A 72,089-nucleotide genomic window follows, 5' to 3' on the forward strand; every position below is an offset into this window, starting at 1 on the left:
CATCAAAACACGACTATGGACCCTTTTGGAGACTTAAAACAATCATAAACGAAGCATAACGGGGCTCACGAACCTTGCATTGTGAGATTATACACTAATAATGGCAAAAATTAAATCTCTCCCAAATCTCTACCAAATCTCTCTCAAAATCTCTCTCAACTTCTTATAGTCATCTGGGTTATCCCGACCCTTAACTTGGTGAAAAACCGCTTGAATCGGGGAGTTATATTGAAAAACAGCTAAATAGGGCTAAAACCCCTAGGAACCGAACCCTTAGGGACCGAACCCTTGGGAACCGAACTCACCTCTTTTAGGACCGAAGCTACCTTTGAGAACCGAACTTAGCGTTCAGGACCAAAGTCACCAATCTCGGACCGAACCTCAAGAACACACGAAATGAACCGAGCCCTCGGTCCATTTCGCTTCCCTATCACCTTCGGACACGAGACCCATTTCGCTTCTGGCACCTTCGGGGCCGACCCTTCCCTTCGGTCCCTTCTCCCCACTTTTGGTCCTCATCTCCAAAGAACCGAACCCCTCCCAGGTTCGCTCCTTATGTCCTGTTTTTGACTACTTTCGCCTGTTAAGCCCGTTTTTGACGGGGATTTTTCACCAAATTCATATTTTACCATTGTAAACTCTCAAAACTCATATTTTATTCATTTCTCAAGGATTTATTAATTATAAATCATTATTTTACAATAAAGAAAGTAGCTTAGAATACAAAGTGGGTCAAGTGTGCCCACTTGCCTTCTATGTGTCACATCCTCATTAGCCCAATCTTATCCACATCACACAAACCAAGTCAAACATCCTATAAATCTTGCAAATTGCTCCAGCAACCTCCTATATAAAGAAATCCCTAGAGGATTTCTTTGTTTTCCTTGATCATTTCCTTCACCATCAAATACTTACGCTTCTCTTACCCCTCAAGAAAGCCTCTTTTTCTCTCTACTTCCAGCCACTTTGTGGAGGTGTTCTTGAGCTACTACTTCACTTTTTGGTAAGTATTTTATCTAAACTCAAGTGTTATTCCATATTTTCATAACACTCTTGGATCATCTATACACATTTTAACACCAAAAATCGTTCTTAGGATCATCCAAGCTTTCACGTGTTCATCAAATGTTCTTGACTTGATACTCCTCGTATTCGACCTTCCACTCTTCAAGAAATCACTTAATTTGAGTTCATACCCCTACATTTTCCAATTTTCTTTTGCTTTTAGTGGGGGAATACAAGTTAAAACACCAAAATATATTTAAAACTTAACTTGACAGCTTACAACAGAAAAGTTGTGACCTGTTCACGAACTACTTTACCCAACTTAACCTTAATATTTTTCAAAACTGTTTAATATGCAAATAGCTCAGGTTTATACCTTTCTAAGGACTACTCGCACGTGTTTATATGATTTTGCTACAATTTATGGTGATTTTTACAAAACTGCCTATCACCACAGAAACAAAATCGGACCAGGCTGTGAAGATGAACGTTTTTAAACTGGTTTGAGACCTCCAAAAATTATAAGAAAATTAACGAATACAATAGACTCTTTTTCCAAACTCTTTGAGTTTACGGATTCAGTTTTTGACTTACTATGATTTTTCTATAAATATTATAAAACAGGGACAGTTAAGGGTAGAACTGTCAAAACATGTTTAAGAGTTATTCACACCTTGTAACATGCTGAGCAAGGTGTGTAAGATTTATACTTACTATTTTCAATTTCATTTTATTGAAATACAAAGTCATGTATAACAAGGTTTCATTAAAACATAAAACCCTCTTGATAAACTATAATAAGTATAATATGAACACCTCGTTTAATAAAGAAATAGTAATGCAATCGATTTATAAAACGGGTATTTCATTACAAACTACGTGAACTTGTTAACGAATAAATTTGTGAGACATTCACCTTCAGGGTACTCTTAAGTACAACAGAAAAGTCCTGTAGTTATAACCAGAATCTATTGTAGGGAGAGCGTGATAGTTGTGTATGGATCTATATTGGGTCTGACAAACCGGCACCTAAGCTGCTTGTAACAGCTAGACCGGTAGGTCTGGGGTGACAAAAGTCATATCATTCTGACGCCTGAAGCACGTCGGGTACGAGGTCTTCGACTTTTACCGTGGTTATAACAACTCACGTGGGGAATTAACAAAACACACAGTTCACGGGGATTTAAGAATTTCACAAAAAGGAGTTTTATTTAAATATAAAACCACACATAAGTATGACGCTTTACTTACATATACTAAGTCTTGGTCCAGTTAAGACTACAACAAACCTTTTAGAAAATATTGGATAAGGCAATACGCCGGGAACCTACCCAAGTGCAACAAGTGGTTATTGTGCACACTGCCACAACCATTGCCATCCCAACTCCGATAAGGCAATACGCTGGGAACCTACCCAAGTGCAACAAGGGCAACTCTCACTACAACGCTGCATGCCGTGAAATGCATTGCACCAACTGTAACAAAAAGGGGCACATCGCTCGATTTTGTAAAGCTCCAGTCCTATAAAACACACAAGTTGCCAACGCCGGAGCAAGTCGAACCTGCTATGGTTGTGGGGAAGCAGGACACTTCAAGCGGAACTGCCCGAAGGAAAGGAACCCCAACTCTGGTGAAGTGGGTAGAGTTCTGGCGATAGGTCATGAGGAAGCAGTTGCAGATCCAACTGTGGTCACCGGTACATTTCTCCTCAACAATACATACGCATGCATTCTTTTCGAAAATAGTTCAGGTTTATACCTTTCTAAGGACTACTCGCACGTGTTTATATGATTTTGCTACAATTTATGGTGATTTTTACAAAACTGTCTATCACCACAGAAACAAAATCGGACAAGGCTGTGAAGATGAACGTTTTTAAACTGGTTTGAGACCTCCAAAAATTATAAGAAAATTAACGAATACAATAGACTCTTTTTCCAAACTCTTTGAGTTTACGGATTCAGTTTTCGACTTACTATGATTTTTCTATAAATATTCTAAAACAGGGACAGTTAAGGGTAGAACTGTCAAAACATGTTTAAGAGTTATTTACACCTTGTAACATGCTGAGCAAGGTGTGTAAGATTTACACTTACTATTTTCAATTTCATTTTATTGAAATACAAAGTCATGTATAACAAGGTTTCATTAAAACATAAAACCCTCTTGATAAACTATAATAAGTATAATATGAACACCTCGTTTAATAAAGAAATAGTAATGCAATCGATTTATAAAACGGGTATTTCATTACAAACTACGTGATCTTGTTAACGAATAAATTTGTGAGACATTCACCTTCAGGGTACTCTTAAGTACAACAGAAAAGTCCTGTCGTTATAACCAGAATCTCTTGTAGGGAGAGCATGATAGTTGTGTATGGATCTATATTGGGTCTGACAAACCCGCACCTAAGCTGCTTGTAACAGCTAGACCGGTAGGTCTGGGGTGACAAAAGTCATAACATTCTGACGCCTGAAGAACGTCGGGTACGAGGTCTTCGACTTTTACCATGGTTATAACAACTCACGTGCGGAATTAACAAAACACACAGTTCACGGGGATTTAAGGATTTCACAAAAAGGAGTTTTATTTAAATATAAAACCACACATAAGTATGACGCTTTACTTACATATACTAAGTCTTGGTCCAGTTAAGACTACAACAAACCTTTTAGAAAATATTGGATAAGGCAACACGCCGGGAACCTACCCAAGTGCAACAAGTGGTTGTTGTGCACACTGCCACAACCATTGCCATCCCAACTCCGATAAGGCAATACGCCGGGAACCGACCCAAGTGCAACAAGTGCAACTCTCACTACAACGCTGCATGCCGTGAAATGCATTGCAGCAACTGTAACAAAAAGGGGCACATCGCTCGATTTTGTAAAGCTTCAGTCCTACAAAACACACAAGTTGCCAACGCCGAAGCAAGTCGAACCTGCTATGGTTGTGGGGAAGCAGGACACTTCAAGCGGAACTGCCCGAAGGAAAGGAAACCCAACTCTGGTGAAGTGGGCAGAGTTCTGGCGATAGGTCATGAGGAAGCAGTTGCAGATCCAACTGTGGTCACCAGTACATTTCTCCTCAACAATACATACGCATGCATTCTTTTCGATAGTGGCGCGGAGAAAAGCTTCGTGAGCCATCAATTTAAATGCTTGCTTAAACAAAAACCACAAAAACTAAAAGACAAATTCACCGTAGAAATGGCCAACGGAAAAACAGAGAACACTAACGATATTTACACCGAGTGTACACTCACCTTAAACAATCACTCTTTCCAAATCGACCTTATGCCGGTCACCATAAAGAATTTTGATGTCATCATTAGCATGGATTGGTGATGCCTTCACCATGATGAAATCCTACGTCACGAAAAGGCCGTTCTCCTTAAATGAGCCAAATGGCGAAACCCTCGTCATCTATAACGACAAACCTAGCTCAAACTTTCAGATCATCTCTTGTGTCAAGGCTCAAAAGTATCTCCGCAAGGAGTACCACGCCTTCCTAGCCCACGTCGTAGACAAGAAACAAGAAGCAATAAACATCAAAGACATTCTGGAGGTCTGTAACTTCCCCGACATATTCCCGGAAGACCTTCCAGGATTGCCCCATGCTCGACAAGTCCAATTCCGAATCGACCTAATTCCTGGAGCTACCCCTGTAGCAAAATCGCCATATCGTCTAGCCCCAGCCGAGATGTAGGAATTGTACAGTCAATTGAATGAACTGCTAAGCAAAGGTTTCATTAGGCCAAGCTTCTCACCTTGGGGAGCACCGGTCTTGTTCGTCAAGAAAAAGGATGTATCATTCCATATGTGCATCGACTACCGTGAATTAAACAAACTTACCATTAAAAACCGATACCATTTGCCTCGAATCGATGACCTCTTCGACCAGCTGCAAGGTGCAATTTTCTTCTCAAAGACTGACCTTAGATCAGGGTACCATCAACTACGAGTTCAAGAGGAGGATATTCCCAAGACAGCGTTCAGAATGCGCTATGGTCACTACGAGTTTGTAGTGATGCCCTTCGGCTTAAAAAATGCACCCGCGACATTTATGGACCTGATGAATCGGGTGTGTCGACCTTACTTAGACAAGTTCGTAATTGTTTTCATCGATGATATACTAGTCTACTCCCGAAGTAAGGAAGAACACAACCAACATTTACGTCAAGTCCTAGAGACACTGAGGGTGGAGAAATTGTACGCAAAATTCTCCAAGTGCGAGTTCTGGATTCGAGAAGTGAATTTCCTCGGACATGTAGTCAGTAAGGAAGGAATACATGTGGACCCTTCGAAGATCAAGGCAATCGAAAGTTGGGCAGCACCAATAACACCCACAGAAATCCGACAATTTTTAGGACTCGCCGGTTACTATTGAAGGTTCTTTCAAAACTTCTCCAAAATCGCGAAACAACTTACCACCTTGACTCAAAAAGGAGTGACTTTCGTCTGAGGGATAAGCAAGAGGCTGCGTTCCAAACATTGAAACGAACTCTGTGCAGTGCTCCGATCTTGTCCTTACCGGATGGATCAGAGGACTTTGTGGTTTATTGCGATGCATCAAGCCAAGGTCTAGGATGTGTGTTAATGCAACGAGGAAAAGTCATTGCCTACGCCTCAAGACAGCTGAAGACGCACGAGGTAAACTACACGACGCATGATCTCGAACTGGGAGCAGTAGTTTTCGCCCTAAAAATCTGCAGACATTACCTCTACGACACTAAGTGCACTATCTTCACCGATCACAAAAGCCTTCAGCATATCCTCAACCAAAAAGAACTCAACATGAGGCAAAGACGATGGGTGGAATTACATAATGATTACGAATGTGAGATTCGTTATCACCCAGGGAAAGCCTACGTGGTTGCAGACGCTTTGAGCAGAACGGAATACTCGGGCTGCCGAGTAAAGGCGTTCACCATGACCATCCATTCACACCTTTCCGCACAAATCAAAGAAGCACAGGAAGAAGCCTTAAAACTAGAGAACGTGGCAGGTGAAGCGTTGAGAGGAATGGACAAAAACCTTGAAGTCAGGGATGACGGGGTTCGTTGTCTCATGAACCGGATCTGGACGCCAAAATTTGGTGGATTCAGGGACGTTGTCATGAACGAAGCTCATAATACTCGTTAGTCTGTGCATCCTGGTTCAGATAAAATGTACGTACACCTCAAGAAGCTGTATTGGTGGCCGAACATGAAAGCCGAAATAGCTACCTTTGTGGGCAAGTGCCTGACTTGCGCCAAGGTTAAGGTGGAGTATGAGAAGACCTCGAGACTACTTCAACAACCAGAGATACCCGAGTAGAAGTGGTAGCGGATTACAATGGATTTCATTACCAAGTTACCCAAGACAACGGGTGGACTTGACACCATTTGGGTAATCGTCGACAGATTAACCAAAACCGCACACTTCCTACCAATAAAGGAAACATACAAAATATAGAAAATGACAAGGATCTACATTAAAGAAGTCTTGCGACTTCACGGAGTACCGATATCCATTATCTTCGATAGAGATAGTCGGTTCACGTCACGGTTCTGGCATTCACTACAGAAATCTATGGGAACTAGGCTGAACATGAGTATAGCCTACCACCCACAGACCGATGGGGCAGAGTGAAAGGACCATTCAAACGTTAGAAGACATGCTAAGAGCTTGTATGATAGATTTTGGTAAAGCGGGGGATGCTCATTTACCCCTTATCGAATTCTCATACAATAATAGTTATCACACTAGCATCAAAGTTGCTCCGTTCGAAGCCCTCTATGGTCGTAAGTGCAGATCACCCCTATGTTAGGCTGAGGTGAGCGATACACAACTAGCAAGAAGGCAAGTTCCTAACAGCGCACTCACTGGCTCGGAGATCATAAGGGAAACAACAGAAAAGATCGTCCAAATTCGAGAACAAATGAAGGCTTCGCAAGACCGACAAAAGAGCTACGCGGATAAGAGACGGAAGCCTTTGAAGTTCCTGTTCGATTAATGTCTAAGTCCATAACTATATTTGGTATGTATTTGACCCGACCCGGCATGGTCCATTTGGGTTGCACTTCACCGGAACAATTTATATGGATAGTCTTTTGAGAATAGTATATTTATGATTTATATTAATATATTATAAGTTCTAATATATTAATATGGAATCATATTATTTAATTAGTATTGATCAAGAATTAATTTAGAATTAATTAAGTGATCAAAAAGAACTAATTAAATATGGATTCTTATATATATGGAATGAGCCAAGTTCATTTAGGTTGGGCTAAGCTTTCATGGATGGTCCATGGAGCTTTTAACCCATGGATCCTATGTAAATGAAAGGTCATGGGTATTAGGGTTTACATGGATGTAACCCTAATCCTCCATAATATATAAAGGGGTCCTTGGCTCACAAAATTGGCACAAGTGTGTGAAAATAAGAGTGGGCCGATTTTAGTGTGCATACATATTCTCTCAAGTTCTTCCAAGGTGTTTTGGTGATTTATGATTCCATTTGAGGCTTCCACACTATTGGGGCAAGTGCCTGACTTGCGCCAAGGTTAAGGTGGAGTATCAGAAGACCTCGGGACTACTTCAACAGCCAGAGATACCCGAGTAGAAGTGGGAGCGGATTACAATGGATTTCATTTCCAAGTTACCCAAGACAACGGGTTGACTTGACACCATTTGGGTAATCGTCGACAGATTAACCAAAACCGCACACTTCCTACCAATAAAGGAAACATACAAAATAGAGAAAATGACAAGGATCTACATTGAAGAAGTCTTGCGACTTCACGGAGTACCGATATCCATTATCTTCGATAGAGAAAGTCGGTTCACATCACGGTTCTGGCAGTCACTATAGAAATCTATGGGAACTAGGCTGAACATGAGTACATCCTACCACCCACAGACCGACGGGGCAGAGTGAAAGGACCATTCAAACGTTAGAAGACATGCTAAGAGCTTGTATGATAGATTTTGGTAAAGCGTGGGATGCTCATTTACCCCTTATCGAATTCTCATACAATAATAGTTATCACACTAGCATCAAAGTTGCTCCGTTCGAAGCCCTCTATGGCCGTAAGTGCAGATCACCCCTGTGTTAGGCTGAGGTGGGCGATACACAACTAGCAAGAAGGCAAGTTCCTAACAACGCACTCACTGGCCCGGAGATCATATGGGAAACAACAGAAAAGATCGTCCAAATTCGAGAACAAATGAAGGCTTCGCAAGACCGACAAAAGAGCTACGCGGATAAGAGACGGAAGCCTTTGAAGTTCCTGTTGGATTAATGTCTAAGTCCATAACTATATTTGGTATGTACTTGACCCGACCCGGCATGGTCCATTTGGGTTGCACTTCACCGGCACAATTTATATGGATAGTCTTTTGAGAATAGTATATTTATGATTTATATAATATATTATAAGTTCTAATATATTAATATTGAATCATATTATTTAATTAGTATTGATCAAGAGTTAATTTAGAATTAATTAAGTGATAAAAAAGAACTAATTAAATATGGCCTCTTATATATATATGGAATGGGCCAAGTTCATTTAGGTTGGGATAAGCTTTCATGGATGGTCTATGGAGCTTTTAACCCATGGATCCTATGTAAATGAAAGGTCATGGGTATTAGGGTTTACATGGATGTAACCCTAATCCTCCATAATATATAAAGGGGTCCATCGCTCACAAAATTGGCACAAGTGTGTGAAAATAAGAGTGGGCCAATTTTAGTGTGCATACATATTCTCTCAAGTTCTTCCAAGGTGTTTTGGTGATTTGTGATTCCATTTGAGGCTTCCACACTATTGGGGATAAGCTCTTAAAGCTTGAAGACATCAAGCTACATCAAAAGGTATGTCATCTAACTAGAACTTTGTAGTATAGGTGCTTCATAATATGCTAGTTAGGATGAAACCTTGGAATAGTTAATATTTGCATGTATAAAACAGAAAACATAGATCCAAGGTTTATAGGGTTGCATGTACACCATAGGAGTGTTAGAATGCTCAAAACCCAACGGTGGTATCAGAGCCATGGGTTGTTTTCTGTTATATTGATGCAAATGTTTTATTTTCAAGTTGGAAAAAAAGGAAAAAAAAAACATGACGTTTGTCAAATTTTAAGATAATTACTTGTTTTTGTGAAAAACTAATTATTTGTAAAATTTGAATCATTTGCTATATAAGTTGAATTAGGTCAAATTTAGTAAAAGATAAAATGATATGATTATTTTATTAGTTTTAAAAGTTTGATCTAAAGAGTTTTTTGAAACCTCCATAAGTTATGGATATGAAAAGGTTTTTAAAAAAATTGATTCAAAGTTTTTTATGGAGTTACAAAACTTGGTCTTAATGTTTTAAAGAATTCAATAACTTGTTCTTAAGTTATGGAACATGAAAAGTTTCATCATAAAACAAGTATTTAACTCCATAAGTTATGGAATCCAAAAGTTTTCAAGAGTTACAAAACTTGCCCTCAAGTTTTGGAATTTGGAAAAAGTTTTTTATGATAAAAAAAAAGAATTGAATTCTAAAACTCTTGGGTTCATAACTTAAACAATTAATTAAATGGTTTTAATTTTGAATTTAATAATTGGAATTATGATGTTTTTATTGAATAATTCAATTAACTCTTATGGACTTTATTAATAGATAATTAAAGTGTTTAATTAAAAGAGAATTAATAATTCCATAATGACATGGTTTAAATTTAATTAAATTAAGAGTATAATATAATTAATAGATTAAACCATCAAGTATTTTAAATGTCTAAAATACATCCTTATACTATTATAATATTAAAAGTTTAATATATTATATGTATAAGAGCAAGTCGTCTTACCATTAGTAGACCTCATTCACGAAGCCGGTCTATAAGGGGGGTATAAGGTTACTGCCTATAAAATGGCATTTTAGTGAGTGTCCACTATTACCCACCGCTTCCTTGACTGGTGGAGGGTCGTTAGCCGAACAGGTAGGACAAGAACTATAATTCTCCCTTCATTATAAGTATAATGATAAATACTAAGTAACTAAACACTTATAAATTCCCAATCTTAGTTACTTAGGAAAATATGAATAAGGTGCTAATCCATGAAATTACACTTTGCACTTTGTTTAAGCTGTTAGTGGAGCGTGTGTGGTTAACCGGCACACTAACCTGGACTTAACAAGGTAGGCAAAGGGTAACTTAATGTTTATCATAGTATCGTTGGAGCGTGTGTGGTTAACCGTCACATCGATTGAGGGGTAAATATTAAGGGTACCAAGTATATTTGCATGGTTACTTCACACCTTGTTTTGTGATCCTCGGCATCACAGTCACAAAACCTGAAGGGCACACTTGAGATTGAAACATGCCATTGAAAAGTTCAATGAATCTCAAAAGAATCTAGGAGTTTCAAAACCAATTAAAACCTAATAATACATTTCGTTTATCTTGGTGGAAATTGGTGAATCGTCATTCACCTACCTTCAAATATTTTATAGCTTGGATTACGGCATCCCTCTTCCAAGTTATAAAATAGTTTGTTGGGTCCTAGCCTTAATATATCATATTGGGTGTTATATTAAGGACTTAAATCAACTTTACGTGAATTTCTCCCATTGTTGATGTCTGGTTTAGACAACAATGATCTTCCCAAACCAAGCTTTCCTAATGAATATGACTTCCCGAGTTTGGCTCATGGAAGTCATACTTCTCTTCCTCCACCTCCTCCAATTATTCTCCCTAACCCACAAGTTCAAGGTCACTCATGCCCTAATGGCAAGCAAGGTCTATGTGTGATCACATCTTAGAGATGAAGTGACATATTGACAAGCCGGGAGAGTTGGGTGTCAAAGTCTTGAGAAAGTTGGTTGTTCATTCACTTTCTAAGTCACATAGTGAGTTCCTTTGGGACTACTATGAAACAGACTATGACATGAACCTTAATGATCATATCTATTTGCTTGGTGCTGCTGAATCAGCAATGATTTGGAATGATAGTAAAGCAAATTTGATTAGAAGATCAACTTCCCAAAAACTTTATGGGCAGTGACAATGGTGACACTGGAAATCCAGAAAAAGCATTCTCTTCCCAATGGAAAGGGATTGGCCATAGTCAACTCGGTTGACCAAATGGTAAAGAGAAAGGCTAAGTTTGAGATAGTCCCATTACCAAAGGGTCCATATGTTTATTTTGCCAAAGGAAGGGGCGTTGATTGCAAAGCTGCCAAATTTACCTAAGGATGTTAAAGTCAATAAGTTTGACTCTACATCAGGTAGACCCATTATCTAACTCTGTTAAGTTATATTCTGAGATCCTCATTACATGATGTGACTGGGTCACATGTTGATGTTTTAAGAATCAAAGAATAGAGAGAAATATTAAAGGAAGTATATGCTGATTCTGATCGCGAAGGTGGATTTCGATCGCATCAGAATTTTGAGCAGTTGCTTAAGAAGTTATGATATATTGCTAAGGAATAGATAACAACAATTTTCCATGTGGATTGAAAGGATAAGTTTTTCCGCAAAGTTTTAAAATAAAAGAAAATTGTTTAATTTTATTTATTTGAAGTATCCTTACAATGGCATTTGTGGAAAATTGTTGCTTATATGATTCACTGACAGCAATATTGGAAAATGGATTTGATTCTTTCATTTGTGGTAGTGTCTAAATTTACCAAATCAGGAAAGTTCCTCATCACCCAAGTTTCAATTGGACCGAAACTTGGAATCATGCAAGTTGAATAGTATGATGAATGAGAACTTTCAAACATTGGAAAATCAAGACTAATTACTTGTTCACATTGATGTGTGAGTCAAGTGAAGGACTAAAGGGATCGAGTACACATTCTTGTGCACTGGTCATGTCCACCACAAACCTCGTTAAGACTATTTGATTTACTAAAGTTTAGTAAATATGGTTATACTTACAAGTTTAAGTATAATTCTGAAACATTGGAAAAGTCTCAATGTATGGCAGAACGAATGGGAAGAATCAAATTAGGCAGAAAGATAAAAGTTTCTCAAATCTGAAAAGATGGGAGAGTACTTTAGTATCATGTTTGCGATCATCTTAATGATTTAGAAATCATATCACAATTAGTCCTCTAAAGGTTGTCACACCCCGCTAAAGCGGAAATACGGGGCGTGGCAGTACAAAGGGTCTCATAGCAAAAGTTAAAAGACAACACCAACCATAGTATTAAAAATCATTACAAATTTACAATGAGTTTGAACAACTTTTTACAAGAGATTACAATGTATTTAAAAGTCAACAGATGCAAATGCTCCTATAAGTGTTGTGTCTCTACGTGCCTCTTACTAGATGATTCCTGAAAAAGCATGTAAAACGAGCGTCAACTACAAAAATAGTTGGTGAGTACTCACATATTTAAAAATAATATTGGTTTCATAAATCGAAATAAAAATTTTGATAAAAGTTTCCACGAATAAAAATATATTGCCAAAATAAGTAAATAAGTTTGCATAAACAAAGTTCGTTGTCATCATGAGAGATAAAGTAGGTTGCTCAAATGAGATGCCATGTTCATATTCTCATGGGAAATAAAGTTCGTTACTAAAACGAGTAAATAAGTTTCATTGCTAAAATAAGTATATAAGTTTCGTTGATAAAATGAGTATACAAGTTTCGTTACTAAAATACGATATAAGATTCGTATATGCATCAAGTTTCCATTCATGAGTTCACAACCCAAGCCTAATGACCGTTCCTGCCCCCATTCCATCATGTCCATGGTTCCCATGATGTCAGTTCATGGAAATATGCACTCGCGGTTCCGGGCGAGTGGGGGCTGTCGACCCCAAATAGCGCTATCCATAAGACCATCGGCTCGAATATGAGTTAATAGGTTGTATCGGTTCTCCGGGGACTTAATCGTACAAGTTCATAACACCAAATTCATAGTACAAGTTCATAATACATGGTTCATACAACAAAGTTCATATCATATAGTTCATAGCACAAGTTCATAAAATAATGTTCATAGAAATTGTAGCATGCTTTCCACCCCAAAACATTAAAAACGTAAAATATGGGCTATGAATACTCACAATATGCAAAATATAACAACTAAGTTTATATGAGTCAAATCAATACAATGAACATAGATAGTTTAAGACATGCTTTCCCATCCCCAAAACATTTAAAAGAAACCGAAAATAGGGGAGTCGTGAATACTCACAATACATTGAGAAGATGCAAATGTTGCCTTGATCTACGCTCCACTAGTACCACTATCGTTTTCCTACAACGATGTTACACACTAATGAGTCTCTAATTGAAATCTAATACTAGTATACTTATTACTACAATAGAATTATGCCAATAATGTGTCAAAATTTAATATTGATAAGTTACAAACATTTTTCTATGGAAATTAAGTTTCAAAGAATCAATTGTTATATACCAATTTAAGTGGAAAATTTCCATTATTGAAATGTTAATATTTAACATTTTAGAGGTGTTCCAATGATTAAATATTCAAAACGAAATAAATTTAGTTCTAAACTTTCCCAAACTTTGTATTTCATTTTTAATTGAAGTCAAACACCTTAAGATAAATTTTCTTGAATTTTTGATTTGTCTAACTATTTTTCACCATTTAATTCCATGAATAATCATAAAATCATGGAAAAATAGTAAATTATCATGAAAAATTCTTGTAGTTTTTGTGTAACTATTTTACAGTGTACATAATCTAGGAAAAATATTAATATGTGTTTTCAAAAAGTTTAACACAATCTTTCTGATTTTTGTACATATAAGTGTATTAAATCTTGGGAAAATAGAAGAAAAATAGCATACAGAAGATAAAAATCATCAAAATTTTTATTTATCATCTTAACATATTATAAGAGTTTCTGGTAAATTTTTATTAATTTTGGATGAGTAAAACTATTTTTCCTGTTTTTAATCCATTAAAAACACAAAAATCATCGAAAAATAGATATACACTTTGAAAAATTCCCAAAATATTTTTCTGAGTCTTAAATACAGGGTACAAGCTGCGAAAAATAAGAAATAATATTTTCACATTCCCTAAAGTGGTTTTATGATTTATTAGAGCTAAATAAAAAGAAAATTAAAAACCATACTAAACAGTAACAAAAGTCATTGAAACTTCATGGGGAATGTTTATTAACTTAAAGGATCATCCAAGAATTTTTCCAGAACTTATTTACTAGTGTAAGTATTTTATATGATTTAACACTCTATTTTCTTATTATTTTCATATAAAAATAAAGAAAATATATATTGAGCTGAAAATTTCCAGAATGCATCTTCATACAATTTAATAACAATGAAAAATTGTTTTCTTATTTTTGATGTTGAAAACCATGCCTAAAGGCTCAATAAATTATAGAGAAAACTTGGTTCTTGTGATTTATGTAAAGATTATTGATGTTACTATGACAATTTTTGCAACATGTTACAAAGACTTTTCAATCAAGATCTTTTTGTACCTATTAATACATGATATTAAGAGTTTAAAATAATTTTTGAATGACTTTTAGTGATGAATAAGTCCTTTGAACATGCAACACAAAACAAATATTCATAAGGAAAGTGCTGTTTGAGCAACAGTTTTGTAAAAATTGGTAAAAATCGAAATATTGGAATTTTACAGTGAGGTCAGATGGGATTGAAAGCTAACTCAAAATATTATATTTCAGGAAAAGAATCACGAATTGTGGTTAAGAAATGAGTGAGATATGGCAGTTTAAAGTCAGGTAAAGAAATCTGGCAGATTCCATGCATGATGATTGGTTAGAAAAGTGAGTTTTCATAATTTCCTTGAGTAAATCTTTTGAAGTATTTTAAATATATCATGATAAACTCATATTTTAGTCATGTTTCCAGAGATCAAAATATTAAAACTTATCAAAATGTATACATGCATTTATGAACAAAATTTTGTTTCTCAAAAACACTTAACTTGAGTTTGATGTTTTAATCCTTAAAATCGATTTTTGCACTAAGATCATGAACATGCAACCTTGTTTATCATACATGCATGGTGTTAAAACACATCCATCTTGTTCTAAAAACCATTTTAACAAAAATAAAACAAGTTTAAAGAGGATGAAGAAGGAGAAAGTGTAAGAAAAAGAGCAAAACTTGAAGGAAAAGTGAAGTAGAAATCGATTTTACCTTCAAGAATACCACAAGATGATGAAGATTTCGAGTTTGAGGAGTGTTCTTGGGTTTGTTTTCTAGAAAATTTCATGGTTCTTAGAGGGAGGAAGAGAGAATGGAGTGGTGTTTGGAGAGAAAAATTAGAGAGAAGGTAGAGAGAGTTTTCTAGAGAGAGAAAGAAGAGAGATGTGTGTGTGTTGGAGAATGAGAGTGTGAGAGAGAGATATAGAGAGAGAGGGATCCGAATTTTTTTAGTATAATACCCTTTCTCATTCATTTTCTTTTATAAAATTTAAGTTCTTTTATAAAATATCTCAACTTTTATATAAAATGTGCACTAAAATCAAGTTTTTATTCATAAAACCTTGATTTTTTATTTATAAATTAAGGGTAAATGTTAATGAGTTAAATTTTATTTTCCTTGATTACATTTCCCTGAATTTAATTGTTTTAGGATAATATTATGAGTTTCATAACTATTTTTATAGAATTCTTGATGTCAAATTTTATAAAATTTAGGTTTTAGGGTTTTTAGGGTTTTGAGAATTAATAAATCTTTAGATATCAAAATCAATAGAATCTTTGAGACTTCAATTTATCTTATGGTATTATAACTCTTTTATAGTTATAAATAATATTTGTAACTTATTTCATCGGTTTTATTGGCATTCTATGTAGTGGTTTCGAGATTCAAACGAAATTGAGGAAATCAAGTATACTAGTCCTAGTTTTCAACTCTGACTTAAGCTTCTATGAGGCTCCAACCTAATTTCTACTGCTAGGTCAAGTGCATAATGTGTGTATATGATTCATGAAAAGGTGTTTGAGTCAAAGAGTGACCCAAATATGGATAGCGACTACAGTTAAGTAGTAGTATAATTCACATATCGATATGAAATCTAAGTACACTATCATCCGATCCTACTTGTTTCCAAGTTTCTAGTAGGTTATAACTTAGCTTCTAGTTACTAAGTCTATTATGTGTCGTGCCTATATGTGCAACTAAGTTTATTCAAATCTAGAACCGACTCGAATTTTGACGGTTGTCACATTCTCCCCCGGTTGAAAGAATTTCACCCCGAAATTCAATTCGTGACGTATTCTATTAGAACTCAGTCGAATACAATTATATAGCTGGAGAGGTGGTGACTTGCAGTGTTCTTTCATTATTCCGGGTTTATTTCCTCAAAGGAAGAACCCAATTGTTTAGCTATAGTCAAATTAATGTTTCCTTAATTTGAGTTCTACAATTTAGATTGCGAGAAATTAGGATCATGGAAATCATGATCCAAACATGGCGACCTAGTCGAAAAAGATCATCTAGTTAGATATTATCTGAATTAAGAGAGCTATAAGTTTTGCTGAAGCACTAACTGCACTGAGCGTTAAATCCGCATTGATCCTTAAGTCGCGTTCTAAATTAGCACTAAGTGTAAATTCGCCATCTAATAAAGAAGGGATTAAGAACAATTTATTCACTTCCGGGTTGGCTACTAAATATGGAAAATATATATAATCTGAAATAAGAAGGGGTAGCACGAATGAAAAAGAAGCGATCGAGGGTAAGTTCCTAAAGATACGCACTACGGGTAAGCAACGAAGTTTTGGTACCTCTCGAATGTAAAGGCTATTTAAGTGTCGTCTATAAAATAAGTTACGAAACGATCAAGGATTTCCGAAGCAATATTTACTACCACAGTTACTCTTACAATAATAAAACCTTATTCGAAAAATAAATATATTTAAAGAGTCATTTTTGCAAATGGAGGCAATGAAAGTTTATGAGAAATTAAATCACATTGTGTAGATAGCATTTTAAGTGCTTAGAAGTGATAAAAATCTCACTGTTATCAAAATGTGTGTTTAGAAATGATAATTAATCTCACTATTATGAAAATGTGTAATAATTCCAAGATAGTGAAGATACATGTGTGGCGATCCAACAAAGTAGTAAAATAATATAGAGATTAATTAAGGTTAAAGGTTTAAGTCGTCATTAAAGGAATTTGTATAGAAATATTTGTATTAAACTTTTGAGAAATTGTCCAATTGTCTAAGTCAGGACAAATTCAAGTTTACGAGGAGTCAGAATACTTATGAAAACAAGTTTGAGAGTTTAGGAACTCACTGAAAACTGCAAAGTACAATACTATTTTAAGAAAGGTGTAAAAATGTCAATCTTCAAAATAGGGCATTCATAGTTTAGTGTTTCTACAAAAACAATCATTTAGAGAATACATAATCGTAAAATTCAAAATTATTGATGTATTTAAAGAAAAGAAGAAACATAAGGATACATATCCATCACATATATTTTCCGGATATAGAAAAATTATAAGCATAAGAGTATTCATCTTGTGTGTTAATTATAAGGAAAAATACAATGAAAATTACATTTTATATCAAGTTTCTGAATTTAGAACGAAAGAGCAAATGTAAATAAGGATCACTTGTTTATAGAGATTTCAAAATAAAAACAAGATGTATATGATAAAAAGGCGTAATTGAATATATCAAAGTTGACTAAATAAAAACTATTCCTCACGGCTATACATGTATTAATCGCTCAAAACGAAAGGATAGACTTCTAGTATGTATGTGTACAAACATGATACCAGGAGAAGCAAAATACACAGAAACAAAGTTAGACAATGTATTATGTTAATATTATGGGTGTGCGAGATCTAAAGTCATAAGGAGAGCAAGAAATCAAGTGCGGGGGAAAGAAAAAGGAAGGTAGCGGCGGCAATGATTGTTATTGTTAAAAATTATAAGAACAATACCTATAGGTAGATTAAAACCAGGTTGAGATATATTTCAAACTTTAATATTTGATGTATATTGATGATTAAATAGACATGTGAGAGTCTTAGAATGTTTGCTAATAATCACGAGTTACCTTATTAAGTTAAACTCCATTTGTGAAAAAGAAGAAGCACTACAAACGGTAGTTGAAAATCTGACAATTTGACTTTTTAGAATGGAGTTCAATAATAGTTAAAACATATAAGGTAAAGACTAAATAGATTTAGAAGAGTAATTATACATTGTGGAAGGTGTCACTGGAAATTTAAAAGTGAACACTAAGTTTTGCAATGTTGTAAGTTTTATAAACACAGATTATAAAACTAATTTGAAATAAAATAAACAAATAAGGTGTGTTTTGAAATGTAGGCATCAATGATCTCTTGTAAACACATTTGGATTAGAAAGTTGTAAAAATATCATGTTGGGTTTCAAGAAAACACATTTAAGTAAAGTACGATGCCTAAATGGGGAAGTAGTCAAAAGTCTTAAAACAAAAGTGGTTTGAAGATCCGATGAAGCTTTTACACATACTATGAACTTTAACGTCATATGTTTAAGTTTTATAGTAAAGAGTTTAAACACGATTATAAAAGAAAATGTTTCTAGTTTTTCAAAGACGTGTCAAAATGGTAAGCAATGTTTAAAATGGTTTATATGCCCTTAAAAGCACATCAATCCATTGAAATGAATTTGAAATGAAATTAAAATAGCAAGGTTAACACCAATATTGGTTAAATTGGGTTTTGAAGAAAAGTGTTAAGTTAAAGCAAGTTGTCAAAAGATTTTTAGCGAGAATATGGATTACATTGTTAGGAAATGTCTAGTAAGTTGTATGAAGTGGTTATAAAGTATTTTATCGATGATAAATAAAACCGATGAAACGAAATAATTTTTCGATGGAAGATTAAGAAGTAAGGAATAAGTATATTAGTGTAGCTGATCGTACCTAAATACTAAGGCGAGTACAAGGCGAGTATAAGACGAGTACCGATGTCTTTTTCCCTAAGATAAAGGGCAAGAAAAATTGTTTGAAAAACGTTTTATGGTGTCAATGCAGTTTCGTGGCCTTTTATAGAGGTCAAAGGGATATCCTATGTTATGTTTTAACCTGAAGGTGGAAACAACCTAAAGCTAAATCGTAGCGTAGTAATAAGGTCTCACGTCTTAGTAGCAATAGGTTAAACCTTTGTGTCTCCTTGTGAGTCGAATCCGGAATGCCCGCCAATGGTATCCAAGTGATTACTTAGTGGTGACTCATCTACATCCTTACGCGATGCTCCAATTATCATTCGTGTCGGTATCGAAACGCTTTTTCCTAGTTGTAACTCTAGTACGAAGACGATGAAGAGGTATTGAGGGCTAATTGGTATTGGTTTCGACTTAAGATTATTACTAGTGTATATCTAACTACTAACCTTATATCTAAAGTCAATAGCTACCGAGGAATACCCATTATCAGTACTATGTGCATTGCTCTTAGAGTGGCTAGTGATATAACCTAAGTGGTTAACCTAGCACTTGATAAGGGATAAGAATATTTCTAAATAAGGGCATTGATATAACAGTGAACTTAGTTTCTAAGTGTATCTAGATGAATGCCTATAATATGCAATGCCCGTACGCACACCAAAAATTTTGTTTTTCAAAAGTTTAAGTTGAAAATTGTTTTGAACATAATTCTACTATAACCGTTTCAAGCCTCGCATTAAGTTTCCTTAATTAAGCATAGTTGGCCAGGCTATACTTAGTTAAAGTCCAATAATGCGTACTCGAATTAGTTATACTAGTAGTATGTTCGGTATTTTAAAAACATTTTGAATTTTTTTGGCTATAGTTGTGGTTCTCCAAAGGAAAACCAGTATTCTCTATAACCTTCGGCTCTGATACCATTTCCTGTCACACCCCGCTAAAGCGGAAATACGGGGCGTGGCAGTACAAAGGGTCTCATAGCAAAAGTTAAAAGACAACACCAACCATAGTATTAAAAATCATTACAAATTTACAATGAGTTTGAACAACTTTTTAAAAGATATTACAATGTATTTAAAAGTCAACAGATGCAAATGCTCCTACAAGTGTTGTGTCTCTACGTGCCTCTTACTAGATGATTCCTGAAAAAGCATGTAAAACGAGCGTCAACTACAAAAATAGTTGGTGAGGACTCACATATTTAAAAATAATATTGGTTTCATAAATCGAAATAAAAATTTTGATAAAAGTTTCCACGAATAAAAATATATTGCCAAAATAAGTAAATAAGTTTGCATAAACAAAGTTCGTTGTCATCATGAGAGATAAAGTATGTTGCTCAAATGAGATGCAATGTTCATATTCTCATGGGAAATAAAGTTCGTTACTAAAACGAGTAAATAAGTTTCATTGCTAAAATAAGTATATAAGTTTCGTTGATAAAATGAGTATACAAGTTTCATTACTAAAATACGATATAAGATTCATATATGCATCAAGTTTCCATTCATGAGTTCACAACCCAAGCATAATGACCGTTCCTGCCCCCATTCCATCATGTCCATGGTTCCCATGATGTCAGTTCATGGAAATATGCACTCGCGGTTCCGGGCGAGTGGGGCTGTCGACCCCAAATAGCGCTATCCATAAGACCATCGGCTCGAATATGAGTTAATAGGTTGTATCGGTTCTCCGGGGACTTAATCGTACAAGTTCATAACACCAAATTCATAGTACAAGTTCATAATACAAGGTTCATACAACAAAGTTCATATCATATAGTTCATAGCACAAGTTCATAAAATAATGTTCATAGAAATTGTAGCATGCTTTCCACCCCAAAACATTAAAAACGTAAAATATGGGCTATGAATACTCACAATATGTAAAATATAGCAACCAAGTTTATACGAGTCAAATAAATACAATGAACATAGATAGTTTAAGACATGCTTTCCCACCCCCAAAACATTTAAAAGAAACCGAAAATAGGGGAGTCGTGAATACTCACAATACATTGAGATGATGCAAATGATGCCTTGATCTACGCTCCACTCGTAGCACTATCGTTTTCCTACAACGATGTTACACACTAATGAGTCTCTAATTGAAATCTAATACTAGTATACTTACTACTACAATAGAATTATGCCAATAATGTGTCAAAATTTAATATTGATAAGTTACAAACATTTTTCTGTGGAAATTAAGTTTCAAAGAATCAATTGTTATATAACAATTTAAGTGGAAAATTTCCATTATTGAAATGTTAATATTTAACATTTTAGAGGTCTTCCAATGATTAAATATTCAAAACGAAATCAATTTAGTTCTAAACTTTCCCAAACTTTGTATTTCATTTTTAATTGAAGTCAAACACCTTAAGATAAATTTTCTTGAATTTTTGATTTGTCTAACTATTTTTCACCATTTAATTCCACGAATAATCATAAAATCATGGAAAAATAGTAAATTATCATGAAACATTCTTGTAATTTTTGTGTAACTATTTTACAGTGTACATAATCTAGGAAAAATATTAATATGTGTTTTCAAAAAGTTTAACACAATTTTTCTGATTTTTGTACATTTAAGTGTATTAAATCTTGGGAAAATAGAAGAAAAATAGCATACAGAAGATAAAAATCATCAAAATTTTTATTTATCATCCTAACATATTATAAGAGTTTCTGGTAAATTTTTATTAATTATGGATGAGTAAAACTATTTTTCCTATTTTTAATCCATTAAAAACACAAAAATCATGGAAAAATAGATATACACTTTGAGGAAATCAAGTATACTAGTCCTAGTTTTCAACTCTGACTTAAGTTTCTATGAGGTTCCAACCTAATTTCTACTGCTAGGTCAAGTGCATAATGTATGTATATGATTCATGAAAAGGTGTTTGAGTCAAAGAGTGACCCAAATATGGATAGTCACTACAGTTAAGTAGTAGTAGAATTCACATATCAATGTGAAATCTAAGTACACTATCATCCGATCCTACTTGTTTCCAAGTTTCTAGTAGGTTATAACTTAGCTTCTAGTTACTAAGTCTATTATGTGTTGTGCCTATATGTGCAACTAAGTTTATTCAAATCTAGAACCGACTCGAATTTTGACGGTTGTCACAAAGGTCATCTTAGTGCATTCTTATGACTAAGAAGAGGAGTCATGAATTGTTGAAATGGTTAGATCAGGAAGATGAGTCATACTCCAAGATTGTAACTTGAGTGACATATCTTAAAGCAAGGTTTAAAACACTTGTCAAATGTAAGAGTAAAAGTGTCCTACTCTTGTACATTCGAAATTGGTAAGTTGTGATGTTTTGGATAAAACAAAGACCAACTAAGGCCAATTGTGTGAAGTGTTTGTCTTGATAAAGAATCCTTACTATCTCTTGAATATTTGGCAAGATAGTCTTATATGTCAAGAGGATAGTGGGAGTCTTAAAGATCCTAAAAAGAATTTCAAGAACTAATCAAGAATAAAACCTGAGGTTCTTCACTAGCACACGACTTGAGGTTTATAACCTACCGTGTTGACATATTTTGTGCCCATTCTAGTTAAAGTTGGCTTTGCATAGGAGTTCTGAAAGTTCTCAATTGGTTGCATAACAACTTGGAAGCAATGGCAGGCCCTGTACTGCCAGGTGGCAAGAAGTTAATATTGCATAAGTTCACTCCATATGAGTTTGGATTTGTCATTATCCTTGTCTTGTGACTATGGTTTTGACGATTCACATCGATAAGAACACATACACCATAAAATCTAAGGGTCATAAGGTTTCTCTCCGATTCATGAAAATGATGGTGAGGAAACACTTCCAGCAAGTACATTTGAAGCAGATGGCAAAAGGTCTAAACAATTGAGACTATGATTACGGCATCCCTTTTCATAGTTCTGAAATTGTTTAGACACACATGCATGCTATCTAAGCAAAGGTGTATGATTTTGATAAAGTTTTATCAAAGCATCTCGTATCAGAAATCTGAACTTTGGTAAGAAAGTCAATAAAGTATTGATTTCTAGAAGTCCAGCTGATTTCTGAGTACATGTCAACGCTAGTGGGAGCATAAGTGTTATGCTAATAATCATCATGTTAGTGGGAGCATGATAATTATTGTTAGTGTTGCAAGTTAGCAATGTTAATTATATACTTCATTTCAGTTCTAAAGGCTTAGATTGAGACCTTAATCATCTTTAGTCAAGAATATGAATTTCATGTTGGATTGGTTCAACTTAAGGAAATTCTATATATTGCGTTCTCAAAATTCGATTATGATTACGGCATCCCTCTTCATAGTCAAATTTTGAAAACATGGAAAATAAAAATATTGTAGCAAAACACTGGTCTAGAATCATGTCTTTATGTGAGATATCATGAATCGTGTACCATTTGCTTTGGGTACAGGATCGATTGCATGTGCTATAATATTTGTCATTTCTAAATTTTTCCAAATACCCAGAGGCATTAAGAAGGGAAAAGGTCTAGAATTGGATATGACTAAAATGATTAAGCAATTGTCGAGGTTTACCAAAGATTGGTTGCTCAGGGACAGTTGGAAGTATAATGCTAATTTTGGAAGGACCATATTGACATATTCTGAAAAGAGGCATCTCTTATTCAGAAGTGATAGTCAAAATGAGAATATGGAGTTGTCAACATAGGTGGAAGTTATCTGTGTAAGATTAGAAAACTTAATGCTAGAAGCATGTCCAAAGCAATGTACTTTGAATATGAGACTTAGTTTCCATGGAGTTGATCTCCATTGGAATACCTTATAATGACTGTTGACAAGTCTTTGAGGCTTTGTACATATTCATTACAGGAGGGTCAGTGCATATAAGTTTAAAATCTAAACAGATTTCGATAAATGATAGGAATTTGAAATTCTCACATCTTTCGATAAGGATTTGGGAGTATGAAATTAGAATCATTGAAATTATGTTCAATTGGTTTATTTCACAAAGTAAGGATCATAGACAAACATAGAGTGCATACTCGGCGTATGGCAAAGCTATTGTTTAAGAAAAACATAATGTACATGCTTGGAGCATGGGACAACTAGTGTTTTTAATTCAAGTATAAATTTGATAAAACCGAAACAATGAATAATGAGTAATCAGTATGGTGATAAATAAAAGTGTTTATTTATATTAATAGGGTTTGATACCATATTTGATTCATTTATTCTTCTGTTTCACTTTGCATGTTTTGACTTCCAGAATAACTAAGTCGCTCTTCCAGAATGATTAAGTTATTCAAACCATCCACAGTCAGTCATATGTTGGAAGTAGATATGAATCAAGACTTTCATGGGTTGGTTTGTAGAGGTCCAAGTTGGTGGACAAAGTGGTGCTACAACACTCATGAGTGCTCATAAGTTCTGAGTATTGGATTCAACCCGCGCTCATTTGAATCACTTCATGGATTTTATCACGAGTGATCATGAGACGATAATATCTTACATTCTTCAAACCTAGAGATATGAGTTGTTACTATGAGTTGGTTATACATTGATTGCACGAAAACGCATTTGGTAACTCGATGTTATAAAACGTGCCTTTGTGTATGATTCAACAAGTAGTAGAACAAGCCATATGAGTCGAAGTTTATCCATTCCTTTTACCTTCGGGATAAAAGCGATATCTGTGGGCCCCTCGATGATTTAGCGATGACACATGTGAGTGCTTGGCCAAGCCAGGACTGATTTGATTTGTTCAATCAGTCAGTCATCATAAATCGAAAATTGGGAAACAACAAATGGACAGAGAGAATGATTATAATCCATGTCTCAGTCCATATGATATCTAGAATGGAGGAATATATGATCCCTTATCTAATGGACAAGTCATTGACAAGGTCAGAGTTCGACAGCGGCTTTAAGAGCTACGATTGCTAGTTAGGTTTTGAAGTCATACTCAATAATAGTTTTAGACTTATCCAAGTGGGAGACTGTTGGATTAATGTCTAAGTCCATAACTATATTTGGTATGTACTTGACCCGACCCGGCATGGTCCATTTGGGTTGCACTTCACCGGCACAATTTATATGGATAGTCTTTTGAGAATAGTATATTTATGATTTATATTAATATGTTATAAGTTCTAATATATTAATATGGAATCATATTATTTAATTAGTATTGATCAAGAATTAATTTAGAATTAATTAAGTGATCAAAAAGAACTAATTAAATATGGACTCTTATATATATGGAATGGGCCAAGTTCATTTAGGTTGGGCTAAGCTTTCATGGATGGTCCATGGAGCTTTTAACCCATGGATCGTATGTAAATGAAAGGTCATGGGTATTAGGGTTTACATGGATGTAACCCTAATCCTCCATAATATATAAAGGGGTCCTTGGCTCACAAAATTGGCACAAGTGTGTGAAAATAAGAGTGGGCCGATTTTAGTGTGCATACATATTCTCTCAAGTTCTTCCAAGGTGTTTTGGTGATTTGTGATTCCATTTGAGGCTTCCACACTATTGGGGCTAAGCTCTTAAAGCTTGAAGACATCAAGCTACATCAAAAGGTATGTCATCTAACTAGAACTTTGTAGTATAGGTGCTTCATAATATGCTAGTTAGGATGAAACCTTGGAATAGTTAATATTTGCATGTATAAAACAGAAAACATAGATCCAAGGTTTATAGGGTTGCATGTACACCATAGGAGTGTTAGAATGCTCAAAACCCAACAGTTCCAAGTTGGGGATCGAGTACTACTGAAAGTATCACCTTGGAAGGGGTTAATACATTTTGGAAAACGTGGAAAACTAAATCCAAGGTATATCAGACCATTCGAAATCCTCGTCAGGATTGGCCCGGTGGCATACAAGTTGCGATTACCACAGGAGCTCAACCACGTTCATCCTACCTTTCATGTGTCAAACTTAAATAAATGTTGGTCTGATGAGACACTTGTCATTCCTTTGGAATAAATTGAGATCAATGAGAACCTGCACTTCGTAGAGGAACCTGTTGAAATCATGGATCGAGAGGTCAAATCGACGAAACAAAGCCGCATTCCCATCGTAAAGGTCCGCTGGAACGCCAAGCGAGGACCCGAATTTACTTGGGAACGTGAGGACCAAATGAAGCAAAAGTATCCACATTTATTCCCCAACCCTTGAAGTCCCACTCAAAATGCAAATTTCGGGACGAAATTCCTTCTAACGGGGGGATAATGTGACAACCGTCAAATTCAAGTCAAAGTCAAAGTCAACAAGTCAAACCGGTCAAACTTAACTAGTACTTGTATGATAAAAGTTATCCTATATATAAAAATGTGCATTTGTATGTCAAGAATTCAAGTGTCTCGGAGAATCTATGTGTTTATCAATGTGAAACCCTAAGAAGGGAGTTAAGTGCATCAAAACACGACTATGGACCCTTTTGGAGACTTAAAACAATCATAAACGAAGCATAACGGGGCTCACGAACCTTACATTGCGAGATTATACACTAATAATGGCAAAAATTAAATCTCTCCCAAATCTCTCTCAAAATCTCTCTCAACTTCTTATAGTCATCCGGGTCATCCCGACCCTTAACTTGGCAAAAAACCGCTTAAATCCGGGAGTTATATTGAAAAACAGCTAAATAGGGCTGAAACCCCTAGGAACCGAACCCTTAGGGACCGAACCCTAGGGAACCGAACTCACCTCTTTTAGGACCGAAGCTACCTTTGAGAACCGAACTTAGCGTTCAGGACCAAAGTCACCAATCTCGGACCGAACCTCAAGAACACCCGAAATGAACCGAGCCCTCGGTCCATTTCGCTTCCCTATCACCTTCGAACCCGAGACCCATTTCGCTTCTGGCACCTTCGGGACCGAGCCTTCCCTTCGGTTCCTTCTCCCCACTTTTGGTCCTCATCTCCAAAGAACCGAACCCCTCCCAGGTTTGCTCCTTATGTCCGGTTTTTGACTACTTTCGCATGTTAAGCCCGTTTTTTATGGGGATTTTTCAGCAAATTCATATTTTACCATTGTAAACTCCCAAAACTCATATTTTATTCATTTCTCAAGGATTTATTAATTATAAATCATTATTTTACAATAAAGAAAATAGCTTAGAATATCAAGTGGGTCAAGTGTGCCCACTTGCCTTCCATGTGTCACCTCCTCATTAGCCCAATCTTATCCACATCACACAAACCAAGGCAAACATCCTATAAATGTTGCAAATTGCTCCAGCAACCTCCAATATAAAGAAATTCCTGGAGGATTTCTTTGTTTTCCTTCATCATTTCCTTCACCATCAAATACTTACACTTCTCTTACCCCTCAAGAAAGCCTCTTTTTCTCTCTACTTCCAGCCACTTTGTGGAGGTGTTCTTGAGCTACTACTTCACTTTTTGGTAAGTATTTCATGTAAACTCAAGTGTTATTCCATATTTTCATAACACTCTTGGATCATCTATACACATTTTAACACCAAAAATCGTTCTTAGGATCATCCAAGCTTTCACGTGTTTATCAAATGTTCTTGACTTGATACTCCTCATATTCGACCTTCCACTCTTCAAGAAATCACTCAATGTGAGTTCATACCCCTACATTTTCCAGTTTTCTTTAGTTTTTAGTGGGGGAATACAAGTTAAAACACCAAAATATATTTAAAACTTAACTTGACAGCTTACAACAGAAAAGTTGTAACCTGTTCGTGAACTGCTTTACCCAACTTAACCTTAATACGTTTCAAAACTATTTAATATGCAAATAGTTCAGGTTTATACCTTTCTAAGGACTACTCGCACGTGTTTATATGATTTTTCTACAATTTATGGTGATTTTTATAAAACTGCCTATCACCACAGAAACAAAATCGGACCAGGCTGTGAAGATGAGCGTTTTCACACTGGTTTGAGACCACCAAAAATTATAAGAATATTAATGAATACAATAGACTCTTTTTCCAAACTCTTTGAGTTTACGGATTCAGTTTTCGACTTACTATGATTTTTCTATAAATATTCTAAAAAGGGACAGTTAAGGGTAGAACTGTCAAAACATGTTTAAGAGTTATTCACACCTTGTAACATGCTGAGCAAGGTGTGTAAGATTTACACTTAGTATTTTCAATTTCATTTTATTGAAATACAAAGTCCTGTATAACAAGGTTTCATTGAAACATAAAACCCTCTTGATAAACTATAATAAGTATAATCTGAACACCTCGTTTAATAAAGAAACAGTAATGCAATGGATTTATAAAACGGGTATTTCATTACAAACTACGTGAACTTGTTAATGAATAAATTTATGAGACATTCTCCTTCAGGGTAATCTTAAGTACAACAGAAAAGTCCTGTAGTTATAACCAGAATCTCTTGTAAGGAGAGCGTGATAGTTGTGTATGGATCTATATTAGGTCTGACAAACCCGCACCTAAGCTGCTTGCAACAGCTAGACTGGTAGGTCTGGGGTGACAAAAGTCATAACATTCTGACGCCTGAAGAACGTCGGGTACGAGGTCTTCGAGTTTTAGCATGGTTATAACAACTCACATGGGGAATTAACAAAACACACAGTTCACGGGGATTTAAGGATTTCACACAAAGGAGTTTTATTTAAATCTAAAACCACACATAAGTATGACGCTTTACTTACATATACTAAGTCTTGGTCCAGTTAAGACTACAACAAACCTTTTAGAAAATATTGGATTTTCTGGAAACAAACTTTAAGGAACAACATTCATTTTTCATTCATAAATTGCTTATGAACTCACCAGCTTTAATGCTGATACTCTTTCAAAAACAACTTGTATTCTCAGGTATTCAGTAATACAGGTAACCACAAGATTTCTGAAGGCAAGACGCTAAGGCGTAGATTTCTTTTGAACTATTTTGACATCATATTTAATTTATTTGGAAACATGTATTTTTCCAACGATGTAACTGTTGGATATAGTGTCTAAGTCCATAACTATATTTGGTATGTACTTGACCCGACCCGGCATGGTCCATTTGGGTTGCACTTCACCCGAACAATTTATGGATAATCTTTTGAGAATAGTATAAGTTATGATTTATTAATATATTATAAGTTCTAATATATTAATATAAAATCATATTATTTAATTAGTATTGATCTATAATTAATCTAGGATTAATTTAGAGATCAAAAGTATGACTAATTAAATATGGGCCCTTGTATTTATATAGTGTGGGCTAATGCTTATTTGGAATGGGCTAGGCTTGCATGCAAAGTCCATAGATACTCCATGGAGCTTTAACCCATGGATCTCATGGAAATGAAAAGACATGGGTATTAGGGTTTACATGGATGTAACCCTAATCCACCACACTATATAAAGGAGGCTTTGGTTCTTGAAATCACATGAGTTGTGGTGAGTAAAGTAAGAGGGCCGATTTCAAGAAGGTGATTAATATTCTCTCAAAGTTCCAAGTTTGTGGTGATTTGTGATTTCCATTTGAGGCATCCACACTATTGGTGCTAGGCTCTAAAACTCCAAGCAATCAAATACAACTACAAGGTAAGTAATTCTACTAGCTTTATTTGATTGAAGTATCCCATGCCATGCTAGATAGGATAAGAACCTTGGAAAAATAATTATTTGCATGTATCATAGTCAAACATAGATCCAAGGTTTCTAGGGTTGCATGTACACCATAGGAGTGTTAGAGTGCTCTGAAAACCCATCAGTGGTATCAGAGCCTGGTTTGTTTATTTGATACTTGACGCAAAAAAAATAAAAATAAAAAAAAAAAAAAAAAATAGAAAACATGAAAATCGAAGTTTTGTTCAAAAGCTCGTATCAAAATTTCAAGTTTTGTATATGTACTTACGATTCTTGAAATTTTTGATATGAATATTCATAAACATATGAGTTTAGAAGATCATAGAAATTATGTGCTAATAATTGATTAGATTAATTCTTGATCTTTATGTGTTTTAATGTAGTCCATAACTAGTTCTTAAGTTATGGATAACCAAAAGTCACATTTATAAATAACCATTAAAAGAACACATAGGTTACAAAAAATGAAGAGTCTTCATTTTTAATAACCATTAACTCATAAGTTATGACAAATGAAAAGTTTTGAAAGTTTACAAAACTTGCCCTCAAGTTTTGGAACATGTAACGTCATATTAAAAACTTTAGTTCCAACCCCTAGAATTTTAAAAGTTAAAATTCAACCCTTATACTTTATAATAGTATAAGTTTAATAATATTTATATATGTATAAGATCAAGTCGTCTTACCGCTAGTATGCCTCATTCACGAAGCCGGTCTGTAAGGGGGGTATAAGGTTGTTGCCTATAAAATGGCAACTTAATGGGTGTCCACTCTCACCCACCGCTTCCTTGATCAGTGGAGGGTCGCTAGCCGAACGGGTAGGACAAGGACTTATAAATTCTCATTAAAAGTATAATGATAATACTAAAGTAACTAAACTTTATTGAATTCCCAATCTTAGTTATTTTAGGAAAATGTGAATAAGGTGCTAATCCATGAAATTACACTTTGTTTAAGTCGTTAGTGGAGCGTGTGTGGTTAACCGGCACACTAACTTGAACTTAACAAGGTAGGTAAAGGGTGACTTAATGTTTATCATAGTATCGATGGAGCGTGTGTGGTTAACCGACACATCGATTGAGGGGTAATACATTAAGGGTACCAAGTAATTTGCATGGTTATTTCACACCTTGTTTTGTGATCCTCGACATCCCAGTCACAAAACTTGAAGGGCACACTCGAGATTGAAACATGCCATTGAAGAAAGTTCAATGAATCTCAAAGAATCTAGGAGTTTCTAAACCAATTAAAACCTAATTAAATATTTCGTTTTTCATGGTGGAAATTGGTGAATCGTCATTCACCTACCTTCAAATATCTTATAGCTTAGATTACGGCATCCCTCTTCTAAGTTATAAAATATTGTGTTGGGTCCTAGCCTTAATATTACATTTGGGAGTTTTGTTAAGGACTATCTCTATATCTAATTTAATCTATTCCCTCTTCTTTTCAGATGTCTTCCAATAACAATGCTTCTGGCTCAAACCCTACTAGCTCCTTCTCTCTTATGAATCTTTGTGGGAGAGTCATCTTTGATGGGTCCAACTTTACAGATTGGATCAGAAACATCAGGATGGTCACTCGGTATGAGAACAAAGAATATGTTCTCGACAAGGAGCTGAAGGTACCCGAGCCAACTGCTACTCCTGAAGAGCTTGCTGAATATGAGGTACATGAAAGAGATGCTACAAAAGTGGCATGCATCATGATGGCCACCATGACAGCCGAGCTCCAAAAGTCCTATGATGACTATTATCCTTTTGAGATGCACCAGGACTTGATGGACGGCTACCATCAAAGTGCTCGTCAAGAGCGATATGAAATAATCTCCTCCATGATAACAACCCGAATGAAGGATGATGAACCCATCACGGGCCACATGCAGAAAATGCAAAGGTATGTGGACCGTTTACTGAAGCTGAATGTGAACTTCCCTGAGGAGTTAGCAATAGACGTCATTTTGCACTCCTTGCCATCGTGTTATGATCAATTCCGCATGACATATCACATGAACAAGGAAGAAGTCACCCTCAGCAAACTTCAAGGACTCTTGAAGACCGCCGAAAGTGGTCTAAAGGGTAAGTCGGTTGTTACTACTCCTACTTCTACTCCAACTGCGGCCAATGTCTTGGAAATCGGGCATGGCAAAGGGAAGAAGAGAAAGAACCCTTCTAAGGGTACCAAGGGTAAGACCCTTGAAGGCTCCTCTTCAAGCAAAACCAAGAAAGGTTTTGTCACTCCTTCTGCTAACCCTAATGAGGCTGAATGCTTCTATTGCCATGAAAAGTCGCACTGGAAGCGAAACTGCCCAAAGTACCAGCAAGATTTGAAGGATGGGAAAGTAAAACCCAACCATGCAGGTATATACACTATATTGTCTAATAACTCACCTCATTCTAAGTCTTGGGTCCTTGATACAGGTTGTGGTATTCACATATGTTGTGATTTGCAGGGACTAAAAAGAAGTGAGAATGTGGAGCAGGGAAAGATAAACTTGATCATGGGAAACAGGAAAGCTTCACCTGTCACCAAGATAGGAGTTTATTCCTTAGTGCTAAATAGTGGGTTTACATTAGATTTGAATAAATGTTATTATTCGCCAGAAATGGCAAGAAATGTTATTTCCTTTCATGCAGTGTATAAACAAGGTTTTACCTTTTATTTTGATAATAATAATGGTAGTATTGTTGCTTTCTTTAATAATGTTCTTTATTTTAAAGCATTACATTGTGATGGCGTGTATGAAACTGTATCTGTTGTAGACAATCTAGGAAATAATGTATTGTGTATTAACTCTTCCACTAGCTTAGATAAATCATCCTTATGGCATTGTCGTCTTGGACATGTAAGCAAGAAATGCATAGCCCCACTCCAAGAGGATGGAGTCTTGGAGTCATTTGACCTAAAGTCAGATGATAGTTGTGAATCTTGTTTGCTTGGTAAAATGACAAAATCACCTTTTACTGGCACTTGTGCTAGGGGTGAAGGTTTGTTGGACCTCATACACACGGATGTGTGTGGACCCTTCAAAACCGCCACAAGAGATGCTAATCGGTTCTATGTGACTTTTACTGATGATTTTAGTAGATATGGATATGTCTACCTAATCAAGCATAAGTCAGAAACCTTTGAGAAATTCAAAGAGTTTAAGCAAGAAGTGGAGAATCAGTTGGGCAGGAACATTAAGATGCTTCGATCTGATCGTGGTGGTGAGTATCTTAGTACTGAGTTCCTTGACTATCTTAAGGAATGTGGGATTGTCTCACAATTGACACCTCCTAGGACACCACAGTTGAATGGTGTAGCTGAGAGGCGCAATCGGACCTTGTTGGACATGGTTCGTTCCATGATGAGTCGAGCTTCGCTACCAATCTCATTTTGGGGGTATTCCTTAGAGACTGCCGCCCATATCCTTAATCTAGTCCCTACAAAGAAGGTTGCCAAAACACCTCACGAGTTGTGGACTGGAAAAGTTCCCACTCTAGAACACATCAAGATTTGGGGTTGCGAGGCTTTCTTGAGACGCGAGACTCACGATAAGCTCGAACCCCGAAGCGAAAGGTGTATTTTCATCGGCTACCCATAGAAATCCTTTGGTTACATCTTCTACAGACCCGGTGATAATGTGGTCTTTGTACCAAGAAGAGGATTCTTTCGAGAGAGAGAATTCATGAGCCAAGGAGACAGTGGGAGGAAAATTGACCTTGAGGAAATTCAAGAGTCAAGTGGTGAAGGAACCTCAAACCCTAGCCCTCAACCTGAGGAGGAAACTCCTGTTGAGCCGACTGAAGAATCTATACCTCTGAGGCGTTCCACCAGAGTTAGGAATGCACCTGAGCATTATTATGGTTTTCATATTACTGCAGAAGGTGAGACACTTATCAGTGATAACACACTGGTAAATCTGGATGAGCCTAAAAGCTACACGGAAGCCATGGCAGGCCCTGAGGCTGCTAAATGGAAAGAGGCTATGGATAGCGAGATACAGTCCATGTATGATAATCAAGTTTGGAACTTGGTTGACAATGTACCTGATCGTAAGATAGTTGGGTGCAAATGGATCTTCAAGAAGAAGACCGACATGGATGGTAATGTACACACTTATAAGGCACGACTGGTTGCAAAGGGTTATTCTCAAACTCCGGGAGTTGATTATGATGAAACCTTTTCACCAGTGGCCAAGATTAAGTCTATTAGGGTTCTGTTAGCCATTGCTGCATTTCATGACTATGAAATATGGCAAATGGATGTCAAAACCGCTTTCCTTAATGGAAAGTTGACTGAAGATGTTTACATCGTTCCTCCAGAGTGTTTTGTCAGTATAGAGTACCCCAATAGAGTGTGTAAGCTCGAGAAATCCATTTATGGATTGAAACAGGCACCTCGCAGATGGAATCTTTGCTTTGATGAGAAAGTCAAAGAATTTGGCTTTTCAAGAAGTGAAGATGAATCTTGTGTCTATATCAAGGCTAGTGGGAGTATAGTAAGCTTCTTGGTACTGTATGTGGATGACATACTACTCATAGGAAATGACATCCCAACCCTGCACGAATTAAAGTCCTGGCTTGGGAAGTGTTTCGCTATGAAGGACCTTGGAGAAGCTGCCTATATCCTAGGGATAAGGATTTTGAGAAACAGGAGTAAAAGACTAATTGGACTTAGTCAAAGCACCTATGTGGACAAAGTGTTGAAAAGGTTCAACATGCATAATTCCAAGAAAGGAGAGTTACCCATCCAGAGTAATGCCAGATTGAGTAAGACACAAAGCCCTAGTACTGAGGCGGAGATAGCAGAAATGAGTCGAATACCTTATGCTTCAGCTGTAGGATCGATCATGTATGCTATGACGTGTACTCGACCAGATGTAGCCTTTGCTTTGAGAATGGTTAGCAGGTATCAAGGGAACCCTGGCAAGGCACACTGGACTGCGATAAAGAATATCCTCAAGTACCTGCGGAGGACTAAGGACTGGGTCCTTACCCTCGGTGGCAGTGAGGACTTGAGAGTTGTAGGGTACAGTGATGCTAGCTTTCAGACTGACAGGGATAATTTCCGCTCTCATTCGGGCTGGGTCTTTACTCTAAACGGAGGGGCAATTACTTGGAAAAGTTCCAAGCAGGAGACAGTGGCTGATTCCACTTGTGAATCAGAGTATATAGCAGCAAGCGAGGCAGGAAAGGAGGCTATATGGCTAAAGAACTTCATCGGAGACCTTGGAGTCGTACCAGCTATAAAGGAGCCAATGGAGATTTTCTGTGATAGCAATAGTGCGGTTGCTTTAGCCAAGGAACCAAGAGATCATGGGAGATCCAGACACATTGACAGAAAATATCACTTCATCAGAAATCAAATAGAAGAAGGAATCCTCGTGGCAAAGAGGGTATCATCGGATGAGAATCCAGCAGATCCCCTCACGAAGGGACTGACTCGGGTTAAGCATCTCCAACATGCTCGGAGCATAGGGCTGAAGGATGATATTAGTTTTAGTAGTTAGATAGTCTTGAAATTTGTAAAATGTAATTGACATTTGATGATAAATAAAAGCTGTTATATATGAGTAAAGTGTTGCTATCTCTTGTCAATCGTTTACTATTATTTCTTTTTGCATGTTTTGACTTCCAGAATAATTATGTTATGGTTTATATCATATTATTCAAACTCTCCACAGTCAGTCATATGTTGGAAGTAGATATGAATCAAGACTGTCATGGGTTGGCTTGTAGAGGTCTAAGATTTTAGACAAAGCGGGGCTACAACACTCATGAGTGCTCATAAGTTATGAGTATTGGATTCAACCCACTCTCACTGGCATCACTTCATGGAATTTATCTCGAGTGATCGTGAGACGGTAATATCATATAAGTCTTCAAACCTAGACATATGATTTGTTACCTATGAGTTGGTTATGCATTGATTATATGAAAACGCATTGGTAACTCGATGTTATAAAACGTACCTTTGTGTGTAATTCAACAAGTAGTAGAGCAAACATATGAGTCGAAGTTTATCTTTTCCTTCTTGGATTAGAAGCGATATCTGGGCCCCTCGATGATTTTCTTTTGACCTATGTACCGGGCCCGGTCAGAACTAAATTGATTTGTTCAGTTAAGTTCTATGTCAAACAAATCGGAAATCGGGAAACAAATGTTGGACAATAAGCAAGACCTTGTTCCATGTATTTGTCCGGCTGATATCTAGAATAGAGGATTGTATGATCACTTATCTAAAATGGCGCTTCATAGTTCAACAGAGGTTAAAGAGCTACGATTGCTGATCGGTTCCTGAAGTCATACTTGCGACTATAGTTATTAGACTTATCCAAGTGGGAGACTGTTGGAGGTAGTGTCTAAGTCCATAACTATATTTGGTATGTACTTGACCCGACCGGCATGGTCCATTTGGGTTGCACTTCACCCGAACAATTTATGGATAATCTTTTGAGAATAGTATAAGTTATGATTTATTAATATATTATAAGTTCTAATATATTAATATAAAATTATATTATTTAATTAGTATTGATCTATAATTAATCTAGGATTAATTTAGAGATCAAAAGTATGACTAATTAAATATGGGCTCTTGTATTTATATAGTGTGGGCTAATGCTTATTTGGAATGGGCTAGGCTTGCATGGAAAGTCCATGGATACCCCATGGAGCTTTAACCCATGGATCTCATGGAAATGAAAAGACATGGGTATTAGGGTTTGCATGGATGTAACCCTAATCCACCACACTATATAAAGGAGGCTTTGGTTCTTGAAATCACATGATTTGTGGTGAGTAAAGTAAGAGGGCCGATTTCAAGAAGGTGATTACTATTCTATCAAAGTTCCAAGTTTGTGGTGATTTGTGATTTCCATTTGAGGCATCCACACTATTGGTGCTAGGCTCTAAAACTCCAAGCAATCAACTACAACTACAAGGTAAGTAATTCTACTAGCTTTATTTGATTCAAGTTCCCCATGCCGTGCTAGATAGGTTAAGAACCTTGGAAAAATAATTATTTGCATGTATCATAGTCAAACATAGATCCAAGGTTTCTAGGGTTGCATGTACACCATAGGAGTGTTAGAGTGCTCTGAAAACCCATCAGTAATCTTTTAAATTATATTTATGATGGTTGTGTTTATTTTCTTCACTATGGTTATGATACTGAGCATGACGTCCACCACCCCCGAACGTTTCCGCCGTTCCGGTTTGGGGGTGTGACAGCACACATACATTCGGTCTTGGGATTTAAGGCTACAAACATTTTATAAGGAAAACATTGGATTTTCTTGAAGTATACATTACATTTACAAGCAAAGGTTTTCAAACTCTACATCCAAAAGCTTATGAACTCACCAATTACGTGAATAAATTTTTGAGACCTTCACCTTCAGGGTACTCTTAAGTACAACAGAAAAGTCATGTAGTTATAACCAGAATCTCTTATAGGGAGAGCGTGATAGTTGTGTATGGATCTATATTAGGTCTGACAAACCGCACCTAAGCTGCTTGCAACAGCTAGACCGGTAGGTCTGGGGTGACAAAAGTCATAACATTCTGACGCCTGAAGAACGTCGGGTACGAGGTCTTCGAGTTTTAGCATGGTTATAACAACTCACATGGGGAATAAACAAAACACACAGTTCATGGGGATTTAAGGATTTCACAAAAAGGAGTTTTATTTAAATATAAAACCACACATAAGTATGACGCTTTACTTACATATACTAAGTCTTGGTCCAGTTAAGACTACAACAAACCTTTTAGAAAATATTGGATTTTCTGGAAACAAACTTGTAACAAACTTTAAGGAGCATGTTGAGAATATACAATCTGATTACCACGAATAAAGGCTCAGATACCAGTTACTGGGTGACAGATATATATATTTAAGGAGATAAGATGCGAAAAAAAATAAGAAGTGCGGAATAAATATAAACTGTAAAGCTATAAATGACTGAAAGTTATAAATGAAATAAATGACAGTATTTAAATGACGTAAAGCTATAATAAAATCTATAAATATATAAATATATATAAAGTCGGTTCGTCAATAAATTGACTGAACTGGTTTAGAATTGGACTGGATCTTAATAGACTGTGTCTCTATTTGTTCAAAGTTCAATCCGGTAAGTAACAATAAGTTCTTTTTATGTAACAATGAATTGTTTACAAAACGATACAAAATACACGGGTAATGTTTTTTGTATGTGGGTATGGGGTTTTTTAAGGTGATTTGATGAGGTTGAAGTGGGTATTTGGAGGGTGGTAGAAGGTGGAATAAGGTTGTAGTTTTGGTGGTATAAGGTAACAAAGAGGGTGATGTTGAAAGAGCTTTGGGTGGTTACGAATATAGATTTTCGTAGTAAATCTCTCTGGATAGCCAATTCTCTCTCGCGTCTCTCTGGGGTTTCCAGTGGTCAAAAAAATCGAGGAAAATTCATGGATGGAGGTAAGGTCCTGAATAATTTGCGGTGAAAATCTCTCCTATATTATATTGTTGAGTTGTGCTCGGTGATTTTTTTTTTAACTTGCAAATTCTGATGTCGAAAAACAGCAAGGTGATGATGGTTGTGGTGATTTGAAAGGGTTTTTTGAGGAGGTTTAAGGAGGGTATTTGGAGGGTGTTTGGAGAGTATTTTGAGGTTGGCTATGTGTTTATTCTTCTGGAGATGAGAGAGTAATAGGAGATATATTACAAGGAAACACAAAACACACACAAAAACTCATGTAAACATGCATCTATATATATGCAAAGGAATCAAGCAACACTTGTTTGTTTAAGGAAAGGTAATGAAGTGATTGATTGTAAAGGTTGGAAGCACACATGATGTTTGGTACTTTTGCTTTTGTGAAGATTTCTTTCCAATATATATATATATATATATATATATATATATATATATATATATATATATATATATATATATATTCATGTATATATATATATATATATATATATATATATATATGTATAATATATACAATATACATACATATATATATATACAATATAATATATATACATATATATTTATATAATATATATATATATATATATATATATATATATATATATATATATATATATACGCACGAACACTTGTATATATATATATATATATATATATATATATATATATATATATATATATATATATATATATATATTCAATTGTGAATTGAATTTCCATTTTTGACCCTTGAGGTTTTTAAATTCTTGACAATTTTAGTCTTGATTTGTTTTGTCTTCAAACGACCAAATAATGCGTCTATTTTTCCGTCTTTGCGTATTTCGTCTTTTGCATATTTTTCTATTTCATAATTAAGCACGAATCCACGCAACCTGAAATAACTGATAATATTTGTTAGATAATATAAAACCAATTCGTCTTATTTCAGTGATGACCACATATAAAAACATTTTTCAACAATTTCCCCCTATGTGATCATTGATGAAATAAGGATAGATATAATCACATTAACAGTTTTAATCTTGAAGATTTGGGATAAAAGTTTTGTCAATGAGAAGATATATATAAAACCATTGTAATCATTTTGAAAGTTTGTGACTTGGTTTAACATATCTTATGTAAAAGATTTTCAGAAATTTGTTTCCAAATCAAAGTCTCGGGTTCGGTTATCAAAGGGTAGTCATATATGTATCTAAAGAAATTTCCATAGATTTTATAGCATTATTAATGACGACAAGTGGTCTAACAGGTCGATTCAGATGAACGCTCATAGATATAGCTCACACTTCACTTGGGTGTTTGGTTGTTCTGGCAGCAGAACAAGTTAATGATCACTAAAAATGAGTGATATCTCTCTCTGACGACTCACACTCATATTGGAGGTGTTCAGCTATGCTTTTCTTGTAAAGTCACCTAGTCTCATTATTAGATAATCAATCACATAAGACTGGTTTCGGCATTACTCAGCGGGTTTCTTCATTCATGGCATTAAAGTTCACATCTTTCCGTCGGGAAATACATGTAGAGGGGTTTAACAATTTTCATAGTGCAGTTTGCAACTAAGATTCTTCAGTGATGAAGGCTACAGTATCCCGGGAAATCCATTGTTGTTGCAGCTTCTTCTTTGATAGTATCCTGTTTGCTGATCAATATCGATTTATTGTAAAAAGATATTTTGTTTTAGCATTGAGAATTTGCTACATTTGAGACCTTTTTAAGAGTATTTGACTTGAGTGATTGAGATATCTTCTTTTGTGAAAAATGGTTAAAACAAATCGCGGGATTTTATGATTTTTGTTTTGAAATAACCATTTGGTTGAAAGTTTGTTTGAAAATACCAAATATAGAATATATTTTTTTTTGTTTTGTTTGGTATATCTTTATTGAATCCATTTATTTACTTGTTGATTTATCTTTGAGGATTGGATGTTGATAGATATTTGTTTTTCCTTTGGTTTTCTTGTAAGGATATGTCGTTGTTTGCTTGATGGATCATGGGATCGCAAGTCTTCATTTTTGGTTGGCTTTTATCTAGGTAGGGATAGGTGGCATAAAAGACAGTTTGTCTAGTATGTATCGTCCCTGGTCATTTTGATATCTAAGCAAAAATGAGACCGTGACAAGGTATAATTGGGTATACCTTATAAGCAATAGTGACACACCTAAGCTCACAAGAAATGATTTCCACAATGATTTAGATCGACGAGGCACAAATTCTCACATGGGTTTTTGTTTTCATCTGAACCTCCTAACCTTATGTCCCTTGATTGTTTAAAATCGTCAATAATGAAATAAAATTCAAGGAAATAAAGTTATATACATTATGAAAAGTAGGATATTTGAACCTTCACTCCAATCGAGAATCAATATGACTTAAAATCTTCATCGAGCATAAGCATCTGAAAATTAAGTCAAGAGAAGATTAATCACAAGGTTCTATAAAAGCTTATTATGGCAAGTCTTTTATTAATTTTTTTTTGAAGATTTGTTTTTCTGAATGTTTTTGGAAATATTGGTTATTTGAATGTTTTTGGTATTTTTGAAAGGAAAGCAATTTTCAATTGTTTTTGAATTTTCCTTTTGAATGAAAGTAAACACACTTTTGTACAAACAAAAAGTAAAAGTTTAAGGATGGATGTTATATGGATTTAACATTCCTAGACGACCTAGGAAGTATTGAAACTTTGTTTCATCGAGAGCCTTAGTGAAGACATCGGCAATTTGATCTTCGGGGTTGATGAAGTGCAATTCGATATGACCCTTTTGAATGTTGTCTTTGATGAAATGATATCGAATGTCGATGTGCTTTGTCATGGAATGGTGAACGGGATTGTGAGAAATGGCAATTGCACTGGTTGAGTCACAAAATATGGGAATTTGTGAAATTTTGAAGCCATAGTCTCGCAGTTGAGTTTGCATCCATATGACTTGCGAACAACAGCTGGCGGCAGCGACGTATTCAGCTTCTGCTGTTGATGTGGATACACAAGTCTGTTTCTTTGAAGTCCAACTCACTAGTCTACCTCCTAGGAATTGACAGCTACCAGATGCACTCTTTCTATCTAACTTGCATCCTCCATAGTCTGAGTCGGTGAAAGCGTTCAGCTGAAAATCGGATTTAGCTGGATACCAAAGGCCAAGTTTGGGAGTGCCTTTTAGGTATTTGAAGATGCATTTCACAGCAACTACATGGGATTCCATAGGATTTGCTTGGTATCTGGCACAGACACATGTAGAAAACATGATGCCAGGTCTGCTGGCAGTGAGGTATAAGAGTGATCTGATCATTCCACGATATCTTTTCTGATCAACAGGTTTGCCATTTAAGTCTGCATCGATTTTGTATCCAAAAGCAATTGGGGTTTTTGCGGTATTGGATTTGTCCATTGAAAAGCGAGTGAGTAGGTTTTTGACATAATTCTCTTGGTTGATGAAAATGCCATCAGTTGACTGTTTGATTTGAAGTCCGAGAAAAGTAGTCATCTCCCCAATCATGCTCATTTCAAATTTGCTCTTCATTAGATCTGCAAACTTAATACTCAAAGATTCATCAGTAGAACCGAAAATAATGTCATCAACATATATTTGTACGATTAAAAGATGTTTATTATAGATTTTATGAAAGAGGGTTTGATCGATTGAACCTCTTTTAAAACCTGATTCTTCGAGAAAGGTTGTCAACGTGGCATACCAGGCTCGAGGTGCTTGTTTCAAGCCATAGACAGCTTTCTGCAATTTGAAGCTGTGATCAGGAAATTTGGGATCTTTGAAACCTGGTGGTTGTTGGATGTATACATCGCGATCTAACTCTCATGTAGGAATGCACATTTAACATCCATTTGGAATACTTTTAAGTTCTTATGTGCAGCATATGCAAGAAAGATGCGAATTGCTTCAATTCTGGCAACTGGAGCATATGTTTCATCGTAGTCGATTCCTTCTTGTTGTGAATATCCTTTGACTACGAGACGTGCCTTGTTTCGACAAACGATTCCTTGATCGTCAGTTTTGTTTCTGAATACCCATCTTGAACCTATAACAGAAACATCGGGTGGGGTAGGGACAAGATTCCATACGTCATTTCTTTCAAATTCTTCTAGCTCTTCTTGCATAGCTTTTACCCAGTCTGGATCTTTGAGAGCAGAATGTATGGTTTTGGGTTCAGTCATGGATAAGAAGGCTCCAAATAAACAATCATTAGAAGTTGCGGCTCTAGTTTGGATGCCTGAGTTTGGATCTCCGATGATTTGGTCAGTTGGGTGGTTTCTGGTCCATTTTATTAAGCGATTCTCTTCCGCTATAATAATTGGAATTTCAGTATCCCATTGTTCTTCTCCGGGAGTTTCATCTTGGAATAGGTTTGAATGTTTCCTCATAAATGATGCATCGGGATTGTTTTGGATATTTGGGGATGGGGTATTTAAAGGAGGATTTGGTGTTTGTTCCAATGAAGAAGTATGTGTAGGTGGTTCCCCCTCGAATTGATCTGCATCATTTTGGTTTGTTTGTGGAGTTCCTTCAGTGGTTGTTCCTGTAGAATCAATAGAAGTAGTTAGAAGTTCATAATTGTAAGCGGTTTTGGGTTGTTCAAAAAGTAAATCAAGATCGATTTCAATATCTCTGTCAGGAGAAGGTGTTTGTTGAATTGGATTTTGAAAAATATTATCGATCATTTTTGAACCAAAATGTTCACGATCCAATTTCCTGACATAAAATTCATCGAAATGAACATCGGTACTTTCTTCAATTACTCTGGTACGTTTGTTCAGTACTCGATAAGCAGGTGAAGAAAATGAGTAACCAAGGAAAATTCCTTCGTCCGACCTTGATTCAAATTTTGAGAGGTGGTCTTTATTGTTCTTTATGAAGCATCGACAACCAAAAATATGGAAAAAATTGATGTTTGGTTTTCGGTTGTTAATGACTTCATATAGTGTTTTATGAAGATGTTTATGGATTAAGGAACGATTTTGAGTGTAGCAAGCTGTGGCTATTGCTTCTGCCCAGAAGTATTGTGGCAGATCAGCGAAGATAAGCATTGATCTTGCAGCTTCACATAGAGTTCTATTCCTTCTTTCGACAACTCCGTTCTGTTGTGGAGTGTATGGGGCTGAGAAGTTATGTTCAATTCCTTTGTCTTTGAGAAATGAATCTAGAGTCTTGTTTTTGAACTCTAAACCATTATCACTTCGGATTCTTCGAACAGGTCGTTTGAGCTTCAGTTCGATTTGTTTTATGAAGTTGATCATCTCTTCAGGTGCTTCTGATTTTTGTCTTAAGAAGAAGACCCAAGTAAAGCGCGAGAAGCCATCAACGACAACAAGAATGTACTTCTTCCCTTGTATGGTTTGGGTTTTGGCAGGGCCACAAAGGTCTATGTGCAGCAATTCTAGTGGTTCGGATACACTAGATTCTGAGATGCTTTTGTGAGTGGATTTGGAAAGTTTTCCCTTTTCACATGCAGCACACAGAGTTTCATTATCAAGCTTCAGAAGTGGCAGTCCTCTAACAAGATCATCGCCGATCAGTTTGTTGATGTACCCAAAGTTTAGATGGGAAAGGCGGCGGTGCCATAACCAACTGATATCTGCTGGGGCTTTTGATAGCAGACATATATCGGGTTTACCATAGATAAGATCCATGTCAAGTGGATACATATTTCCGGCACGGTAAGAATCAACAATGATTTCTTTGGTTTTGGCGTCCATGATCAAGCTTCTTTGTTTGGTGAATAGAACTTCAAGATTGTTATCACACAGTTGAGAAACACTGATGAGGTTGTGTTTCAGGTCATCGACATAGGCAACTTTCTTTATGGTGAAGTTACCATTTGTTATGTTTCCATAACCCTTGATTTTTGCCGTCATGTTGTTGCCGAAGGTAACGTCTTGATTGGTTTGGGTGGGTTTGAAGTCACGAAGGTAGTTTCGGTTTCCTGTCATATGCTTGGAGCAGCCACTATCAATATACCATGTATCATCCTTGGGTTCTCCAGCATTAGATACCTACAATTTAGACAGAAGATTTAGGTACCCAAATCTGAATGGGTCCTGGTTTGTTAGTTGTTTTTATTTTGGGTTTTTTGTTTACTGAACTTCTTGTAGCATTTGACTTCATATTGCTATAAGAGTTTGGTTTATAAGGATGGAATGGTTGAGGTTTGATTTTATTTATCAAATTTTCCCAAAAAGTGATTTGTTTCTGAAAATTCGTTGGTTGATAAAATCTGTGATTTGGTGAATGATATCCTAGATGTGAATTTTTTTTTTAAAAGTTCTCTTCATATCTGGGATGTGATTGGCGGTTATGAAAGGCTTTTTGAAGATGATGTTTTGAAACTTTCTGATTTGGTCATTTTTGAAAGTTCCTTGAATTTTTAAAGGTGATATCTTGAAAGCGGTTTTCAAAAGGTTTTTGAAAAGGTTTTGGTTTTTGTTTGGAAACCTGTTTTTGAGGTATGACGTATGGTTTAACAGGTTTCTTTGGTTTGTTTTCAAAAGCCTTTGGTTTGTTAAGTAGGGTTATGGTTGCTTCATTGGTATGTTTGTTTTGGTTTGTTGAAGAACTAGCAGAGTTTGTTTCAGATTTTACAACTCTTTTGATAGACTTTTTGGAAACAGTGAAAGCAGTGTCATCTGGGCTACAGTTGATAACTGTTTCGTCATCTGAATCTTCCTCATTAGCAGATATGAAAAGATCTGGAAGAGTGGATTCAGAGTTTTCACAAATTGTCATGTTTTCTTGTTTAGCTAGTTCATTTTCAAAGGATTCTCTTCCAATTCCTGGTCTGTAATTCGTATCAATTTTGCCAGTTCCTAAGGTGTTTGCTTTGGTGAAAACATCATCACTTAGTTTTCTAGCAATTTTGATAGAATTCATATTCCATATCAATCTTTTGTTTTCAGATTCAAGAAAATTGGTTTGGTTTAAAGAATCAGTCAGTTTTTCATTTAAAGTTTTGTATTTTTCAGTTGATTCTTGAAAGTTTTGTTTCAACTGAAGGATTTCCTTTTCTAAAACATCTTTTGTTTCAGAGGAATGACTGACTGATTTTTTTGTTCCAAATCCTTTTTCTGAATTAGGGTTTGATTTAATTGTTCCAAGACGTGATTATAATCTTCTGATTTTCTTTCAACATCTCTTTCCAATTTGTTCTTTATCCTTCTTGATTCTCCAAATTTGAGTTGCAAGGTTTGTAACTCAGATTTGCAGATATCGGAATTGATCATTGTGTCATGATATTTTTTGAGATCAGCTTCTAGACTTTTCTCAATCTTGGTTATATGGGACTCAAAAATTGATTTCGAAAGACCAAGTTCAGAGATCATAGACCATACCTGTTCTATGACGTTTGGAGCTCTTGAAGGTCTATCAACACCAACTACGAAACAGAAGTTTGATTGTGTTGGTTCATTGTCAGCTTCGTCTTCAGAAGTTGGCCAGTATTCCACGTTTGGTTCATGGATTGCCATCAATGCTCTTTGCTTATCTTGATTTTCCTGTTTCTTTAATTCATCGGCTTTTTGAGCGTAGTATGCTGAGTCTTTGACTTTGGTTTTGTTTTTGGCTCGGCATTCTCTGGCATAGTGATTAGTTCCTTTGCAGTTGTGACAAATGGTCACTTCTTCATCACTGTCATCCTTTTGACTTTTAATCGGAAGTCTTTCAGGAGCTTGAGTTTGGATTTGTTGGGAAGATTGGGAAGGGTTCTGTTGGAATCCAAAATTTTGGTTGTTTTGAAAGCCATTGTTTTGATTAGTGTAACCTTGATTTTGGAATCCTCTGTTTTGGTTTTGAAAACTGTTGTTTTGGTTATTGTTATGATGACTTGAGTTGGGATTGTTTTGAAATCCCTGGTTTTGAAAACCTTGGTTTGAATTGTTTTGGAAGGAAGGTCTTTGAAAATTTTGTCCAAAATAAGGTCTTGGTTGAAAACCTGAGTTGTTTTGAACAGGTTGAGGTCTTGGTTGAAATCCAGAATTATTTTGTCCAAATGATGGTCGGTTTTGAAAATTTGGTTTAAAATTTGATTGACCGTGATTTGGAATAAATCTCTGGAGGTTTGTGTTTGCTACCAAAGCACACAGTTGTTGGTAGTCTACTTCATCATTTAAATCATATTGATCAAAAGAATTGTTCAAAAAGGGTTGGTTTTGAAAAGATGTCTGATTAAAATGATTGAAGTTTTGTTCATTAAAAGGTGTTTGGTTTTGAGAAGATGTGGAAACGAGAGCAAGTGGTCCTCCAAAAGCTGTAGTGGTTGGTGGGTCAATCGAGGATTCATACGATTGAAGTTCTCCATACAAATTGTATAAAGTTTCAATATGAATGGCTGGATTTCCCTGAATGATGAGTTTAACCATCTTCCAGCTTTCGTAAAGATTGTTTAGAAACTTGAGATTGATCTCGTGTTGTGTCTTTTTGATGCCCAAATTGTTCATTTTTACCATGATAAAATTGAACCTATCATGAGCATCATGGATGGTTTCTGATGAAAGCATCTTGAAATTATCGAATTCATTTAAAACGGATGTTCTTTTGTTTCCAATAATTCTTTGATTTCCACAAAAACAATTTTTTAAATTTTCCCAGATTTGATTTGCAGTCAACAGTATTATGTCATCCATTTGACTTAGAATACTGTGGGGAATTCCAGACACAAGTTCCTTTTTGGCTTGGAGTTGCAGCCTTTTTTCGGTTTCAGCAAGAGTGGCTTGATTTGTAGCAAGAGTAGCCATATTTTCTAGAGTAACATATGTTCCTTCTACACAATTCCAGACATCTTCACTTATGGTGTTAAGATGAAGATTCATACGGCCAACCCACGAATTATACTCTTCAGGAAGAAGTATGGGTGCCCGTGAACCAGATCCCAAGCTGTTAGCAATAGAAACAGAGTTCATGTTGGAGTAATTAGCAGAAGACATTTTTTTGTTTTGAAAGGATTTTGAACAAGTGATATTAAAATGAAATTTTTAAAGAAAAACTTAAGGAAGGTTTATAAACGCTAACCAAAAGTTTTCGACAAAAATTTCAAAGTAAATCACACAAGCTCTGAATTTTTTTGTATAAGATTTTTTTTTTTTTAATTTTTTAATTTTTTTTAAGGATTTTGAACAAGTGATATTAAAATGAAATTTTTAAGAAAAGCTTATGGAAGGTTTATAAACGCTAACCAAAAGTTTTCGACAAAAATTTCAAGGTAAATCACACAAGCTCTGATAGCAATTGTTGAGAATATACGATCTGATTACCACGAATAAAGGCTCGGATACCAGTTACTGGGTGACAAATATATATATTTAAGGAGATAAGATGCGAAAAAAAATAAGAAGTGCGGAATAAATATAAACTGGAAAGCTATAAATGACTGAAAGCTATAAATGAAATAAATGACAGTATTTAAATGACGTAAAGTTGTAATAAAATATATAAATATATAAATATATATAAAGTCGTTTCGTCAATAAATTGACTGAACTGGTTTAGAATTGGACTGGATCTTAATAGACTGTGTCTCTATTTGTTCAAAGTTCAATCCGGTAAGTAACAATAAGTTGTTTTTATGTAACAATGAATTGTTTACAAAACGATACAAAATACACGGGTAATGTTATTTCTATGTGGGTATGGGGTTTTTTAAGGTGATTTGATGAGGTTGAAGTGGGTATTTGGAGGGTGGTAGAAGGTGGAATAAGGTTGTAGTTTTGGTGGTATAAGGTAACAAAGAGGGTGATGTTGAAAGAGCTTTGGGTGGTTACGAATATAGATTTTCGTAGTAAATCTCTATGGATAGCCAATTCTCTCTCGCGTCTCTCTGGGGTTTCCAGTGGTCAAAAAAATCGAGGAAAATTCCTGGATGGAGGTAAGGTCCTGAATAATTTGCGGTGAAAATCTCTCCCGTATTATCTTGTTGAGTTGTGCTCGGTGATTTTTTTTTTAACTTGCAAATTCTGAAGTCGAAAAACAGCAAGGTGATGATGGTTGTGGTGATTTGAAAGGGTTTTTTGAGGAGGTTTAAGGAGGGTATTTGGAGGGTGTTTGGAGAGTATTTTGAGGTTGGCTATGTGTTTATTCTTCTGGAGATGAGAGAGTAATAGGAGATATATTACAAGGAAACACAAAACACACACAAAAACTCATGTAAACATGCATCTATATATTTGCAAAGGAATCAAGCAACTCTTGTTTGTTTAAGGAAAAGTAATGAAGTGATTGATTGTAAAGGTTGGAAGCACACATGATGTTTGGTACTTTTGCTTTTGTGAAGATTTCTTTCCAATATATATATATATATATATATATATATATATATATATATATATATGCATGATTCATGTATATATATATATAATATATATATATATATATATATAATATACAATATACATACACATATATACAATATAATATATATATATATATTTATATAACATATACATATATATATATATATACACACACACGAACACTTATATATATATATATATATATATATATATATATATATATATATATATATATATATATCCAATTGTGAATTGAATTTCCATTTTTGACCCTTGAGGTTTTTAAATTCTTGACAATTTTAGTCTTGATTTGTTTTGTCTTCAAACGACCAAATATTGCGTCTATTTTTCCGTCTTTGCGTATTTCGTCTTTTGCATATTTTTCTATTTCATAATTAAGCACGAATCCACACAACCTGAAATAACTGATAATATTTGTTAGATAATATAAAACCAATTCGTCTTATTTCAGTGATGATCACATATAAAAACATTTTTCAACAGAGCAACATTCATTTTTCATTCATAAATTGCTTATGAACTCACCAGCTTTAGTGCTGATACTCTTTCAAAAACAACTTGTATTCTCAGGTATTCAATAATACAGGTAACCACAAGATTTCTGAAGGCAAGACGCTAAGGCGCAGATTTCTTTTGAACTATTTTGACATCATATTTAATTTATTTGCAAACATGTATTTTTGCAACGATGTAACCCTTTAAATTATATTTATGATGGTTGTGTTTACTTTCTTCACTATGGTTATAATACTGAGCATGACGTCCACCGCCCCCGAACGTTTCCGCCGTTCCGGTTTGGGGGTGTGACAACACACATACGTTCGGTCTTGGGATTTAAGGCTACAAACATTTTATAAGGAAAACATTGGATTTTCTTGAAGTATACATTACATTTACAAGCAAAGGTTTTCAAACTCTACATCCAAAAGCTTATAAACTCACCAACTACATGAATAAATTTGTGAGATATTCACCTTCAGGGTACTCTTAAGTTCAACAGAAAAGTCTTGTAGTTATAACTAGAATCTCTTGTAGGGAGTGTGTGATAGTTGTGTATGGATCTATATTGGGTCTGACAAACCCGCACCTAAGCTGCTTGCAACAGCTAGACCGGTAGGTCTGGGGTGACAAAAGTCATAACATTCTGACGCTTGAAGAACGTCGGGTACGAGGTCTTCGAGTTTTAGCATGGTTATAACAACTCACATAGGGAATTAACAAAACACACAGTTCACGGGGATTTAAGGATTTCACAAAAAGGAGTTTTATTTAAATATAAAACCACACATAAGTATGACGCTTTACTTACATATACTAAGTCTTGGTCCAGTTAAGACTACAACAAACCTTTTAGAAAATATTGGATTTTCTGGAAACAAACTTGTAACAAACTTTAAGGAACAACATTCATTTTTCATTCAAAAATTGCTTATGAACTCACCAGCTTTAATGCTGATACTCTTTCAAAAACAACTTGTATTCTCAGGTATTCAATAATACAGGTAACCACAAGATTTCTGAAGGCAAGACGCTAAGGCGCAGATTTCTTTTGAACTATTTTGACATCATATTTAATTTATTTTCAAACATGTATTTTTGCAACGATGTAACCCTTTAAATTATATTTATGATGGTTGTGTTTACTTTCTTCACTATGGTTATAATACTGAGCATGACGTCCACCGCCCCCGAACGTTTCCGCCGTTCCGGTTTGGGGGTGTGACAACACACATACGTTCGGTCTTGGGATTTAAGGCTACAAACATTTTATAAGGAAAACATTGGATTTTCTTGAAGTATACATTACATTTACAAGCAAAGGTTTTCAAACTCTACATCCAAAAGCTTATAAACTCACCAACTACGTGAATAAATTTGTGAGATATTCACCTTCAGGGTACTCTTAAGTTCAACAGAAAAGTCTTGTAGTTATAACCAGAATCTCTTGTAGGGAGAGCGTGATAGTTGTGTATGGATCTATATTGGGTCTGACAAACCCGCACCTAAGCTGCTTGCAACAGCTAGACCGGTAGGTCTGGGGTGACAAAAGTCATAACATTCTGACGCTTGAAGAACGTCGGGTACGAGGTCTTCGAGTTTTAGCATGGTTATAACAACTCACATGGGGAATTAACAAAACACACAGTTCACGGGGATTTAAGGATTTCACAAAAAGGAGTTTTATTTAAATATAAAACCACACATAAGTATGACGCTTTACTTACATATACTAAGTCTTGGTCCAGTTAAGACTACAACAAACCTTTTAGAAAATATTGGATTTTCTGGAAACAAACTTGTAACAAACTTTAAGGAACAACATTCATTTTTCTTTCATAAATTGCTTATGAACTCACCAGCTTTAATGCTGATACTCTTTCAAAAACAACTTGTATTCTCAGGTATTCAGTAATACAGGTAACCACAAGATTTGTAAAGGCAAGACGCTAAGGCGCAGATTTCTTTTGAACTATTTTGACATCATATTTAATTTATTTTCAAACATGTATTTTTGCAACGATGTAACCTTTTAAATTATATTTATGATGGTTGTGTTTACTTTCTTCCCTATGGTTATGATACTGAGCATGACGTCCACCGCCCCCGAACGTTTCCGCCGTTCCGGTTTGGGGGTGTAACAACACACATACATTCGGTCTTGGTATTTAAGGCTACAAACATTTTATAAGGAAAACATTGGATTTTCTTGAAGTATACATTACATTTACAAGCAAAGGTTTTCAAACTCTACATCCAAAAGCTTATGAACTCACCAACTACGTGAATAAATTTGTGAGACATTCACCTTCAGGGTACTCTTAAGTACAACAGAAAAGTCCTGTAGTTATAACCAGAATCTCTTGTAGGGAGAGCGTGATAGTTGTGTATGGATCTATATTGGGTCTGACAAACCCGCACCTAAGCTGCTTGCAACAGCTAGACCGATAGGTCTGGGGTGACAAAAGTCATAACATTCTGACGCCTGAAGAAGGTCGGGTACGAGGTCTTCGAGTTTTAGCATGGTTATAACAACTCACATGGGGAATTAACAAAACACACAGTTCACGGGGATTTAAGGATTTCACAAAAAGGAGTTTTATTTAAATATAAAACCACACATAAGTATGACGCTTTACTTACATATACTAAGTCTTGGTCGAGTTAAGACTACAACAAACCTTTTAGAAAATATTGGATTTTCTGGAAACAAACTTGTAACAAACTTTAAGGAACAACATTCATTTTTCATTCAAAAATTGCTTATGAACTCACCAGCTTTAATGCTGATACTCTTTCAAAAACAACTTGTATTCTCAGGTATTCAATAATACAGGTAACCACAAGATTTCTGAAGGCAAGACGCTAAGGCGCAGATTTCTTTTGAACTATTTTGACATCATATTTAATTTATTTTCAAACATGTATTTTTGCAACGATGTAACCCTTTAAATTATATTTATGATGGTTGTGTTTACTTTCTTCACTATGGTTATAATACTGAGCATGACGTCCACCGCCCCCGAACGTTTCCGCCGTTCCGGTTTGGGGGTGTGACAACACACATACGTTCGGTCTTGGGATTTAAGGCTACAAACATTTTATAAGGAAAACATTGGATTTTCTTGAAGTATACATTACATTTACAAGCAAAGGTTTTCAAACTCTACATCCAAAAGCTTATAAACTCACCAACTACATGAATAAATTTGTGAGATATTCACCTTCAGGGTACTCTTAAGTTCAACAGAAAAGTCCTGTAGTTATAACTAGAATCTCTTGTAGGGAGTGTGTGATAGTTGTGTATGGATCTATATTGGGTCTGACAAACCCGCACCTAAGCTGCTTGCAACAGCTAGACCGGTAGGTCTGGGGTGACAAAAGTCATAACATTCTGACGCTTGAAGAACGTCGGGTACGAGGTCTTCGAGTTTTAGCATGGTTATAACAACTCACATAGGGAATTAACAAAACACACAGTTCACGGGGATTTAAGGATTTCACAAAAAGGAGTTTTATTTAAATATAAAACCACACATAAGTATGACGCTTTACTTACATATACTAAGTCTTGGTCGAGTTAAGACTACAACAAACCTTTTAGAAAATATTGGATTTTCTGGAAACAAACTTGTAACAAACTTTAAGGAACAACATTCATTTTTCATTCAAAAATTGCTTATGAACTCACCAGCTTTAATGCTGATACTCTTTCAAAAACAACTTGTATTCTCAGGTATTCAATAATACAGGTAACCACAAGATTTCTGAAGGCAAGACGCTAAGGCGCAGATTTCTTTTGAACTATTTTGACATCATATTTAATTTATTTTCAAACATGTATTTTTGCAACGATGTAACCCTTTAAATTATATTTATGATGGTTGTGTTTACTTTCTTCACTATGGTTATAATACTGAGCATGACGTCCACCGCCCCCGAACGTTTCCGCCGTTCCGGTTTGGGGGTGTGACAACACACATACGTTCGGTCTTGGGATTTAAGGCTACAAACATTTTATAAGGAAAACATTGGATTTTCTTGAAGTATACATTACATTTACAAGCAAAGGTTTTCAAACTCTACATCCAAAAGCTTATGAACTCACCAACTACGTGAATAAATTTGTGAGATATTCACCTTCAGGGTACTCTTAAGTTCAACAGAAAAGTCTTGTAGTTATAACTAGAATCTCTTGTAGGGAGTGTGCGATAGTTGTGTATGGATCTATATTGGGTCTGACAAACCCGCACCTAAGCTGCTTGCAACAGCTAGACCGGTAGGTCTGGGGTGACAAAAGTCATAACATTCTGACGCTTGAAGAACGTCGGGTACGAGGTCTTCGAGTTTTAGCATGGTTATAACAACTCACATGGGGAATTAACAAAACACACAGTTCACGGGGATTTAACGATTTCACAAAAAGGAGTTTTATTTAAATATAAAACCACACATAAGTATGACGCTTTACTTACATATACTAAGTCTTGGTCCAGTTAAGACTACAACAAACCTTTTAGAAAATATTGGATTTTCTGGAAACAAACTTGTAACAAACTTTAAGGAACAACATTCATTTTTCTTTCATAAATTGCTTATGAACTCACCAGCTTTAATGCTGATACTCTTTCAAAAACAACTTGTATTCTCAGGTATTCAGTAATACAGGTAACCACAAGATTTGTAAAGGCAAGACGCTAAGGCGCAAATTTCTTTTGAACTATTTTGACATCATATTTAATTTATTTGGAAACATGTATTTTTGCAACGATGTAACCTTTTAAATTATATTTATGATGGTTGTGTTTACTTTCTTCCCTATGGTTATGATACTGAGCATGACGTCCACCGCCCCCGAACGTTTCCGCCGTTCCGGTTTGGGGGTGTAACAACACACATACATTCGGTCTTGGTATTTAAGGCTACAAACATTTTATAAGGAAAACATTGGATTTTCTTGAAGTATACATTACATTTACAAGCAAAGGTTTTCAAACTCTACATCCAAAAGCTTATGAACTCACCAACTACGTGAATAAATTTGTGAGACATTCACCTTCAGGGTACTCTTAAGTACAACAGAAAAGTCCTGTAGTTATAACCAGAATCTCTTGTAGGGAGAGCGTGATAGTTGTGTATGGATCTATATTGGGTCTGACAAACCCGCACCTAAGCTGCTTGCAACAGCTAGACCGATAGGTCTGGGGTGACAAAAGTCATAACATTCTGACGCCTGAAGAAGGTCGGGTACGAGGTCTTCGAGTTTTAGCATGGTTATAACAACTCACATGGGGAATTAACAAAACACACAGTTCACGGGGATTTAAGGATTTCACAAAAAGGAGTTTTATTTAAATATAAAACCACACATAAGTATGACGCTTTACTTACATATACTAAGTCTTGGTCGAGTTAAGACTACAACAAACCTTTTAGAAAATATTGGATTTTCTGGAAACAAACTTGTAACAAACTTTAAGGAACAACATTCATTTTTCATTCAAAAATTGCTTATGAACTCACCAGCTTTAATGCTGATACTCTTTCAAAAACAACTTGTATTCTCAGGTATTCAATAATACAGGTAACCACAAGATTTCTGAAGGCAAGACGCTAAGGCGCAGATTTCTTTTGAACTATTTTGACATCATATTTAATTTATTTTCAAACATGTATTTTTGCAACGATGTAACCCTTTAAATTATATTTATGATGGTTGTGTTTACTTTCTTCACTATGGTTATAATACTGAGCATGACGTCCACCGCCCCCGAACGTTTCCGCCGTTCCGGTTTGGGGGTGTGACAACACACATACGTTCGGTCTTGGGATTTAAGGCTACAAACATTTTATAAGGAAAACATTGGATTTTCTTGAAGTATACATTACATTTACAAGCAAAGGTTTTCAAACTCTACATCCAAAAGCTTATAAACTCACCAACTACGTGAATAAATTTGTGAGATATTCACCTTCAGGGTACTCTTAAGTTCAACAGAAAAGTCTTGTAGTTATAACTAGAATCTCTTGTAGGGAGTGTGCGATAGTTGTGTATGGATCTATATTGGGTCTGACAAACCCGCACCTAAGCTGCTTGCAACAGCTAGACCGGTAGGTCTGGGGTGACAAAAGTCATAACATTCTGACGCTTGAAGAACGTCGGGTACGAGGTCTTCGAGTTTTAGCATGGTTATAACAACTCACATGGGGAATTAACAAAACACACAGTTCACGGGGATTTAAGGATTTCACAAAAAGGAGTTTTATTTAAATATAAAACCACACATAAGTATGACGCTTTACTTACATATACTAAGTCTTGGTCCAGTTAAGACTACAACAAACCTTTTAGAAAATATTGGATTTTCTGGAAACAAACTTGTAACAAACTTTAAGGAACAACATTCATTTTTCTTTCATAAATTGCTTATGAACTCACCAGCTTTAATGCTGATACTCTTTCAAAAACAACTTGTATTCTCAGGTATTCAGTAATACAGGTAACCACAAGATTTGTAAAGGCAAGACGCTAAGGCGCAAATTTCTTTTGAACTATTTTGACATCATATTTAATTTATTTGGAAACATGTATTTTTGCAACGATGTAACCTTTTAAATTATATTTATGATGGTTGTGTTTACTTTCTTCCCTATGGTTATGATACTGAGCATGACGTCCACCGCCCCCGAACGTTTCCGCCGTTCCGGTTTGGGGGTGTAACAACACACATACATTCGGTCTTGGTATTTAAGGCTACAAACATTTTATAAGGAAAACATTGGATTTTCTTGAAGTATACATTACATTTACAAGCAAAGGTTTTCAAACTCTACATCCAAAAGCTTATGAACTCACCAACTACGTGAATAAATTTGTGAGACATTCACCTTCAGGGTACTCTTAAGTACAACAGAAAAGTCCTGTAGTTATAACCAGAATCTCTTGTAGGGAGAGCGTGATAGTTGTGTATGGATCTATATTGGGTCTGACAAACCCGCACCTAAGCTGCTTGCAACAGCTAGACCGATAGGTCTGGGGTGACAAAAGTCATAACATTCTGACGCTTGAAGAACGTCGGGTACGAGGTCTTCGAGTTTTAGCATGGTTATAACAACTCACATGGGGAATTAACAAAACACACAGTTCACGGGGATTTAACGATTTCACAAAAAGGAGTTTTATTTAAATATAAAACCACACATAAGTATGACGCTTTACTTACATATACTAAGTCTTGGTCCAGTTAAGACTACAACAAACCTTTTAGAAAATATTGGATTTTCTGGAAACAAACTTGTAACAAACTTTAAGGAACAACATTCATTTTTCATTCAAAAATTGCTTATGAACTCACCAGCTTTAATGCTGATACTCTTTCAAAAACAACTTGTATTCTCAGGTATTCAATAATACAGGTAACCACAAGATTTCTGAAGGCAAGACGCTAAGGCGCAGATTTCTTTTGAACTATTTTGACATCATATTTAATTTATTTTCAAACATGTATTTTTGCAACGATGTAACCCTTTAAATTATATTTATGATGGTTGTGTTTACTTTCTTCACTATGGTTATAATACTGAGCATGACGTCCACCGCCCCCGAACGTTTCCGCCGTTCCGGTTTGGGGGTGTGACAACACACATACGTTCGGTCTTGGGATTTAAGGCTACAAACATTTTATAAGGAAAACATTGGATTTTCTTGAAGTATACATTACATTTACAAGCAAAGGTTTTCAAACTCTACATCCAAAAGCTTATAAACTCACCAACTACATGAATAAATTTGTGAGATATTCACCTTCAGGGTACTCTTAAGTACAACAGAAAAGTCCTGTAGTTATAACCAGAATCTCTTGTAGGGAGAGCGTGATAGTTGTGTATGGATCTATATTGGGTCTGACAAACCCGCACCTAAGCTGCTTGCAACATCTAGACCGGTAGGTCTGGGGTGACAAAAGTCATAACATTCTGACGCTTGAAGAACGTCGGGTACGAGGTCTTCGAGTTTTAGCATGGTTATAACAACTCACATAGGGAATTAACAAAACACACAGTTCACGGGGATTTAAGGATTTCACAAAAAGGAGTTTTATTTAAATATAAAACCACACATAAGTATGACGCTTTACTTACATATACTAAGTCTTGGTCGAGTTAAGACTACAACAAACCTTTTAGAAAATATTGGATTTTCTGGAAACAAACTCGTAACAAACTTTAAGGAACAACATTCATTTTTCATTCAAAAATTGCTTATGAACTCACCAGCTTTAATGCTGATACTCTTTCAAAAACAACTTGTATTCTCAGGTATTCAATAATACAGGTAACCACAAGATTTCTGAAGGCAAGACGCTAAGGCGCAGATTTCTTTTGAACTATTTTGACATCATATTTAATTTATTTTCAAACATGTATTTTTGCAACGATGTAACCCTTTAAATTATATTTATGATGGTTGTGTTTACTTTCTTCACTATGGTTATAATACTGAGCATGACGTCCACCGCCCCCGAACGTTTCCGCCGTTCCGGTTTGGGGGTGTGACAACACACATACGTTCGGTCTTGGGATTTAAGGCTACAAACATTTTATAAGGAAAACATTGGATTTTCTTGAAGTATACATTACATTTACAAGCAAAGGTTTTCAAACTCTACATCCAAAAGCTTATAAACTCACCAACTACATGAATAAATTTGTGAGATATTCACCTTCAGGGTACTCTTAAGTTCAACAGAAAAGTCTTGTAGTTATAACTAGAATCTCTTGTAGGGAGTGTGTGATAGTTGTGTATGGATCTATATTGGGTCTGACAAACCCGCACCTAAGCTGCTTGCAACAGCTAGACCGGTAGGTCTGGGGTGACAAAAGTCATAACATTCTGACGCTTGAAGAACGTCGGGTACGAGGTCTTCGAGTTTTAGCATGGTTATAACAACTCACATAGGGAATTAACAAAACACACAGTTCACGGGGATTTAAGGATTTCACAAAAAGGAGTTTTATTTAAATATAAAACCACACATAAGTATGACGCTTTACTTACATATACTAAGTCTTGGTCGAGTTAAGACTACAACAAACCTTTTAGAAAATATTGGATTTTCTGGAAACAAACTCGTAACAAACTTTAAGGAACAACATTCATTTTTCATTCAAAAATTGCTTATGAACTCACCAGCTTTAATGCTGATACTCTTTCAAAAACAACTTGTATTCTCAGGTATTCAATAATACAGGTAACCACAAGATTTCTGAAGGCAAGACGCTAAGGCGCAGATTTCTTTTGAACTATTTTGACATCATATTTAATTTATTTTCAAACATGTATTTTTGCAACGATGTAACCCTTTAAATTATATTTATGATGGTTGTGTTTACTTTCTTCACTATGGTTATAATACTGAGCATGACGTCCACCGCCCCCGAACGTTTCCGCCGTTCCGGTTTGGGGGTGTGACAACACACATACGTTCGGTCTTGGGATTTAAGGCTACAAACATTTTATAAGGAAAACATTGGATTTTCTTGAAGTATACATTACATTTACAAGCAAAGGTTTTCAAACTCTACATCCAAAAGCTTATAAACTCACCAACTACGTGAATAAATTTGTGAGATATTCACCTTCAGGGTACTCTTAAGTTCAACAGAAAAGTCTTGTAGTTATAACTAGAATCTCTTGTAGGGAGTGTGCGATAGTTGTGTATGGATCTATATTGGGTCTGACAAACCCGCACCTAAGCTGCTTGCAACAGCTAGACCGGTAGGTCTGGGGTGACAAAAGTCATAACATTCTGACGCTTGAAGAACGTCGGGTACGAGGTCTTCGAGTTTTAGCATGGTTATAACAACTCACATGGGGAATTAACAAAACACACAGTTCACGGGGATTTAACGATTTCACAAAAAGGAGTTTTATTTAAATATAAAACCACACATAAGTATGACGCTTTACTTACATATACTAAGTCTTGGTCCAGTTAAGACTACAACAAACCTTTTAGAAAATATTGGATTTTCTGGAAACAAACTTGTAACAAACTTTAAGGAACAACATTCATTTTTCTTTCATAAATTGCTTATGAACTCACCAGCTTTAATGCTGATACTCTTTCAAAAACAACTTGTATTCTCAGGTATTCAGTAATACAGGTAACCACAAGATTTCTAAAGGCAAGACGCTAAGGCGCAAATTTCTTTTGAACTATTTTGACATCATATTTAATTTATTTGGAAACATGTATTTTTCCAACGATGTAACCTTTTAAATTATATTTATGATGGTTGTGTTTACTTTCTTCCCTATGGTTATGATACTGAGCATGACGTCCACCGCCCCCAAACGTTTCCGCCGTTCCGGTTTGGGGGTGTGACAACACACATACATTCGGTCTTGGGATTTAAGGCTACAAACATTTTATAAGGAAAACATTGGATTTTGTTGAAGTATACATTACATTTACAAGCAAAGGTTTTCAAACTCTACATCCAAAAGCTTATGAACTCACCAACTTAATTGTTGACACGTTTTCAAAACTACTTGTATTCTCAGGAAATCAGTGAACCAGGAAATCAACAGCTTTTGTGGATGAGACGTTAAGTCGTCAAACATTACCTTTTACCATCATAGTGTAATTGATTTTTGAAACATGTAAACTCATACTATGGTGTAATTTTTTTTTATAATTATGAAGGTTGTATTTGCTTTAGTTTCTACTATACTCGTTGTCATGATACTATACATGAAGTCTGCCACCCCTGGACGTTTCCGCCATCCTTGGTTTGGGGGTGTGACTGATGGTACTTAACTCCTTGCCTCCTATATATGATTAGTTCATTATGGCTTATCATTTTAACAAAACAGAGACCATATTGGCCCAACTCCATAACCTATTGTGAAAATTTGAGTCATGAATGAATAAGAATCAAGCTCCTAACTACATTAATGCTCATATCCTTGCCATTGGTAAAAATAAAGGAAAGTAGTGGAAAGGTGCTTCTAAGCAGAAATGGAAGGGAAAGGCTCATGTTGAGTCATCTACCAATGGCCCAAAAGCTAAGCCCAGTTTTGATACTCCTTCTATTAGTGATCCCAAAGAGGTCTTTTTCTTCTATTGCGATGATAAGGTTCTTTGGAAACGAAGCTACCCCAAGTACATGCAGGACATCAAGGATTGAAAAGTAAAGCCATCGTTGGCAGGTATTTACACTATTCAAACTAATAACTCACAACCTACTCGTTCTTTGGTCCTTGATACAGGATGTGGTTTTCACATTTGTTATGATTTGCAAGGACTAAGAGAAAGCGAAGAGGTGGAGCATGGAAGGATGAATATAAATGGGAAATATGCGATCTTCTCTTGTTACCAAGTTCGGAACTTATAGTCTTATGCTTAGTAGTGATGTTAGATTAGATTTAATTTAATGTTGTGATTCATCATAAATGACGTGAAACATTATTTATTTTCATACACCATTTATAAAAGGTTTTAGATATTTGTTTAATAACATGAATGCATTGATTTTGGTTAATAAAAATGGCATTTTAATGTTTGAAGCTTTACCTTGTAACTGTGTGTATGAAACTGTGATTTGTGTTGATAACTTAGGTTATAGTGTATTTCATATTTATTCGTCTAATGGTTTAGAAAAGTCATGCTTGTGGCATTGTTGTCTTGGGCACAATAACAAGAAATGCATCACCCAAATCCAAAAGGATGGAGTAGTGGAATCATTTGTCTTAATTCTAGATGATGAATGTGAATCTTGTTGTTTAGGAAAAGAGAAATTAAATATCCTCCTACCTTTTATTTACTACATATCATCCGACCAAATTAAATGGTGACATGTGTAACATTTAATGCTCATTTAATGAAATTTAAAGATATTTAAGATACTAATATGACACATGTCATTATTTAAATGGGTAGGAGGATTTGTAGCAACAAAAGGTAGGAGGATATTTAATTTCTCTTAGGAAAATGACAAAATCACCCTTCATTGAATCTTGTGAAAGAGGTGGGGTTTGTTGGATCTCATACACACATATGTGTGTGGACCCTTCAGATCCACCACAAGGGATGCTAATCAATTTTATGTGACATTACAGATGATTATAGCAGATATGGTTATATATACTTAATCAACCATAAATAAGAAACCATTAAAAAGTTCAAAGTGTTTAAACATGAAGTCAAGAATTGATTAGGTAGGAAGATAAAGTTGCTTCGAGCTTACAGAGGTGGAGAGTATCTTAGTATCGAGTTCCACGACTATCTCAAGGAGTGTGGAATTCTTTCACAATTGACTCCTCCTAAGACACCACAAGTTAATGGTGTGGCTGAGAGGCGTAATCGGACCTTGTTAGACATGGTTCGTTTCATGATGAGTTGAGCTTCTCTTTCCATTTCTTTCTAGGGGTATGCCTTAGAGACACCCTCCCATAACCTTAAGATTGTCCCTACCAAGAAGGTTTCCAAAACACCTCAGGAGATGTAGAGAGAGAAATTTCCCTCTTTAGCACATATTAAGGTTTGGGGTTGTGAAGGTTTCGTTAGACGAGAGAATCATGACAAGCTAGAACAAAGAGGTAAGAGATGTATTTTCACTGGTTACTAACAAAAGTCTTTTCGATATTTGTTCTACAAACCTATGGAGAATGTGGTCTTCGTAGCACGAAGAGGAGTCATTCGAGAGAGAGAGAGAGAGTGAGAGAGAGAGAGATTATATGCAAAGAGGACAATGGGAGTGCCATTGGCCTTGAATAACTTTAAGAGTCAACCAATGAAGGAACCTTAGAAGATGCTAGCACTCAACTAGATGATGAGACTCCTTTTGAACCAATTTACAAATAATTACCTCTTCGCTGATCTATTAGATTTAGCATACCACCTTAGTTCTTTCGATTCTGTATAACTACAGAAAGTGACACATTTGTAAGTGATCGTACACTGGTATTTTTTGATGAGCCAACTAACTACATGTATGATAACCATGTTTGGAATTTGGTTGATCAAGAACATGGTCGTAAGATAGTTCATTGCAAATGGACCTTCAAGATGAAGAACAACATGGATGGAAAAGTACACACCTTCAAGGAATGACTAGCTACCAAGGCCTTTACTTAAACCCATGGATTCACTATGATGAGACCCTCTCACTAGTGTCCAAGATAAATTATATTAGTATAATGCTTACCATAGCTGCCTTTCATGATTAAGAAATATGGCAGATGAATGTCAAAACTGATTTCCAAAATGGGAAGTTGGTTAAAGATGTTTACATGAGTCAGCCATAGGGTTTTGTAGATGCAAAGTTTCCTAATAGAGTGTTTAAGCTTGAGAAATCCATTTATGGATTGAAACAAGTGTCTCAGAATTCGAATCTTTGCTTCCATGAGAATTTAAAGAATTTGGTTTCTTAATGAGTGAATATGAGTCATGTGTGTATGTCAAGTCTAGTAGGAGTATAGTAACCTTTGTAGTGTTTTATATTGATGACATACTCCTTATAGGAAATGACATTACAACTTTGAAAGAACTAAAGTCTTGTTATGGAAAGTGTTTTGCTATTAAGGATCTAGTAAACGCATCCTATATTCCTTGGATAAGAATCCTAAGGGATAGAAATCAAAAGACTAATTGGTCTTAGTCAAATTACATACTTGTATAAGGTATTAAAACATTTTAAATGAAGAATTCCAAGAAAGGACAGCTACCTATTCAGAGTAATGCCAAATTGAGTAGGACTCAAAGCCTCAGTACAGATGAAGATATAGAGGAAATGAGTCGAATCCCATATGCTTCGGTTGTAGGATCGATCATGTACGTTATGAAATGTACTCGCCCTGATGTGTCATTTGCTTTAACCATTGTCAGTCGCTTGTTGGATTAGTGTCTAACTCCATAACTATAATTGGTATATACTTGACCCGACCCGACATGGTCCATTTGGGTTGCATGGCATCGGGTGTGACACCAGTCAAATTTAGGTCAAAAATAAATTGATCCATAATCGTAATTGGGATGAACAAAGTAGTAGAGATTGTAACAAGGTTTCCAAAAATATAAAGAACACTGAAATCCGAGTTATAACGAAGAAGTTATGACCAATCGAAAATCCGCGACAAAACCGACAAAACACTGTTCATTGTAAAAAGTGAATTTTCGATAAAAGGATTTTTAGCCTTAAAAATCTAAATGAAAGTTGTAGAATATGTTAAACTGAGAACGTTCATAAACAGAACGTAAAAATCTGACTACGTATGAGGAAGTTGTGATTTTTCTAAGTTTCGGTTTAGTAGTAGACAACTAAAAATTAAAAATATAAATCGATTGATATTTAGCCGACACAACTTAAACGAGACTCGAAGGTCTCGTCAAAAGTAGTACAATGGTAAAAAGACAGACAAAAACGGACGTCGGATGAAGAAGTTATGAATTTTTAACGGATTTCCTGTCCCGGTATGTTAAAAATAATAATATTAAAAATAAAGTTAAAATTAGCCGACGAAGTCTAAACGAAAGTCGTAGAGTATCATTTTACCTACGCGTGCATATAAAGAACGCCAAAAACGGAGCTCGTATGCGAAAGTTATGAACTTCGCAAGTTTTTGGCACGAAAATCAAGAAATGTTGAAAACCGGGAATTTTCGCATGGACCCTCTTCGGCCACGTCACCCTCGCATGTGAGGCTTCCATATGTCTGCTACGTGGCGTCTTCTGATTGGACCGCAGTCTTGCGTGTCACCCGCTGATTGGTCCGAAGTCGTCATAGGCGCCTCCTGATTGGACCGAACTCCGGTCCTCTCTTGGTCCGACACGCATCCGAGGCTGCCACCCTCCTCGCTTATCCTTCTGACGCGTGTATGCTGACTCGCCTTCGCCCTCGCCAGCTGTCCGAAGCCTCGCCACCTGTCCGATGATTCACCTCTCTCGGCCGAATCCTCGCACCCCTATATAAACGGTGCGAGACTTCTCGGATTTGAGAGGTTTTTGACCCTAAATTTCACCATTTTTCACCTTTTCACCCCCTAAACTTTCTCACGACCCCCCAAAGGCCCCGGTATCGTATCTAAAACCCGAAGCAAGCCCCGGAGCCCCGGAATTCTCGAGAAGATAACCTCTTTCCAGTCGAAGTGATGCCCCCATCAAGCCGGTTTTTAATCAAAAACTCGCGGTTTCTTCGAGAAAGATTATCTATAGAAAGGAAACGATGCCCAAATCACCACTTATCAAAGTTAGTGCATAACCCTATAATTTACCTTTTTAATGGTTTTTAAATGCTTTTTAGGGGGGGGGGATTACAAGTTGAACACAATATAAATTCTGTTAATAACCGTATGCGATAATAATCACACAAAGGGTTTCCTTATGCTTTTAAGGATTACCAAATACTTCCAAAATGACTTAAAGCCATGTTAAATCTTTAAAGTCAGGTAAACTCCATTAAATTCTTTGAAAAAGGTTGTTAATAAACTATTTCAAATTATAATTGCCAAAATCATGTTTATATATGTATAAGTATATAAATAAGATTTGAAGGGCTTAGGACTAATGAATTATCATATTTCTTTTTCCTTGTTTGGATGTGGAATTAAGGTGGTGTTATTTGTCCGAAGGTCGTTTCCTTCTTAATTATATATATATATATATATATATATATATATATATATATATATATATATATATATATATATTATACATATATGAATATAAAAGGTTACTTCATTCGGTATCATTACCTTTGTATCATGCTGAGTAAAGGTGTTCATCCATGAGAAATCATGCTAAATCAGATAGAACATATAAATTATAATAGGTATAATTTATGATTCAAAACTAAAAATCCAAGTATGATTCACGATTGTATACTTTCCAAGGAAATTACCAACAATTCATTTACCTATACCAAGATATGTATAATACTTTTAATATAAGGATAATATATTAAAGAAGTAATAATACATCATACCAGGTTTGCATTAACAAAGGTACGATATAGAGTACCAGGGTTAGCAATCACGGGGTAATAATACATCATACCAAGTTTGCATTAACAAGGGTACGATACAGTGTACAAGGGTTAGCAATCACAGGGTAATAATACATCATACCGTGTTTGCATTAACAAGGGTACGATACAGAGTACCAGGGTTAGCAATCACGGGGTAATAATACATCATACCGAGTTTGCATTAACAAGGGTACGATACAGAGTACCAGGGTTAGCAATAACGGGGTAATAATAGATCATATCGAGTATGCATTAACAAGGGTACAATATAGAGTACCATGGTTAGCAATCACGGGGTAATAATACATCGTAAATCTCGTTGAAACAATAAATTTGTGAGACTCTTCATGGTGTACTTATACTAAGTACGACCTTAACCCTGACTTATTAACCATAATATCCTGTAGGGAGGGCGTGAATTTGTGTATAGATCTATATGGGACTGACAATCCCGCACCTTTACTATTCGCTACAGTTTGGCCGGCAGGCCTATGGTGTCAAATATCATATCGTTTCCGACGCCTGAAGAACGTCGCAACAAGCACATCAGTCATATCAGTATGGTTAATAGAACTCACATGGATAAAACAACGAGTAAATTACTAAGTAATATACTTTTCTTAAAACAGTAAGAAAAGATAATTACATCTTGACCAAATATACCTTTTGTTAGTTTTTACTTACAATAAAAACTACGTATCATGAAATCAAGTATGGTAAATATAATTATACTTTGGTTTTGGAACATTTAAAACCACAAAGCAGTATTATGGATAATATAATATTTTCTAGGATTAATACTAATGTTTTTAGTGTAGAACGGATATAACTAAGAATACTTTTACAAATGAAACGGTTTATGGGATTAAACCACTTTTACAAATGAAACGGTTTATGGAATTAAACTACTTTTACAAAGGAAACAGTTTATGGGATTAAACCACTTTTACTAAGGAAACGGTTTATGGGATTAAACCACTTTTACAAAGGATACGATTTATGGGATTAAACCACTTTTACAAATGGGAACTTAGTCATTCACTTTCTGTAAACTAGTATAACATAAAGGACCTTTAGTGGTTAAATCTATAATTCCTTAGTTTTTACATCAGAGTTGTGGGCTTAGGGCAGATACACCCATTTAACTGTCCATTCGATATTGGGTTATATATAATTAGTATTAACTAAGTAATTACATAGGGAAACTATTGAGGTTATCAGATTATCACCTCAGGAAATATAGGATTTTCTAGAGGAACCAGTGAACTTATCCAAAGAACTTAGGGTATACTTAACAGAACTAAAATACTTATGAACTCACCAGCTTAAATGCTGATCTACTCTTTTCAAATAACTTGTATTTTCAGGAATCCAGTAGACAGGTATACTCCCGAAGCTTTTGAGAAGACTACCTAGTACCGTACCGCGATTCTTGTCTTCTACTATACCTACTTTGGTGTTTGAATATGTAATGTTTAAACACTTATGTAAAACTTATACTTATTAATACAATGGTTGTTTGTACTTTGATTACTATATTGCATGTGTTGTGATACTAACCTGAAGTCCTCTGCCCCCGAACGTTTCCGCCGTTCTGGTTTGGGGGTGTGACAGATTGGTATCAGAGCAGTGTTTATAGTGAACTCAGTATATCAGTCATAAAAGATATACAACTATAAACCCATTGGGATAAAAACACTCTTACCAAGAGTTATACTTTAAAAATATAACAATATTTTATAAAAGTATAAGTACATGCAGAATATATATACTAGAATGAGTATCACAAGAAGAACAAAACAAAAGTATTTGGATGTTGGACATTACAGTTAAACCTAGACAGTGACGTAATCATATCTGGGATCAATATAACCTGATCAACTATATTCATTTGAGATATGACCAACATGTGTTTGGGGAGTGATTGTAGTGTTGCAATAGGTCTAAAACTTACCTAAGTACCAGAAGAATTCTAGAACAAAACATAAAGATTAAAATACTATGGGAGTATTTTAGGATGCTATAACAAGAAAACTGAAAACTTATCAACTTCTTATATCTAGAAGTCCAAGAATGAAACTTAAAATTTAAAATACCATGGAGGTATTTTATATACCATAAATAACTTTGGGGAAATGTTAAAAAGATCTTTTTTGATAAGTCTACAATTACTAAATGGATATGGAAAGGTTATATATAATTGAGATTTTATAGAATTAGAATATGTGATTTTCACTCTACTTCTTTTTCCTTGTTTGGATGTGGTTTTAGAGTAGGATTACTTATTCGAAGGTCTATTTGATCTGGATTATATATAATCGGTACACACCATGTGATTATAGAAGGACCAGAAAGAATCACCTTCATAAAAATTTAAACTTTCTCTTAGATTCTTTAGACATTCCTATTCTCGTATAAACCCGTTAGATAGATGTAGTCACTCCAGCAACCAATAGAAGAGTCAGGGAGGATCCAACAGAATTTCATTAGGAAAATTCCGAGAAAGAAACAGATGATAAGTAAATAAACTATAGAAATCATTTAGTGCCCTTACTCTATTAAGGACACCAATGAGAGATTCGCATGAACTTCCTGTTGGATATAGTGTCTAAGTCCATAACTATATTTGGTATGTACTTGACCCGACCCGGCATGGTCCATTTGGGTTGCACTTCACCCGAACAATTTATGGATAATCGTTTGAGAATAGTATAAGTTATGATTTATTAATATATTATAAGTCCTAATATATTAATATAAAATCATATTATTTAATTAGTATTGATCTATAATTAATCTAGAATTAATTTAGAGATCAAAAGTACGACTAATTAAATATGGGCTCTTGTATTTATATAGTGTGGGCTAATGCTTATTTGGAATGGGCTAGGCTTGCATGGAAAGTCCATGGATACTCTATGGAACTTTAACCCATGGATCTCATGGAAATGAAAAGACATGGGTATTAGGGTTTACATGAATGTAACCCTAATCCACCACACCATATAAAGGAGGCTTTGGTTCTTGAAATAACACTAGTTGATGTATGTAAACTAAGAGGGCCGATTTCAAGAAGTTTGAGACTATTCTCTCAAGTTTCCAAGTTTGTGGTGATTTGTGACTTCCATTTGAGGCATCCACATTATTGGTGCTAGGCTCTCAAACTCCAAGCAATCAAATACTACTACAAGGTAAGTAATTCTACTAGTTTTATTTGATTCAAGTACCCCATGACATGCTAGTTAGGATAAGAACCTTGGAAAAATAATTATTTGCATGTATCTTAGTCAAACATAGATCCAAGGTTTCTAGGGTTGCATGTACACCATATGAGTGTTAGAATGCTCAAAACCCATCAGTGGTATCAGAGCCTGGTTTGTTTCTTTGATACTTGATGCAAAAAAAAAAATTACTTGAAAATCGAAGTTTTGTTTAAAAACTCGTATCAAAATTTCAAGTTTTGTAAATGTACTTACGATTCTTGAAATTTTTGATATGAACATTCATAAACATATGAGTTTAGAAGATCATAGAAATTATGTGCTAATAATTGATTAGATTAATTCTTGATCTTTATGTGTTTTAATGGAGTCCATAACTAGTTCTTAAGTTATGGATAACCAAAAGTCACATTTATAAATAACCATTAAAAGAACACATAGGTTACAAAAAATGAAGAGTCTTCATTTTTAATAACCATTAACTCATAAGTTATGAGAAATGAAAAGTTTTGAAAGTTTACAAAATTTGCCCTCAAGTTTTGGAACATGTAAAGTCATATTAAAAACTTTAGTTCCAACCCCTAGAATTTTAAAAGTTAAAATTCAACCCTTTTACTTTATAACATTATAAGTTTAATAATATTTATATATGTATAAGATCAAGTCGTCTTACCGCTAGTACGCCTCATTCACGAAGCCGGTCTATAAGGGGGGTATAAGGTTGTTGCCTATAAAATGGCAACTTAATGGGTGTCCACTCTCACCTACCGCTTCCTTGATCGGTGGAGGGTCGTTAGCCGAACGGGTAGGACAAGGACTTATAAATTCTGATTAAAAGTATAATGATAATACTAAAGTAACTAAAATTTATTGAATTCCCAATCTTAGTTATTTTAGGAAAATGTGAATAAGGTGCTAATCCATGAAATTACACTTTACACTTTGTTTAAGTGGTTAGTGGAGCGTGTGTGGTTAACCGGCACACTAACTTGAACTTAACAAGGTAGGTAAAGGGTGACTTAATGTTTATCATAGTATCGATGGAGCGTGTGTGGTTAACCGGCACATCGATTGAGGGGTAATACATTAAGGGTGCCAAGTAATTTGCATGGTTACTTCACACCTTGTTTTGTGATCCTCGGCATCCCAGTCACAAAACTTGAAGGGCACACTCGAGATTGAAACATGCCATTGAAGAAAGTTCAATGAATCTCAAAGAATCTAGGAGTTTCTAAACCAATTAAAACCAAATTAAATATTTCGTTTTTCATGGTGGAAATTGGTGAATCGTCATTCACCTACCTTCAAATATCTTATAGCTTAGATTACGACATCCCTCTTCTAAGTTATAAAATATTGTGTTGGGTCCTAGCCTTAATATTACATTTGGGTGTCTTGTTAAGGACTATCTATATATCTAATCTAATCTATTCCCTCTTCTTTTCAGATGTCTTCCAATAACAATGCTTCTGGCTCAAACCCTACTAGCTCCTTCTCTCTCATGAATCTTTGTGGGAGAGTCATCTTTGATGGGTCCAACTTTACAGATTGGATCAGAAACATCAGGATGGTCACTCGGTATGAGAACAAAGAATATGTTCTCGACAAAGAGCTGAAGGTACCCGAGCCAACTGCTACTCCTGAAGAGCTTGCTGAATATGAGGTACATGAAAGAGATGCTACAAAAGTGGCATGCATCATGATGGCCACCATGACAGCCGAGCTCCAAAAGTCCTATGATGACTATTATCCTTTTGAGATGCACCAGGACTTGATGGACCGCTACCATCAAAGTGCTCGTCAAGAGCGATATGAAATAATCTCCTCCATGATAACAACCCGAATGAAGGATGGTGAACCCCTCACGGGCCACATGCAGAAAATGCAAAGGTATGTGGACCGTGTACTGAAGCTGAATGTGAACTTCCCTGAGGAGTTAGCAATAGACATCATTTTGCACTCCTTGCCATCGTGTTATGATCAATTCCGCATGATATATCACATGAACAAGGAAGAAGTCACCCTCAGCAAACTTCAAGGACTCTTGAAGACCGCCGAAAGTGGTCTAAAGGGTAAGTCGGTTGTTACTACTCCTACTCCTACTCCAACTGCAGCCAATGTCTTGGCAATCGGGCATGGCAAAGGGAAGAAGAGAAAGCACTCTTCTAAGGGTACCAAGGGTAAGACCCTTGAAGGCTCCTCTTCAAGAAAAACCAAGAAAGGTTTTGTCACTCCTTCTGCTAACCCTAATGAGGCTGAATGCTTCTATTGCCATGAAAAGTCGCACTGGAAGCGAAACTGCCCAAAGTACCAGCAAGATTTGAAGGATGGGAAAGTAAAACCCAACCATGCAGGTATATACACTATATTGTCTAATAACTCACCTCATTCTAAGTCTTAGGTCCTTGATACAGGTTGTGGTATTCACATATGTTGTGATTTGCAGGGACTAAAAAGAAGTGAGAATGTGGAGCAGGGAAAGATCAACTTGATCATGGGAAACAGGAAAGCTTCACCTGTCACCAAGATAGGAGTTTATTCCTTAGTGCTAAATAGTGGGTTTACATTAGATTTGAATAAATGTTATTATTCGCCAGAAATGGCAAGAAATGTTATTTCCTTTCATGCAGTGTATAAACAAGGTTTTACCTTTTATTTTGATAATAATAATGGTAGTATTGTTGCTTTCTTTAATAATGTTCTTTATTTTAAAGCATTACATTGTGATGGCGTGTATGAAACTGTATCTGTTGTAGACAATCTAGGAAATAATGTATTGTGTATTAACTCTTCCACTAGCTTAGATAAAGCATCATTATGGCATTGTCGTCTTGGACATGTAAGCAAGAAATGCATAGGCCAACTTCAAAATGATGGAGTCTTGGAGTCATTTGACCTAAAGTCAGATGATAGTTGTGAATCTTGTTTGCTTGGTAAAATGACAAAGTCACCTTTTACTGGCATTTGTGCTAGGGGTGAAGGTTTGTTGGACCTCATACACACGGATGTGTGTGGACCCTTCAGAACCGCCACAAGAGATGCTAATCGGTTCTATGTGACTTTTACTGATGATTTTAGTAGATATGGATATGTCTACCTAATCAAGCATAAGTCAGAAACCTTTGAGAAATTCAAAGAGTTTAAGCAGGAAGTGGAGAATCAGTTGGGCAGGAACATTAAGATGCTTCGATCCGATCGTGGTGGTGAGTATCTTAGTACTGAGTTCCTAGACTATCTTAAGGAATGTAGGATTGTCTCACAATTGACACCTCCTAGGACACCACAGTTGAACGGTGTAGCTGAGAGGCGCAATCGGACCTTGTTAGACATGGTTCGTTCCATGATCAGTCGAGCTTCGCTACCAATCTCATTTTGGGGTATGCCGTACAGACTGCCGCCCATATCCTTAATCTAGTCCCTACAAAGAAGGTTGCTAAAACACCTCACGAGGTGTGGACCGGAAAAGTTCCCAATCTAGACCACATCAAGATTTGGGGTTGCGAGGCTTTCGTGAGACACGAGACTCACGATAAGCTCGAACCCCGAAGCGAAAGGTGTATTTTCATCGGCTACCCACAGAAATCCTTTGGTTACATCTTCTACAGACCCAGTGATAATGTGGTATTTGTAGCAAGAAGAGGATTCTTTCGAGAGAGAGAATTCATGAGCCAAGGAAACAGTGGGAGGCAAATTGACCTTGAGGAAATTCAAGAGTCAAGTGGTGAAGGAACCTCAAACCGTAGCCCTCAACCTGAGGAGGAAACTCCTGTTGAGCCAACTAAAAAATCTATACCTCTGAGGCGTTCCACCAGAGTTAGGAATGCACCTGAGCATTATTATGGTTTTCATATTACTGTAGAAGGTGAGACACTTATCAGTGATAACACACTGGTAAATCTGGATGAGCCTAACAGCTACACGGAAGCCATGGCAGGCCCTGAGGCTGCTAAATAGAAAGAGGCTATGGATAGCGAGATACAGTCCATGTATGACAATCAAGTTTGGAACTCGGTTGACAATGTACCTGATCGTAAGATAGTTGGGTGCAAATGGATCTTC

This window comes from Lactuca virosa, chromosome 3 (genome assembly GCF_052849685.1).
Source record: "Lactuca virosa cultivar CGN04683 chromosome 3, Lactuca_virosa_CGN04683_v6, whole genome shotgun sequence".
In the NCBI taxonomy this organism is placed as follows: Eukaryota; Viridiplantae; Streptophyta; class Magnoliopsida; order Asterales; family Asteraceae; genus Lactuca; species Lactuca virosa.